Source organism: Rattus norvegicus, chromosome 4 (genome assembly GCF_036323735.1).
Source record: "Rattus norvegicus strain BN/NHsdMcwi chromosome 4, GRCr8, whole genome shotgun sequence".
Classification (NCBI taxonomy): Eukaryota; Metazoa; Chordata; class Mammalia; order Rodentia; family Muridae; genus Rattus; species Rattus norvegicus.
This window is the reverse complement of record NC_086022.1, coordinates 99,443,580-99,515,668: the sequence shown is the minus strand read 5'-3', so window position 1 is coordinate 99,515,668 and position 72,089 is coordinate 99,443,580. Positions and strand designations below refer to the sequence as shown.

The following is a 72,089-nucleotide window of genomic DNA, read 5'->3' as shown; positions in this document are numbered from 1 at the left end:
GGATATCTTTAGGAACAAAAAATCAGTAGTAATGAACCTGGGTGTGGTTGCTCCCATAAAAAGCAAAGGAAGTGCCTCAAGATGTTATAATGATGCCTAAGGACCCATGTTTCATGCTTACCCATGAGGTACTAGGATTCTGAAATTTTGAGAGCCTTTATTTAATATTATGCTGTTGTATTCATGCAACAGTGAGAAGTTATGAATATCATTTTGGTTACTTCACCAATAATAAGGATTACAACTGCCTTATAATAAATAGATTATGTTGAGTAAATTTCCTTGATATTTGCTCCAAGTTAGAATCAGACAGACAGCCAAAAATTACAAAGAAGAAACTTGAAATCTATTGGTACTCTGAGGGGACAACCATAGATGTGTAGAATTCTGAGGGGCTCTATGCAAAGTAGATGCACTCGAAGGTGAAAGTATAGGGCAATTTAGAAGACACCTTATATTTCTCTTCTTTATCAGCCGAACTATGCTATGTGATGAAATGAACTTTGCTATAGCACAAGGCAACATAGTTCATAATGGGCCATGAACTAAACCAGAAAGGATGGTATTAGGACTGCACTCTAGATCACCCTAACTACATACAATAAAGAGGATTAATGAAAGCTCATGTCATCTTAGAAGAAACATTTTGAGAAAGAAGAACACAGTAATGAGAATCATGTATAAGAAAGACTAAGAAATAGAAGACACAGACATCCTGTGACTCATTTTGAATAAATTAAGTAGAGAGCAGGATGTTATTTTATGTATTATAATCTCATTTGAACGCAAATGGAGCCATGATTTGAATCCTGTAAGTAGCAGAGTTAGTACATAGAAGAGTTACATTATGCAAGGATCAAAATGCTTCCTTTAAAGAATGCCTTTTTCAACTGGGGTGGTGCCTTTTTCTACTAGAGGTGGTCTCTACAGTTTCTTTTCCCACTTTGTTGGATATTTCAGCTGAAGTCATCCCTGTTGTGTCCCAGGACCTTCTCAAAATTTTTAACCCAGAATTTTCCTGACTAAAGAAAACACAGGGACACAGAATGGAGCAGTGACTGAATGTAAGACCATTCAGAGACCGTCTCACCCAGGGATCCATCCCATCTGCAGAAACCAAACTCAGACACTATTGCTGATGCCAAGAAGCAATTGCTGACAGGAGCCTGGTATAGTTGTCCCCTGTGAGGCTCTGACAGTGCCTGATCATTACAGATGCAGATGTTTGCAGCCAACCATTGCACTGAGGAGGGGACCCCAATGAAAGAGGGGATTGTAACCCCATAGGAAGAACAACAATATTAACTAACCTTAGGACCCAGAGTTCGCCGTAACAAAAAAAAAAAAAGCAAAAAACAAAAAAAACAAAAAACAAAAACACAAAAACAAAACAAAACAAAACAAAAAAAACCCAACTGTTACAACTACATATATAGCAGAGGATGCCCTTCTTTGACATCAATGGGGGGGGGAGGACCTTGGTCCTGTGGAGACTTAATTCCCTAGTATAGGGACATGGTAGAGGGTTCAGGTGGAATTGGCTGGGTTGGTGGAGGAGCACCCTCATAGAGGTTAAGGGGAGGGGGTTGAGAAAGGGAATTTGCAGAGGTAAAGAGGGAAGGGAGACAACATTTGAGATAAAAATCAATTAAAAAAACCCATTGTGATTGAATTTTATTCTAACAAAGGAGAAAACAAAAAGAGAAAAGAAAGAGAATGCCTTTTTTCCCAAGCATTTTTCCCAAGTGCATCAAAACAAAAAACAAAAAAAACCAAAAACAAACAAACAAAAAAAAAAAAACGGAAAACAAAACAAAACAAAACAAAAAAACTACTCTGATATAGCTTTTTTTCTGCAATCCTAGCATTCTAAAAGCAGTGGCAGGTGGTTTTCTGTGAGTTTGAGGTCAGCTCAGGTTGTGTCCTGAATTCCAGGCCAACCTGAGATACAAAATAAGATACTTTGTCAGTGTTCCATCTCCTGAAACATACCTCCCAATATGCTTTTTCTTTGAAATATATATTCTATGGTTTTGACTTTGTTTGTTTTTAATGGTTATTTCCTTATGCTGATCATAATTTATCCTTTCTCTACCCTAATTTTTATTTACTACTAAATAAGACTAAATTTTGTCTTCCTTATCTTCACTCTTTTTCTTAATTTCAAAACAAATGATATGTGATCTTCATCAAAAATGGGGTTTCTGGTACAAAATATCCACAAGTAAATGTAAGTATATATACATAATCAATTTTCAAACCCTAGCCTTTACATTGAAATTTGTTACCAGACTTCTGTGTGCTTCACTTAGTTTAGAACACTACTACCAATGTTTTTGAAACATGAGAAATAACCATCTGTAATGGCATTCCCGGTTGTTGAATATATCTAGAATGAACTACAATCCAGAATTGGAGGGCACACCTGTGGTCCAAATCTTGAGGCTGAAAGACACAATTTCTTACCTGGGTCTTGTCCTGGAGATCTTAAGATATACTAGCCATGAAAAATGTAGGTCCAGAAAAGGTAGTACACACCTGTAATCCCAGGAGACTGAGGCAAGGAGATCTCTGATTTCAAAGTTATCCTGGGGCAAAACAAGTCCCAGATCCAGGAGTGGTGATACACAGCTTTAATGTGGGCCACACCTTCTGCTGGAGGTCTCCATAAGGACTTTGTCAGAAGGAAGATTTACTCTTTTTTGACTGCTTGGACTTTCTTGCCAGCATATCTGTTGGAACCTGCTTCTAGAGAAAAACATCTGAAACATATCGCCTCAGGGCAACTACTTTATTCTTGAACTTCCCATCCACAGCTGTCCATTGTTGGGTCATCACAATGTATTCCCTCAATATAGAAAGACATTCTGTAAGTACTGTGATTTTAGAGGACTCTGACTAATACAACTTCCAAAAAGAAAGACTTTATGCAGCTCTCAGGGAATATGGAGTCTTTTGTAAGTAACGTGGTTTTCCCACAGGTGGAAAAAATAGTCTAAGAATCTGTGTTTCTTTATGCCACATATAGATTCAGATTTACTTTGATTTCCATGAATGCATTGAATCCATAGTCTCTGTGTCAGCCAAAGAGGTGACACATCTTTTCACCAACAGGCTTATAATTCATTTATGTACCATAAATTAACAAATGTACAAGGTCAAAGTTTTGCCACATAAAAAAATCCTTCTACATGCTCATGTTATTTTAAAGGTACAAAAATATAGATCACACTACAAAGTGATGAATCAATTTCCATGTTCACGACAAAGAATTATAAAAAAAACACAAAAAATTTCAGTAAGGTTAAATAATAACTTGTTTTTAAATATTTTTATTGGATAATTTTTAATTTACATTTTTAAATGTTATCTCCTTTCCCAGTTTCCCCTCGAGAAATCCTGTATCCCTTACCAAATCACCCATTCCCTCCCACCTCCCAACTCTAACATTCCATTACACTGGGGCATACTGCCTTCATGAAACAAGGGCCTCCCTTCTAATTGATGCCCAATAAGATCATTCTCTGCTACATATGTGGCTATGTTCATGGTCCATCCCTGTGAGATGATGGATTAATCCCTGGAACTTGGGGTGTGGCATCAGTATGGTTGGTTTATATTTTTGTTCTTCTTATGGGGTGGCAAACCCCTTCAGCTCCTTCAGTCCTTTCTCTAACTCCTCCATTGGTAAACCATTCTCAGCTCAATGGTTGGCTGTGAGCATCTGCCTCTGTATTTGTCAGGCTCTGGCAGTGCTTTTCAGAAGACAGCTATATAATCCTAGCCCAAAAAGTTCAGCATATCCAAGACACAGTTTACAAAGCATATGAAGTTCATGAATAAGGAAGATTAAAATGTGGATGCTAAAGACCTTCTTAATATAGGGAACAAAAATAATCAGAGTAAGATATATGGAGACAAAGTGTGGAGCAGAGACTGACGGAAAGACCACTAGAAACTGTGCCATCTAGGGGATCCATCCCATGTACAGATACCAAACTCAGACAAACCTACTATGATATGACATTATTGAATGGAACTTTTGTGAGCATCTGTGGATATTTCAGTCAATGATCCAAATAACAGGCACTGAGACAATTTTCTATTACACCAGCTTCTTTTCTAATCACTACCAATTTCACTTTATATCTGTTCATGGAGAAATATTCTGCCACATCTTATCTCCATATTTTCCAAAGCATGGAAGAATAGGGGTCATAAATGAAAATAATCTTTTACATATATGATTTTATTTTGCCAGATATTTGTTCCAGTGATATGGACCATGCTAAAGTAATATCATATTTCCATTAACAATATGAATAAACTAAAAATTCTAATATGATTTCATAAAAATATCTCCGAAAATAAAAAGAGATGTAGAAAAATAAATTTGAAAGGAGTAATTTTGTTAATTTGGTTGCAGACTCAGCTTCTTAGGTACAGATGACTCTCCTGAAGGAAAACGATGAAGATGAAGATCAGTTTTTGACAAGACTTTCAGAGTAACAAACATCAGGCATAAAGGTTTCAAGAATCTTCCAGAGAGCAAGAGAGATGGCTCAGTGTTAAGAGCACTGACTACTCTTCCAGAGGTCTTGAGTTCAATTCCAGCAACCACATGGTAGCTCATTACCATCTGCAATGGTATCCAATGCCAAGGGTGTGTCTGAAGAGATTGACAATGTATTCCATACATAAATAAATAAATCCCCCCCCTTTTTAAAAGAGAATCTTCCAGAAAAAGAAATCAAAAGAAAGCAAGGAAACAACACAAACAATCAGCTAGGTATAAGACAAACACTCAATGGGAAAATGGCAGATTATACACACAAGAACTTAACCTCTTTTATCCCAAGATAGAAATAAACTATGATTATCAGACATGCACATATCCAAAATACTAATATTCATAAAATTTTTTAATATGGAATAAAGAAAGGAAGAAAAGAAGGAAGGAAGGAAGGAAGGAAGGAAGGAAGGAAGGAAGGAAGAAACTAGAGGTGTGTAGCTACATAAGAAGTTGAGAATATCAGAAGCCAGTGTTGAATAATACAATGGGAGGTGGGAAAAAGAAGAAATCCAAGTGTGCTTGATAATGTAATAATAGAACAGACAGCCTCAAATCTAATTGCTTCAATTACTCTGAAAAGGGAAAAATTGTGTCTTTAGTAGGGCTAAAAAAAAAAAACCAGCATCCCAACATTCCACATCATGTCACCACACACTCTAAGAACTTTTAACTACTGAGCCCACTATCAGGCTCCTGGAAGTGTCAATAGTTTTGTCTGTGGCCCTTTGCACTGAGTATCTATTACCTAAGGAGAGCAGAGTCTTTGTGTGTGTGTGTGTGTGTGTGTGTGTGTGTGTGTGTGTGTGTGTGTGTAATATATTTTATTTTGAAATACTTATTTATATATCGATTAATAACATTATTTATTCAAACACAATATGTAATAACTATATACTTCATTCACATATTATTATTCATATTATGTGCTGTCTCATCTTTTTATCTCCTTTCTCCCCTATGTATATTTTCACTTTTCAAATATCATTTGAATGAAACCATGCATGATATGTTCTTCAGTGTCTTCATTTTCTCAGTATAATTGAATTTTAAAGGTTAATTCATACTCTGTTAGTAAATAAATAAAAAGTCCTTATTGCTGGATCTTATAGTCATGAAAACATTTATTCTATAATATGGTTGTTTTTATTTTTTACCTTGAGAAATTTTTAAGGTACTCTTAATGTTTTTATGTCAGATTATACATGGACAGATATTTCCACTTATCTTTAGCAGATACATAAAGGAATATTTGGGAGCCTTAATATCAGATATAAGGGGTTGGGGATTTAGCTCAGTGGCAGAGCGCTTGCCTAGGAATCGCAAGGCCCTGGGTTCGCTCCCCAGCTCTGAAAAAAGAACCAAAAAAATATATCAGATATAAAAAATGAAGCCTACTATAGTTTATTAATTATAGATTTCTTTCTGCAGCAGTGTCAATGTTTTGTAATGTACATTCTTCTTTCAGTCATTGGATTCTTATTTTAATATTCTGTTTTGATTTCTACTAATAAGGAGAGATTGTATCTCAAAGTATTCATGTAGATGCATTGCATATATTTTGCTCACACATTTGCTTTATTTTTTTTATCTTTTTAAAAAATTTTTCTCAAAATCATTGATTATTTAACATGAGCATAACTTTATTGTAATTACTTTCCACATTTTAACAAAATGTGATTACTTATATTAAACAAAATGTCCAACTTGATGTAGCATTCAAATTTAAATCAATGTCCAAATTATTTATTTGTAGATTAATATTAAAGAGCTATCTAAATTGTTAAGATATGTAACAAATCAAGGTATCCCTTCTCAGAGGAGTACATATAGGTGATATTGATTAAATACATAATAAACTATTTTTCAGCATTAACCATAAAGTGAATTGGGACACTTGAAAATGAATGACAATAATATGCTAATTAAAACAGCACTCTCAAAACATCTAATAAATATATATTAATAATATATGTATATATACATATACACACACACATATATATATACATATATATATGTCAGATTTGAAAATGGCCAAGTCATTTTAGTTAGCAGCAATTAAAGTTACAATATAGATATGTGAGAGAGTACACACCCCAAATTTTGATTTAATTATCGTCAGCAAAGCATACCCTGACATGTTAGTCGGGAGACCTAGATTCTCTAACAAACAGGTCAAATTAGTAATCTGACTAGGTTCTTCATCTTTGATTACTTCTGAATGTACCCATCAGTTCTTGGAACCAATGATCCAAAGCTGGACTTCAACAAGAACAGAAACAGCAGAAAGGCTACATATTCATAGAAATTAAACAACACTTCACTAAATGATCTCTGGATCAGGGAAGAAAGAAATTAAAGACTTTCTAGCATTCAATTTAAATGAACCTATAGCATACCCAAATTCATGGGACACAATTAAAGCAGTGCTGAGAGGAAAATTCATAGCTCTAAGTGCCTCCATAAAGAAATTAGAAAGTTGACACACCAGCAATTTAAAAGTACATCAGAAAGCTCCAGAAAAAATAAAGGGAGAAAGCACACCAAAGAGTAAAATGCAGGAAATAACCAAAATTAGGACAGGAATCAATCAGTTAAAAACAAGCAAACTAATAAAGAACCAAGGAAACCAATAACTGGTTCTTTGAGGAAAAAAACCAAGATATACACACTTAAAGCTAAATGGAATATCGTAAAACTGAAAATCTTTTGTAAAACAAAGGATGGTGTCAAAAGGACAAAATGGCAGTCTGCAGACTGGGAAAGGATATTCACCAACTTTACATCTGACAGAGGACTAATATCCAAGATTCATAAAAAGCACCGACAACCCAAATCACTTAAGTAAAAATGGGGCACAAATCTGAACAGAGAATTCTCAACAGGGGAATTTCCAATGGCTGAGAAACACTTAAAGAAATGTTCAAAGTCTTTAGTAAGCATAGAAATGAAAATAAAATCAACTCTGAAATTCAATCTTATACCCATCAGAATGGCTAAGATCAGAAACTCAAGAGATAACACATGCTGATGAGGATGTGGAACAAAGGGAATATTCTTCATCACTGATGGGAGCACAAACCTCTACAAACACTTTGGAAATAAATTTGGTAGTTTCCCAATATATGGAAAGATTTCTACCTAAAAACACATCTATACCACTCTTGAGAATATACCCAAAAGATATTCCATTATCCCACAAAGACACTTGCTCAATTATGTTCACAGAATCTTTATTTGTAACAGCCAAAATGGAAACAGTTTACATACACTTCCAATGAAGAATGGATAAAGAAAATGTGGGACCTCTGCACAATGGAATAGTATTGAGCTATTAAAACCAAAGACATCATGGACATTTCCGGCAAATAGTTGGATCTTAAGAATATCATCATGAATTATTTACTTATGAATTAATATTAGCCATAAAATACAGCATACACATGCTACACTCCACAGACCCAAAGAAGCTAACCAAGAGGGAAGGCACAAGCAAGCATCCTTGAATCTCACTTAGTAGGGGGAAATAAAATAGTCATAAGAGGAAGAAGGATGAAAGGAACTGGGTGGGAGAGGTGAAGCGAAGGGAATGGGGTGCTTCAGGATCAGATGTAGAAGGGACAGGAGGCATTGCCAGATGGACATGAGAATGAATAGAAATCTGCAACACACAGGGCTGGGAATGTAGGGGCAATCTTTGTGAGGAGACATAGACCCAAGGTAAGGGAGGAACTCAAGAGTTAATGGAGTTTTCCTCAGCTGGGAATCACAGATTTGGCAAAATGGAACCTGAAATGGATAGCTTCTGTAGCCATGTAGGAACACCAGTGAAGTGATAGGGACACCACCCCCTCACAAAACTTTCAAGCCCGAATTTATCTTATCTACAGGAAATATAGGGATGGGGCATGAAGCAGATTCTAGGGAAATGGTGAACTAATAACATGGCCATCTTGAGATCTATACCATGGGTAAGCACTAATTCTTGACACTATTAATGATACTCTGTTATAATTGTAATGCTCTGTGATGCTATGCTAGTATGACTGACCTCTGAGAGGCTCGACCCAGCCACTGACTCAGACAGAGCCAAAAGAGCCAAAGAGAAGATCGAGCTTGGGGACCTTTCTTTCTTTCTTTCTTTCTTTCTTTCTTTCTTTCTTTCTTTCTTTCTTCTTTCTTTTTGATTAAATTTATTTTTTCTTTCATTTTTTTCTTTATTAACTTGAGTATTTCTTATTTACATTTTGATTGTTATTCTCCTTTCTGGTTTCTGGGCCAACATCCCCCTAACCCATCCCCTTCCCTTCTATATGGTCTGCCCCTCCCCATCCTCCCCCTATTACCACCCTCCCCCCAACAATCACGTCCACTGAGGGTTCAGTCTTGGCAGGAACTTGGGGACCTTTCTGAAAGAACAGGAGGACAGGCTGAGGATTTGAAGGAGATAGGAACTTCACAGGAAGACCAACAAAATCAACTGACCTGGGCACTTTGAACACTCAAAGGCTGAGTCACCAATCAAATAACATACATGGTATGGATCTAGGCTTCCCAGCACATATGTAGCAGATGTACATCTTGATCTTCATGTGGTTCCTGAACAACCAGGGTAGGAGGTAACCCAAAAGCTATTGCCTGTATGTGGGCTATGTTCTTCTCACTGGATTGCCTTATCTGGGAGAAGATACTGTGTGAGAGGATGCACATAGCATTGCAGAGACTTAAGTGTCAGGGTCGGGGAATACTGGAATGGGTGGTAATGAGCTGAGAAGGGAAGCCGGGATGGAAGGAAGATCGTGAGTGAGACAGACTAGGAGGGGGAAATAAAAAGTATGTAAAGTATATAAAGAAAAAGTCATAATACTAATAAATACGGAGAAGAAAAGAAAACATTTTGACATGTGAAGGGAAGAGCATAATAGGTTATTAATAATTAACAAATCATTATTTAATTTTGAAAATAAAATTAAAATGAAGTTAGCAAACTGTCTAAATGGATAGTGACTCTTTATTAAATGAAAGAAGAAAAATGGCAACATAAAAGAAACATATGGAGTGAAGTATTGAGTCAATATTCAAAACCTGGAAGAACAGAGAATCTCAAATAAGTTCAATGACAAAAATCTCTACAAAAAGATCAAATACCAGAAACAAAAAATTATCAAAATATTAAAAGAAACACAAATTAGTAGGACCAGAAGAAATAAAAGATTCAAAAGAGCAGAAGATACCAGTATAAATATATTCCTACTCATCTGAAATTGTGCATGTGATTGCAATTAAACATGGATTCAATATAGCTAAATTACCTGAATGGAGTAAAAATAAACCATTTGCATGTTATAAAAGAAACACTTCATCAGTAGAAGCATGTTATGAAAGTTAGAGTGATGGACTAAACTTTACACAAAAAGCAAATTCGATAGAATTTATATGAATCTAAGTCAAAAGCATAAAACATGGCAAATGACAAAATTACCTAAAAAGAAGACAATTTAACAAAGGAATATATCTTGCCTTGCTGTCTGCTTTACCGGACAATAAGTGAAAAAGCACTCAAGGCCTGTTGAATTCAAATATGTATTCACTCAGCTATTTTCTCATTCTTTTCTTGTTTTTGAGTGATCACCTGTTTGCTTTTTTCCTGAGGCAGGTGCAAAATTTTTGTTATTGTGGCAATGAAGTAATAAATGAATGACCAGTGATCTGTAGCCAAGCTGCACTTGCCCTCAGCTGGAACCAATAATCTGGAGTTCCTCAGAAACTCTCTCTCATACATAAATAACATATTTGACAGCTGGGATGCCCCAAGCAAGGACATTTTTGTTAGGGTCTGCATCACTGTGGGAGGATCATGTGTAGCTTGGAAGCAGTAATAAACTCCCAAGTCCTCAGGCTCTACTCTGCTGATCTTGAGGGTGAAATCTGTCCCTGACCCACTGCCAATGAACCTGTCTGGGACCCCAGAAAACCGGTTGGAAACTTCATAGATGAGGAGCTGTGGAGACTGGCCTGGCTTCTGTAGGTACCATTTCAAATAAGTGTTTCCATCACTATATACCAGGCTCTGACTAGACCTGCAAGATATAGAAGCTTGATCTCCAAGTGTGACAGACAGGGAAACTGGAGTTTGTGTCAACACAACATCACTCCTGGAAGCTGAAATAATGAGAGAGAAGCACAGTCATGTTTATTTTTACATACAGATTTTTTATATACTAAAATTCACGTCATACCAAAAATTGAAATGCAAGCCTCAAGGTGCTTCTGGGCATAACTGAGATGATCCCATCCATCCATGTCATAATCTCCATTAAAGCACATGTTCCAATCTGGAGCTTCCCTCTAACAAATATACACCCCTGCGGCCTGATCCTGAGGGTTAGACCCATCTTCTCACACGTTGTATATTGTATGTAGTCAGGAGTGGCACCCACAGCTCAGAATCCCAACATATGCTCCTCTCTCACTTCCCTCTGTCCTTACCTGGAATCCAAAACAACAGCACCAGCAGCCTAACAGGCACTTTCATTTTGAAAAAGGAGCTTGAGGAGACACACTGAGAAGACTGATCAGTCACTGAAACAAAACAACTGAGCTTTTATTTCACACTAGGAAGGGCGGGCCTTCCCTGGAAAGCAATATGCAAAGGTCCCTGGTAGTGTGGCAGTATAGAAGGAAGAGTTATGCAGGATTCTTATCATAGTAGAAATGATATAAAACCTCTTCTATATTGAGGAGGCATGAGTGCTCCCAGACAAGCTCTGGAAAAATCTGAAAAGTTACTCACACAGGGCGGTTGCCTAGGTGGAAAAATATATATTTACTTTCAATCCAGAAGTCCGGGAGTACATGTTGTTCATAACCTGATAACCTTTGCTATCAGTAGGTTGAGGGCTCACTCAGATTTCCCAGAACATTTATTCTAGAGTCTCCCTCTGTAGACCTTTATCTTTATTATCCCTTCTTAGTCGGCTGAACTGATCCTTACACGAGATGTCATTGTCATATGTATTTTGCAAAAGAATTAAACTGTACTCATGCATTAAGCTTTATTGTGCACATAGAATTAAGATGATGGTTACCAGATATGTTTCCTAATGTACTGAATTTACATATATCTAAAATAAACTCCTTAATTTTGAGGCTCTATACATTTGACAAGGTGTCAATCTTACACCTGGTCAAATATTTGAAACAAAACTAGGCAACTTCTACAGTCTATTTCATTACAATAATAATTATTATTATATTGATAATATTATTATACAATATACTTATCACAATATAATTATTATATAATAAAATAATAATATTAATATTATTTTAATAATAACAATTTGGGCTAATCTCGGAACCTCTTTCTCTCAAACTCTTCTCAATTTTTGTCCCTGAGGTTCTTTCAGACAGGCACATATCTGGGTTAGCGTTTTTGACTGTGGGATAGCAACCCCTTTCCTCATTTCATGCCCTGTCTTCTACTGGAGGTAGACTCTACAAGTTCCCTCTCCCCACTGTTGGTTATTAATGTCCCTCCTTTTGAGTCCTTAATGTCTCTCACCTTCCAGGTCTCTGTTACCTTCTGAAGGGTTCCCCAACATCCTACCTCCTGAGGTTGCCTGTTTCCATTCTTTCTGCTGGCCTAAAGGCTTTAATACTTTATACCCCCAATATGTGGTCATGTTCCCCTTTTATACTCCCTGTCCCCTCTCCTACAAAGGTACATCCCTTCCTCTGAACACCTGCCAATTTCTTTCCTCATCCTCTGTTTGCAAGAGGATTTCCCCATGCAACCACTCCAACCCCACCGGTCTTCCCACACCCTGAGGCCTCTTGTCTCTGGAGGGTTAGATAATTCTTCTTTCACTGAGGCTAGACCAGGCAGTGCTCTGCTGTGTATGTGGTGGGAGCTTTATATTGGCTTGTTTGCTGCCTGGTTGCTGGCTCACTGTCTGATAGATCTCAGAGATCCAGGCTAGTTGAAATTGCTGGTCTTGCCATGCAGTCTCCCTTCTCCTCAGCTTCTTCCAGCCTTTCCCTTATTCAACCACAGGGGTTTCCAGCTTTTGTCCTTTAGATCAGTATAAGTATCTGCATCTGACTCTTGTGCTGCCTTTTTGGGCCTCTCAGAGGACACCCATTCTAAGCTCCTCTCTGAAAGCACACCATACCATCAATAATACTGTCGTGTCTTGGAGCTTCCTGTTGAGCAGGATCCAAATTTGGGTCAATAACTGAACTTCTTTTCTTTTAGTCTCTTCTCCATTTTTTCCATGAGGTTCTTTCAGACAAGCACATATCTGGGTTAGAGCATTTGACTGTAGGATGGCAACCCCTTCCCTCATTTAATGCCTGTCTTCTACTGGAGGGAGACTCTCTAAGTTCCCTCTCCCCACTGTTGGTTATTAATGTCCCTTCTTTTGAGTCCTTAATGTCTCTCACCTTTCAGGTCTCTGGTACATTCTGGAGGGTTCCCCATTCTGATACCTCCTCAGGTTTCCTGTTTCCATTCCTTCTGTTGGAACAAGGGCTTTACTACTGTATACCTCCAATATCCAGTCATGTTTCCCTTTTATACTCCCTGTCCCCTCTCACACAAAGGTACATCCTTTCCTCTGTACCCCTCCCAATTGCTTTCTTCTCTCTTCCAAGTGGGACTGAGGCACCCTGACTTCAGTTCAATGGCTTGTTAACCTTGTTGAATTCTGTCAACTGTATTCTCAGCATTCTGTACTTTTTTGGCTAATATACACCTATTAGCGAATATATATCATGAATGTCTCTTTGAGTCTCAGTTGCCTCACTCAGGATATATTCTTGTTCCATCCATTTGCCAGAAAAACTCGTGGTGTCCTCATTCTTAATAGCTGAATATTTTCCATTGTGAAATTGAACATCATTTTCTGTTTCTATTCTTCCTTTGTGGGACCAAAGGGTTGATTCTAGCTTCTCACAATCAAAATTAAGGCTGCCATGAGAATAGTGATTCATGTGCACCCTGTGGTATGATGAGACATCTATTTGGTATATGATCAAGAGTGCTGTAGCTGGTTCTTTAGGTAGATCTATTTCCTATTTTCTGAAGAACCTCCAGATTTTTTTTAAATTTTTTTTATTAACCTGAGTATTTCTTATTTACATTTCAAGTGTTATTTACTTTCCCCGTTTCCAGGCAAACATCCCCCTAATCCCTCCCCCTTCCCTTCTTTATGGGTGTTCCCCTCCTCATCCTCCCCCCATTGCCGCCCTCCCCCCAACAATCAAGTTCACTGGGGGTTCAGTCTTAGCAGGACCCAGGGCTTCCCCTTCCACTGGTGCTCTTACTAGGACATTCATTGCTACCTATGAGGTCAGAGTCCAGGGTCAGTCCATGTATAGTCTTTAGGTAGTGGCTTAGTCCTTGGAAGCTATGGTTGCTTGGCATTGTTGTTCATAAGGGGTCTTGAGCCCCTTCGATCTCTTCCAGTTCTTTCTCTGATTCCTTCAACGGGGGTCCTATTCTCAGTTCAGTGGTTTGCTGCTGGCATTCGCCTCTGTATTTGCTGTATTCTGGCTGTGTCTCTCAGGAGAGATCTACATCTGGCTCCTGTCGGCCTGCACTTTTTTTTTTTTTTTATCAACTTGAGTGTTTCTTACTTACATTTCGAGTGTTATTCCCTTTCCTGGTTTCCAGGCAAACATCCCCCTAATCCCTCCCCCTCCCATTCTTTATGGGTGTTCCCCTCCCCATCCTCCCCCCATTGCCGCCCTGCCCCCAACAATCTAGTTCACTGGGGGTTCAGTCTTAGCAGGACCAAGGGCTTCCCCTTCCACTGGTGATCTTACTATAATATTCATTGCTACCTATGAGGTCAGAGTCCAGGGTCAGTCCATGTATAGTCTTTAGGTAGTGGCTTAGTCCCTGGAAGATTTGGTTGCTTGGCATTATTGTTCATAAGGGGTCTCGAGCCCCATCAAGCTCTTCGAGTTCTTTCTCTGATTCCTTCAACGGGGGTCCCGTTCTCAGTTCAGTGGTTTGCTGTTGGCATTCGCCTCTGTATTTGCTGTATTCTGGCTGTGTCTCTCAGGAGAGATCTACATCTGACTCCTGTCGGCCTGCACTTCTTTGCTTCATCCATCTTGTCTAATTGGATGGCTGTATATGTATGGGCCACATGTGGGGCAGGCTCTGAATGGTTGTTCCTTCTGCGTCTGTTTTAATCTTTGCCTCTCTATTCCCTTCCAAGGGTCTTCTTGTTCCCCTTGTAAAGAAGGAGTGAAGCATTCACATTTTGATCATCCGTCTTGAGTTTCATGTGTTCTAGGCATCTAGGGTAATTCAAGCATTTGGGCTAATAGCCACTTATCAATGAGTGCATACCATGTGTGTTTTTCTGTGATTGGGTTACCACACTAAGGATGATATTTTCCAGTTCCAACCATTTGTCTATGAATTTCATAAAGGCATTGTTTTTGATAGCTGAGTAATATTCCACTGTGTAGATGTACCACATTTTCTGTATCCATTCCTCTGTTGAAGGGCATCTGGGTTCTTTCCAGCTTCTGGCTATTATAAATAAGGCTGCTATGAACATAGTGGAGCACGTGTCTTTTTTATATGTTGGGGCATCTTTTGGGTATATGCCCAAGAGAGGTATAGCTGGGACGTCAGGTAGTTCAATGTCCAATTTTCTGAGGAACCTCCAGACTGATTTCCAGAATGGTTGTACCAGTCTGCAATCCCACCAACAATGAAGGAGTGTTCCTCTTTCTCCGCATCCTCGCCAGCCAGATGCCCTTCAACAGAGGAATGAATACAGAAAATATGGTACATCTACACAATGGAATATTACTCAGCTATCAAAAACAATGACTTTATGAAATTCGTAGACAAATGGTTGGAACTGGAAAATATCATCCTGAGTGAGCTAACCCAATCACAGAAAGACATACATGGTATGCACTCATTGATAAGTGGCTATTAGCCCAAATGCTTGAATTACCCTAGATGCCTAGAACAAATGAAACTCAAGATGGATGATCAAAATGTGAATGCTTCACTCCTTCTCTAAAAGGGGAACAAGAATACCCTTGGCAGGGAAGAGAGAGGCAAAGATTAAAACAGACACAGAAGGAACACCCATTCAGAGCCTGCCCCACATGTGGCCCATACATATACAGCCATCCAATTAGACAAGATCGATGAAGCAAAGAAGTGCAGGCCAACAGGAGCCGGATGTAGATCGCTCCTGAGAGACACAGCCAGAATACAGCAAATACAGAGGCGAATGCCAGCAGCAAACCACTGAACTGAGAACAGGACCCCCGTTGAAGGAATCAGAGAAAGAACTCGAAGAGCTTGATGGGGCTCGAGACCCCTTATGAACAACAATGCCAAGCAACCAGAGCTTCCAGGGACTAAGCCACTACCTAAAGACTATACATGGACTGACCCTGGACTCTGACCTCATAGGTAGCAATGAATATCCTAGTAAGATCACCAGTGGAAGGGGAAGCCCTGGGTCCTACTAAGACTGAACCCCCAGTGAACTAGACTATGGGGGGAGGGCGGCAATGGGGGAGGATGGGGAGGGGAACACCTTTAAAGAAGGGAAGGGAGAGGGATTAGGGGGATATTTGCCTGGAAACCGGGAAAGGGAATAACACTCGAAATGTAAATAAGAAATACTGAAGGTAATAAAAAAATGTTATTTAAAGGGAATGGTAAAACGTCTTAACTATTTGCAGAGGTGTGGCATTGTTCTTTCTTTTATCAGGTTAGATGGGAAATCTTTATTAATTTCAAATAAGAAGGTAATTTTAAAAGAAATATGTGACACATATTCAGAAACACTTGGCTAGAGTACTTTTGTCAATAACTTGAGTTCGTTAAAATTATAAATGACCTAAAATTGACATGGAAGTTTCAGTATCTGAGGTATAAGGAAAAACGTTGTAGAGTTTAGGCAATAAGTTCCTGCATTCATTGTGGAGCACTTCAATGACAATAATAAGTCAATGAAACCTTGAAATCTGCTATACAATTCTAGACAAAGGAAGTACAGTCAGAAATAGTTTCATGAATAAAGCCTATGCCAGACCTGTCCTCTCCAATTGAAATGGAAAGGCTTTTCTATGGCAGACCACTGAAACACGGCACTACAAACAGACTGGCCAGACACCCCTAAGGCCCCTGCCTTTATATCCCAGACATCAGGATTATAAGCAAGCCAAAAAAGAAAAATATCTGTTTTGTGTTCTTAATGAAACACACTGTTTTTGTTTTTTCATTTATTCATTGATAGATTTTGTACCCCAATTGCAGATCTGCCTCCCCACCACCAGTTCATTCCATATCTGAAGGCCTATCTCCAAATAATCCCTTCCATTTACTTCTACCTCTAAGAATGTGGAGGTCTCCAATGGGTACCTATCTACCCTAGTCCTTCAATTCACTACCACTGGTGGGAATCTCAGTCAGGGACAGCCTCCCCCCTCACCCCCTGCCCTACAGTTGTTGCCACCCACGAAGAACAATGTGCACATATTGTACATATGTGAAGGGGTCTCTGTCAAGCTGATGTATGCTCCTTGGATAGTGGTTCAGTCTCTGAGGATACCCAAAAATCCAGATAAATTAGTTGACTTTGTTCATCTTCTTGTGGAGCCCCTAATACAGCCTGCTCCCGCAGTTTTTTTTCCCAACACTAAAACAAGACTCTAGCTAAACTGCCTAATATTTAGCTGTGCTTCTCTGCATCAGTTTCCTTGAAATGCTGGGTGGAGCCTCTCAGAGATAGTTATGTTAGGCTACTTCTGCAAGATTAACACAGTATCATAAATAGGGTTGGGTTAATTATTCCCCATGCAATAGATCTCAAGTTAAAACTAAGATTAATTTGGTCATTCATTCAGTCTGTGTGTCTTTGTTCCTATACTTCTTGTAAGCAGGGCATTTTTTTTGGTAAAAGGTTTTATAGGTCAGTTGTGGTTCTTATTCTTCCACTGTGAGTGGATTGCCACTTCAGGGTCTATATGCTTTACTACTAGGTGTCTCTGCTAGAGTCACCTGTAGACTCCTTGGAGCCTCCCACACCCTATTTCTCTGACATATCCTAGAGATTTTCCCTACTTGTCCACTGCTGATTTCCATTAACTCTACTGGCCCTCTACCCAAGGCTTTCCTTACACCTGACGGTCCAACCTCAACCCCTGTTCCCCTCTCCATTCCCTCTTCCACCAAGGTCCTTCCTATATCCAACTCTAATGAATATTTTATTTCCCCTTTTGAGTGAGATTCTAGCATCCTCCCTTGGGCCCTCCTTGTTAATAGCTTATTGGTTCTGTGGATTATAGTGTGGTAATCCTGGACTTTCTGGTTAATCTGTACTTATACGGGAGTACAAAACTTGCATGTACTTGTGGGGCTGAGTTACCACACTCAGGATGGTGGTTTCTAGCTCCATCCATGTGTTCATCAAATTTAGTGATGTCCTTGCTTTTAATAGCTGAGTAATATTATATTGTGTAAAAATAACACATTGTCTTAAGCCATTCTTCAGTTGAGGGACATCTGAATTGTTTCTGGGCTGTGAGACATCTGGGTTGTTCCCATCTTCTGATTATTGCAAATAAAACTGCCATGAACATAATTAAGTAAATATTTTTGTAGTATGGTGGCACACGTTGTGGTTATATGCCCAGGAGATATATACAAATGGGGTCTTGATGTAGAACTATCTCAAATTTTCTAAGAAACCAAAAAATGGATTCTCAGAGTGATAGTACAAATTTAAATTCCTACCAGCAAAGGAGGGGTGTTCCTTTGCTCCATTTCCTTACCAGCCTATGCTGTTCCTTGAATTTTTAATCTCTCCATTTCTGATTGTGTAACGTAGAATCACAGAGACATTTTGATTTGGATTTCCCTGATGACATTAGAGATTCCTCTGTTGAGAATTTTCTCATTTACTCTGTACTCCATTTTCAGGGATGAATTAGTGCAGGTGAGAGTGAGCTATCACAATCTTTGTGAGGTTGTATGTGTATCAGCTGCACTGTTACTGGGTGGTGCTATTTCTTTGTACTCACCTACCACCACCTCTGGTTCTTATAACATTTCTGCTTCAAGAAGGAAGTTAAAAAAACTAATTTTTCCTGCTGCATTATACAAAATACTGATGAGACTACTAAATATCAATATATAATAATACACTAATAATAATAAAAATTGTATAAAGTTGACATATGGGTTTGATAGCTGTCACAAAGACTTCATGAGCAATCATCTGTCCCCACCTCTGACAACCTCAATTTTAACCCTGGAATCCATTTTAAGCTTTTAATCCCCTGGAAACCTAGAGGTTTTAAGAAACTTTGAGGGGTCTTTCTATCCCAATTTAAGATATGTCAGCTTGAAGAAAGATAAGTAAATTAATAAGCACACAACTTTGTGGAAAATATGTCTTTATCCAGCCTGGAACTTGAAAGACAGTTGGAAGGCCTTTTATGACAGAAAAATAAAAGCCTTCAGGCCTTTAGGCCTTTGTCTCGAGTCAAACCAAAAGGCAGGAAGTTTGCTATCTTTATTATCTAGAAATTAGTCAACTTCATTGTTCATTTGTGACCCTTCTATCCATCTTTCTGCCTACCAGCAATCTAAGTTCTAGATTCTAACATGTATCTTATATATGTCAATTAAAGTCCTCATAGGGGACACCATTGTAAACTAGTATTTCTCTTCTTGCCCTCCTCTCTCTCTTTTCTTTTATTTTTAAATCACCCTTGAATTTGTCTTTCTTGTGTGAACACAAATTGATGCCATAAATGAAATACCTCTTTCAGTAAATTATATCTTTAATAAATCAAGAATGACCTGATCTTGCCTTTGCAGTTGTAACTGAGTAAGAAGAGGAAAATTTATAGTCAGTTATTCCAAAGGCACAGTACCCCTCAAGACCATCTTCATCTGAATAATGATCTGAACACATAGGACACCAGGAAGAGCAGCTGGGACAGCCCTGGCTCATGCTTTTGGTTTTCTAAATGGTTTATGTTTTGACTGGTCCACTGTGGATGGGTTAACTGTTGTGGTATCCACAGTAATAACTAGCAACATCTTGTGGTAGCAAACTGATAATACTGAAGGTTAATCTTTTCCAGACCCACTGCCACTAAACCTTGATGTGGTCCCAGGAGACAAATTGGATGCAGCATGGATCAGATGCTTAGGAAAGGTCCCTTGTTTTTGGTGATATCAGTTTAATGCATTGCCAATGTTCTGACTAGCTTGACACTAGATGGTGACTATATCACTTAAAGTTTCAAATGGAGACTGAGTCATCTGGATGTTACAACTAGAATGTGGCATGAGGGGAAGAAAAACAGCACAAAACTATGTAATGCTGCCTTCAAAGGTCAACACGGAAGTTTCTTGACAAGCCACGCACCATCGACCAATTGCCATTAGCAATGCTGTCCTCAATACCTGGGATCCACAGCAGCAGCAGCCCAAACAGGCAGGAGCTCTCATGTCTGTGCTGTGTTCTGATTGGGACTGACTCCTGTCCAGGTGTGACAACCTATTAACAAGTCCTCAGGACCATGGGCTGTTCTCTAGTTACATGCAAATGAAAAGAGTCTCCAGATTTGGTGGGCACAATTGCAACAGTGTCGCAAGATAAGGAACTGACCTTGAACCAGCCTCTCATACCAATGTTCTCTGTATGATCAAATTTTCTGCAGAAAATGTGTTTCTAGGATTCAAAGAACACACTGGCTCTGCTGTCCTGGGAGTTGATTTTTTTTAAAATTCGTTTGTTTCATAGGTAGTTTATGACATGTATTTCTTGATAGTTTTGCATGTTTGTCCATCTTTCACAGGTGCCATTCAAATAATAGGAAGATGCTATAGGAGTCATCTTTATTTTCTCATTTAGATATCCTTTAGGCAAGAAAGAGTTATTGGGCTTATATCTGAACATTAAGTTCTATGGTTACCTGTGTATACCACCAATTAATGATGTGAAGTATAAAAGAATAATAATCATAGATAAACTTAATTATTGTAAGATACTTATATACATTTGAGTTTTGAAAGAGATAAAAATATGTAAATAAGTAATGTATGCTCTACAAAGGTACACATACCTCTGGGTACATGATGTATATTTTCTAATGAAAAGCAGTCATTGATACCTGGTACGGGTGTATGATACCATAAGAATTCACAAAGATTAAAATACAAGGATATAAAGCAGAGGACACTCTGAGTGAGCAAAGTCATGGGTGAATGTATATTATCGAAATTAATGGCCTTATCAAGGAATTCAAGGCATTGGATTCACAAAACTTTGGCAAATCAAGTTTCTGATTTGGTTCAGCTCAAAAGAAATGACCTTTCTGAAAGTCCTGTATGAGTTTTTATGAATAATTGAACCGTGTGTGAAAAGACATTCTGTTCTCGTTTTGTAGAGTACATGTGGAGACCAGCTGACTCCTCTTATACTGAAGCTAATAACCATGCTAAGGTTTTAGGTTGCAGGGTGTGAGGGGGTAGCAAAATCAATAACCTTAAAACCTGGTTTCACTCTAGCACTGTAGTGATGACAAACCTTTCCATTAAGGACCCCCCTAACTGGAAAGACATGTTTTCTTAGTGCCACCTACAGGATATTCTGTCAAAAACATGACAGAATCAACTCATTATCTAAGTCCCAGTGTCCACAACCCATTTCCATGGTTCCTCTTACACCTACTAACAATTGTTCCTCTAGCGTCCTTACATTTCTCTGAAGTTTGCAGTCTAATGTATAAAATGGACTCTAAAAGCCTGAGGGTTGGTCAGCCACATCATAAAGAAACATATTTATTACATCTTCCATTTATTCACACACTTAATTGTACTCAAGAGCTCAAATGTGCTGATGGCTTTTCTCAGATTGCTACAAACATAGATGCTCTGAGAAGAGAGAATTTTAGTTATGAAATTTTCTCCATCAGATTGGCCTATGGTTAATTGTTTGTGGGGGCATTTTCCTGACTAATGCTTGGTGCCAGAGGACTTAGGCCACTGTGGGTAGTGCCCCACCTGGACAGCTGGTCTAGGTTGTAGTCCAATGTCTTTCCTTCAATTCCTGCCTCCAGGTTTCTGTATAGAGTCCCTACCCAGACTTAACTCAAAGATGACCTATAGGGAGCCTTGTGGAAATAATGGCAGAGCAGAGAGATCCGGGCTTGACCTGATGTCACGGTGTGACCACAGCAAATAGGAAGAGTGTGAGAATGCTGGTGCAGCCTGAGGACATCACTGACCTGACCACAGGAAACAGGCCGAGTTGAGTCACAGAACTGGACTTTAACTGGAGCTGTCCCAGCTTGAGGACATCACAGGAGCGACAAGGTCATGGGTAACTGGATGAAAAGGACCAATGTGGCCCGGTGTGAAGGCATCACGAAGCGCTACAGTGACACAGCGACCAGGACACAATTAAAGAGTGAAGTGTTCTGGGCACTGGAGTCCGGCGATGGTGTCACCGGGCACGACAGAATAGCGGCGGTCCTGAGGGACCCAGGCCACTGCATTCAAAGTGCTGACCCGAAATCTTGATGATGGTGTCACAGTCTTGGCGACAGCTGGGACTTGCAGTACACGCGCAGTCACATCTTCTGAGGCTCTTCCCACAGCTTGGCAGAAGTGTATGTTACTGATGCACAGTGAGCTGTGCTTTGGGATCCAGGTAATGTCAGTCATGGTGACAGGGGGCGGGGCAGATGCTGTGAGTCTAGCCCTTTACTTGCCTACTCTGATTCAATTGCTTCTAAATGATGCGTGCATGAGGGTAGGGGAAACGAGATGTCAAATGCACTTTGGGGTTTGGCCTCCATGGTGGTGACGTCATTCGCACCCCCACACTTCTCGACTAGGTGAGGTCCCAGCTCTGCCTGAGTGATGGCTACAGGTGTCACCCTAACCCTCCACAAACCCTGAGACTCCACCCATGGAACCGTCCATCAAGTGTATCAAAGCCCCCACTGTCAGTCCTTGAAGGATCAGTGCCAGCCAAGGCTCCCCTGTGAATCACTCGCTGCCCAGGCTAGCCTCAGACATCATAGTGACTGTCAATACTCTGTGACCAGTCAACTCATTGCCTTCACCTCAAGCCTTGCCCTCATCACAGCCCTGTTATTCATTAGTGTGTCATGAATACTCATGAGACTCATTTGCATGGTCCTAGCCACGTGAGCTTTTTGTCAAGTGTGGCTCTGCCCCACCTCTGTCAGTCATCCGCTGTCAGTCATTAAAGGATCCCTATCAGACTTCAAAAAAAAAAAAAAAAAAAAGAAAGAAAGAAAGAAAAAAAAAAAGAAAGAAAAGAAAAGAAAAAAAAAAGAAAAAAAGAAAAACAGTGATTGGATGTTGAGAGGAGGATGTTTTCCTATGTAGTTTTTTTAGTTGTCAATTGGAGTTAAGGGATTGGAAGTATATATTTAAATACATTATCTTTGAAAATTGGTGTTTTTCTACCTAAGACAACATAGCAATTAACTCAAAGTGAATCCCAACTTTTAAAAAATGAACAGCAATATCATTTCAAAAGATGGAAATTAAGTTTCCTCTTCTATATTCTATCTGATTTCATTCAAGAATCAAATTTCAGAGCAGGCGATATTATAGTTACAAAAGAATAGCAGATTATAATTAATGATTGGATTAATTTTCGAGAGTTATGAGAAAATGTATGGAGATTTACGAACACATTTATCAAGACTATTCAGATTGTGCTTTCAAAAATGTTGAATTTTATTTTATGTAAATTATCTTATCCAAAACTAAACTATTTGAACACAGAAGGACTTTTATTATATTTTAGTATTTTATTCTTGTATCTATCATCTACACAATAAAGTATAACCAAAGCAAATGGTACTACTCTATCATGGATAGTGCACTTTTTATCACATTTTAGACTTTTCAGAGACTATTTATACTGCTTTGATTTTACTGTATAACATACTTTTGTAATAAAGTTTGTTTTCAGGTGTAAAAAAAAAAAGATGACCTATAAGGTATAACCTGAGTAAAACCTTTTCTATCCAAATTAATGATCTGGCTTTTGTGATCCTCATTAATGTCAAAGATGTGCCTTGGGCAAATAGAGCAGGACTTGAGGACACTTGTGAGTGAAGTGATGGAGAAGAGAGGAGGCTGATTGTCCCTTGTATAGTTGATCCAGACTCATCCTTCCCATCCCAGAAACTCTCCCAGAACTGCCTCTGCCTGCCAAAGTCAGGCAGCCAATGAGGGATCAGTGTTGAGAGCAGCTGGTAGGGAAGATCCAGATACATACAGGGGCTGCAAGAGTTAAAGAAGAGAAAGGGTAAAGCAAAAACATACACACACAAACACACACACACACACACAGAGAGAGAGGGAGAGAGAGAGAGAGAGAGAGAGAGAGAGAGAGAGAGAGAGAGAGAGAGAGAGAGAGTCTCTTCCCTTTTTATACTCCTAAAGACAAAGGTTTTTTTTCTACTAGGAAGAAAATTATCTAATTGCAGAAGTTGCAAATTTTTCAGAGGTAATCCCCAGAAAAGCATATTCCCCCAAAATAGATTAAAATCGTAACACAAAAGACAATTAAAACAGGGTATTGATTATGTATTTCTTACATGAAATATATATAATTAAGCAATTCTTATGTATATTTCTTTCCAAAGCTCATAGAAACCTCAAAGCAGTTATCTTTACTCATTGATTAACAAGGTATAAAAAAACCAAGTCAACAATAGCAAGATTTCCCTTGCTGCTGGACAACAAAAGCTACTTACTAAGGAGCAAGTCAACTTTCTTACATCATATTTTTGAAGTTCTGTTTGGTTAATGTGGATAACCATTTATTTTCTGTTTCTATACTCATAGTACAAGCATTTGCTCTTTATTATGACCTAATTATTTCATAGTATAGACCAAAACCCTGTTACTTCATCCCTAGATCACAAGATGAAAACACTTTGGCCCCACCTAGAGTCTATGCTTAGTTTGATCATTAGCTTGTCCAAAGCTCATTCTTCTTGCTTCTACAATTGCACACTTATAATGCATGAGTGCTCACTTCACTGTTTTCTCTATTTAGAGCACCTTTTCGCATTCTATTAGAAAAGGTTACACTTTATTATTACTTCTAACTTAAAACATCCTTCTAACTTATTAAAATTTTAATAGCTATCTTAACGACCTAACTATGTTTTCTATCAATTACCATAACTTCCCAAAACTACTTAAAGTGAACTAACATCTTTTAAAAAGTACTTAAATCTAGTCAGAAATTCCATAAAATCATTAATTCACCTAGACAGCACCATGTCAAGTATTTCCATGTCCATATTAATCTGCAAGACTATTGCCCAACAGAATGTCCCTTCACTCAGGAAGTAATTACACAAATTGATAGGGAGTGAGCATCTCTTGGTGTCCACTTGTGCCAAGTCAATTAAATGTGGAGTATACCAAAGACAAATATGAGAAGGCACATCAGAAGAAACAAGCAATTCTGTGACAATGTCACTGGGGTCATACCACTTCAGAGTGAACCGGAACAGGGTGATGTGTCTTCTCCAAGGAGCTCCTTTGCCCACTACATCTCTTCCCACATGCTGTTTGCCATCTGCCCTTTCAGCCATTGTAACCCCTATATATTTACCCCACTTATTTTGTTGTTTTGCATAAAGGAGCCTCAGTTAAATTTGAAACCATGAAAAAGACCCAAACCTGTGGCACAATTTGCTTCCTTTAAATATGTACCTGGTACCAAATATATGATAGTTTGATCACACATCTCAGAAAAAGATTTTCCAAGTTTTTTATTTCAAAAATAAATATGGAAAGTTGCAGAATAACTGCAACTTTGAGACACAGAAGTATTTTTGGAACTACGTGTGACTTACCTGTGGGAGGTGTTGATTGGATCGCAAACATCAATTCAATCTAGGGAACTCAATGATTGATGGTATCAGAGCAGAAAAGTAATAAAGATCCAGTGTTCACCATAAAACAAATAATTGTAATAGAAACTCTCTTTCTCTGAAAATTCTCAGTTAAATTGAAAAAGGGAAGAGATGTCCTAGTTCCCTGAAGAGGCAGTACAGAAAGGATATTCATGGAAAGAGTCAGGAGAGAAGGGAAGGAAAGCTAAAGTTTTTCTGATGCTTTCTTAGCCTCAAGTAAAGTAAATAAAATGATGTGCTAAAGCATTTCAACTTGGTTGTATTTTAATATTTTCATAATTATATATCTTAGGTGTAAGTCCTAATGTTTGTTTTTTGGTAATTGCTTATAAGTGTTCAGTATTTCTGACAGTTATCTTAAAACAAAAGAAATTAATAAATTAATTAGTAATAGATAGATAAATAAAGATTATTCTAAGCCAGAGAATTTTACATAGATAAAGATGCAGGTCAAAAACCCCTTAGGCCAAGCCTTGAGATCCGAGTTTGGTTCCTGGAACAACACAATGGAATGAAAGTCCTGAGTCCCACTTGTTGTTTCTTGATATCCACATATGTGTTTAAGTTTGTGTACTATACACACACACACACACACACAAACACACACACACACACACACACTCACACAGACACACACACACACACACACACACATTAAGTAAATGTAATTTTAAGTAAATACATAAGACTAGAGAGGTGGTTCAATGGTTAGAAATGTATACTCCTTTGCCAGAAGATCCATGATGCTTTGGAGTTTCCAGAACCCATATTTAGTATCTCCCAATTACCTGTAACTCCATTTGCACGAATCCGGTTTCATGTCATACTTGCACACATACCCACATATACACAGAGACTTTTATATACATACATTTAAAATAATAAGTATTTTCATTAATTAATTAATTTTTTTTCTTTTTTTTTTCCGGAGCTGGGGACCGAACCCAGGGCCTTGCGCTCACTAGGCAAGTGCTCTACCGCTGAGCTAAATCCCCAACCCCTAATTAATTAATTTTTAAAAGATGGTCTTTCTCAATTGTGTGTTCTTTTCTTCTTCCCTTAAAAAATTAATTGGCAGCCTAATTCTAGAGTATCTATTCTACTACATTGATGCAGGTATTTGACGTATGTCAGTACAATACTGTTTCACTAACATCAAAGAAATGTCTTTATACTTTAGTATTTTTTTATAATTTTTAATGGGATAGGTATATGCTGGTAAACTTATCAACTGACTTATCAAGCTACCCTCATTTAGGAAGAGAAATCCTGAACAAACACTTTGTCTCCATTCAGATTGACCTCTGGGCAAGGCTAAGAGTCATTTTATTGATTCATGATTGATTTGAGAGGGCCCAACCCATTGAGAACAGTAGTAACCTCAACAATGAGTCCTAGATTCTATAAAGAAGAACACTGAGCAAACTATTTGAATCAAGCCATGGGGAAAAGCCAGTAAGTAGCATTCGTCCATGTTCACTAGTTCAGTTCCGATTTCCAGATTCCTACTTGAGTTTCTGCCCTACATTTTGTCAAAGACAGGCTGTATTCTGTACATATAAACCAAATAATCTCTTTCCTCTCCATTTGGTGTGAAAACTATTTTATCACGGGAACATAAACATAACAAGTACAATGCATTTAATCCCTTTAGTTAAAGATATTTCTATGTCTCTCTACAGTGCCCTCTTACTCTCCCATAACACCTACTCATTTTTGTCACTGAATGATACAGAACATCATGAAACCAGAAGCATATGGCAGAGATGATTAGAATTATGGTACAGAAGGGCACTGGACTTAGTATCTGTTTCCTGTAGAATTTCTCAATAAAGATTCTCACCAAAATTTTAAGTCAAGGGAGAAGATGTTCACCCTCCATTAGTACCTGCTCTAAACCATACGAAGTGAAGATTGAACCTCTCCTGTGATGTGTTCAATATAGCTTGAAGCATTAGCATCTATCTTTCTTGAGTCAGTGAGCACACACACCTGGCAGTGTGCAGTAGATGCACACTAAATGCTGTCAGAGGACCAGAGAGAGAAGGATTGATGTGCATATATATGGCAACTTCCTAGAACATCCACTTCTTCACATGCAAACAGTCTGGTAATATAGAAAAATAATGTGAGCAACTGAGGCAAAACAGCCTCCAACCTCTACTTCCCTGATAAGTTTATAATTTGACATATCCCTTTGTAATGTCTACTATAATGCTATAGACAATTTTAAGCTTCATCATCTTCAGACTCTACTGTGCATGGTTATAATGGAACTTCTCCCAGAATATTGGCCACTGAACCAAGATTGACCAGCAGACAGCAAATAGCAAAGCAAAAGCACAGGCATTAGTCTAAATTTGTACTATTATCAGATGAGGTCAATGCTAATATTTTGACTTGCTAGGCAAGTAATGGTAACTCAGTGTCCCATAGATGCCAACAGAAAGGATTGATATTGAATCACTTGGATATTACATCCGGCACTTTGCAGTGATAAATTATAAATAACTCAATAAATAATATGATAATATGATTTCCCAAATTAGAAACAAATTGATGCTCTCATGGGCAATGTCAGGCTACCCAATACAGTGCGTCTGCAAGGAGGAAACTGGAGAGATACTGTGATGAGCAAGAAGAGGGATTAGGTCAATGGTGGTGTATATCACTGTGCAGTGGGTTTGATGGGTTACTGTTCAGCACCATGAATGTAAAGCAGATGTAGACTCATCCTCTGAAAAGCTGCCTGGATATACTCAATTTATTCAGTATTGGAGACTATAGATAAAACAAACAAACAAAAACAAAAAAAAAACCAAAATCCCCCAAAACCTTACCTTCTAAAGTTGACATCTTCAAAAGAACACCAAGAACACCATTTTCTTTTTTATGAAATTTAGTATACATGGTTTTATGTTAAGGTGTTTGATCCATGTGGTCTTAATTTTGTGCAGGATTATAAACATGGATCTGTTTGCATTCTTAAACATGAAGCCATCCAGTTACAGCAGTATCATTTATTGAAGTTTTTTTTTTCATTGTATGATTTTGGCTTCTTTGTCAAAAATCAAGTGTCAATAGGCATGTGGGTTTATTTCAGGTTTTTTGATTTGATTCCATTGATCAACAAGTCTGTTTGTATGTCAGTACCATGTGGTTTTTATTAGAATTGCTGCACCTCAAATTCAGGGATGATGCTACCTCTAGAAGTTCTTTTATGGTTCTCAATTGTTCTTGCTATCCAGGGTTTTTTAAATTTTTGTAGGAATTTGAGAATTGCTCATTCAATGAGCAATTCAATGTGTGAAGAATTGTGGTGGAGAGCACAAGATATATGTGAAAGAGGATAGAAAGTAGTATTTCAGCATGGTCATGGTGGTATGCATGTCTAATCCCAATGTTTGGGAGGCAGAGTCCAGATGGATCTTTGTGAGTTTGAGGCCATCCCACCCTACATAGTGAGGTCCAGGACTGTCAACCCTACACAGAGAAACCTTGTCTCAAAACAAATAAACAAACAAAGCAAAGTAAAAAAAAGGAGAAAAAAATGTTTTAAATCTTCATGCTGGTCCACAACAACTGGAGTGAGAGCTGGCCCTGAACTGATTTCCTGACTGTGGATCCTATTCCTCTGGCATGATTCTGCTTCATATAAGAATGGATCCTGTTTGCAAATCCATTCTGTTAACTTATGTTTTTTTTTTTCATTGGGGAATTGATACCATGGATGTTGAAAGATATTATTGACCATTGATTGCTAATAGCTGTTTTTTAATGTTGTTGGTGTTAATGTTTGTGTGTGTTTGTTTGTTTGTGTGTGTGTGCACTGCTTTTGTTGGCATAGAATTGCTAATTACCTTTGTTTCCTGAATGTTGCTATCCTTCTTGGGTTGCAGTTTTCCTTATAGTATTTTCTGTAGTGCTGAATCTGGGAATAGATATTATTTGAATTTGGTTTTTTCTTGAAATATCTCATTTGGTCATCTATGAAGATTGAGACTTTTGCTGGTTATAAAAATAACTTGTATTGGTGCCTGTGTTCTTTTTAGAGGTCTCAAGATATGTGTAGAACCTTCTAGCATTTAGAGTCTCTGTTGAGAAGTTGGGGGTAATTCTGATAGATCTGACTTTGCATGTTACCTACCATATATTTCTTACTGCTTTTTTAGTTTTATAGATTTTCTGTTTTGATTATTATACTCAGGAGGATTTCTTTTTCTGTTCCCGTGTAATTAGTATTGTGTACATTACTTGTATATAGATAGGCATCTCTTTATTTAGGTTGCAAATCTTTTCTTCTATGATTTGTTGAAAATATTTTCTGGGCCTTAGAGCTTGGACTGCTCATCTTCTTCTCTATTATTCTACAGTTCCAAAACTTTCTGGATGTTTTGTGTCAATTTTTTTAAGATTAACAGTTTCTTTGACTGATGTATCTATTCCTTCTATTTTATATTCTCTACGTTAGATTTTCTCTTATGTCTCCTGTGTTTTGTTAGTGATGCTTATGTCAGTTGTCCTGTTCTCCTTCCTAGGTTTTCTATCTCCTGGATTTCTTCAGTTTGTATTCACTTTATGATTCTATTTCTATTTATAGGCTTTGCACAATTTTATTTTTTCCTTCACCTATCAATTTTATTTTCCTTAATGTCTTTAAGGGTTTTTTTTAATTTTTTTTTCTCAAAGACCCCTGTTTAACTGTATTTCACTGTATTCTTTTAGGGGATTTATTCCTTTCCTCTTTAAAGATCTCTATTTTGTTTATAAGATTGCATTTAATGTTATTTTCTTTTGTTTACATTGTGTTAGGATATTCAGGGCTTGTTGTAGTAGGGTAGCTGTTCTCTGAATGTGTCATATTGCCCAGGATTTGAAGTACATTGCATTAAGAGCTCTCTGGAGAAAATATTGTTTCATTAAGGAATTACCCCTCCTTCTGAGTCCCCTTTGTTCATCTCTACTGTTCTTATCACCCATGAAGAATATCTGCAGTACCAGGAACAAGGTGGGTTTGCCTCATTCTTAGTAAATGAACTGAGGAGCCATTGGAAGTCAAGGCAAGACTACAACTGCACTTTGATGTCAGATTAGAATGCAGGGAAACATATGTAATGTATAGATATATTTAGTTGTTCAAGGAAAGCCAAGCAAAAGTAAAGTCCGCCATTGAACCAAATGATGGAAAAATGACAGCAGTATGATATTCTGAATTTTCTATGCACCTATTAGTTTCATAATGCAATGAGTTTCTTATATGGTGTCAGAGATTCACATATGAGACAATCTCGATATCCTATAGAAAATCTTGTTGGATTCTACCATATTCTGCAGAAATATAAAACACCCACAACTTCTCATATTGATGTTTGAGGGATTTTATTCACGAAATCATAGACTTGAGGCCTGTCTTTCCTTTATGTCATGTTCTTGCTACTTCTTTTCCTTTTTCCTTCTTTGAATTAGCCCCTCCTCTCAATTTTGACTTTTTAACACATGGTTACTCTGTGTACACTTGGCTCTTCTGAAACTCACTTTGCAGACCAGGCTGTACTTGAACTCAGAGAAACTCCTGCGTCTGTCTTTGCCTTGAGAGTGTAGAGATAAAAGGCATATGCCATCACTCCCCATTTCATTAAGTCTTTCCTATAAAAAGGAAAATATGATGTTAGAATCTAGCAACAGCTTTATAGCAGCTCTACCCCTCTTTCATATGTTAACTGGTGCTATGGCAACATTGAAAATGAGAGCTCCCTGTTGCTTGTCTGGGGAGTCCAGTCCTTTTATGGTCTGCATTTTCTGGCCTCAGTGAGAGAAGATTAACCTAGTCCTAGAGAAATTTAATGCACCAGAGTCGGGGAACACCCAGAGAGGGTCTTGACCCTCTCAAGGGAGAAGGGGATGGGGAGACTTGTGAGGGGCAGAGATTGAGCAGAGGAATTGACAGGGATATTAAAATGAATAAATTAATTAACAGATACAAAATAATTTGGAAGTACTCCCACTGGCATGGACAGTGACAGCTATGTACATTATAGGGACATTCAAGGTATGATCTCCCACCGCGGAAATTAGAGAAGATAAGACATAAAGGTAAGGTATAAGCAGCAGGCATCCTGGTTCAGACATTTTAGTCTCCTTTCCCTTTATTTCTCTCTCTCTCTCTCTCTCTCTCTCTCTCTCTCTCTCTCCCTCTTTTTCTCTCCGTGCAATTAATCAACTACTCATTATCTTGGATCTTTCAACATCTACCTTTTATAAAGTCTCAAAGAATCTCCATAATATACACATTATGTCCCATGTCTAGACTAGCAACCTGCCCTCAGTAAGCCAAACTGGAATTAAAAACCAGAAAAATAAAATTGACCAATGAAACAAATACATTTAAAGATAACTATCTGAGTCTCATGTAGTTCTGAAATGAGATTAAATATGAAACGGAAATTCAAAGAGATGAACACTGTAGAAGTGCTGTTCAAGGTTTGGTCCTACCTATCATTGATATAACTGACTGAACTTTGTCAGATAAGACACTATGAAATCTTGTCCCCGCAGAGAAGTTGCTGCTTCTGCTCCTCAGAGCATGAAACTCTCATGGAAGTTCGAATTTCCATGGTCCATTGTGTCAATAGCTGAGTCAGAGGTAAATAAGTGTCTCCTTAAAATATATGTTCACTTTGTCACGCCAGTTATACCATGCTACAGCTGATACAAGCAGTTTATGAGGCAGTTATTTCACCTCAAGCGTGGTGTTTTTGTTCAAGGCTGTAACACTGTGGGAGGATATTCTAGACCATGTCCACAGTAATAAACACCAACATCCTCAGTCTCCACCTTACTGATTTTCAGTGTAAAATCTGTTTCTGACCCACTGCCACTAAACCTGTCTGGAACTCCTGAGGCAAGGTTGGACATCCGATATATCAGGAACTGAGGAGACTTTCCTGGCTTCTGAAGGTACCAATTCACGTAAGTGTTGCCATTACTATGTAACAGACTCTTACTAGATCTGCAGGAGATGGAAGCTGACTCTCCAGGAGTGACAGATACAGAGAGTGGAGCTTGAGTCATCACAATATCACCAGTTGCTCCTGCAATGAGAGAAATAAGCTGTTATATACAAAGGTAATTCTTGTATAAAATTATTTCCCTTCCTTAATTAATTTCCTACTAATTAGAATTCTGCTTTGAAACTTGTTAAAGTTACCACTAATGCCCAGATTCTTCTCTTTTCACCATCTAAATTTCATAAGTCCACTCTTGGAGAACATGCATGGCAATCTAAAACATGGAAAGAACATGCTTCCACATCTATAGGACCCCAAAAATCCAATTTCCTCCACATTCTCCTACATCTTTGTTTCTGTAATTACCAGGAATCCAGAGCACTATCAGCCCAAGAAACTGAGCAGGAAACTTCATTCTGAACACTTGATATGAAGAATACTGAATAGTGAAGGCAGAAAGAAGAGGTAGCTTTTGTCTTGGGCTTGTAATGAGAGGTCCTCTCTAGGGAGCAATATGCAAATCCTTTGGTTGGTACAGTTATGTGTCAAAAATATCAAGAAGGAGAAAAAGTCACTATTAGCAGTGAAGTCTCTAAAAGTGTTTCTTCACTGTGTAGAGAAAGGTAGATTGTCTTTGCTGCCTTTCTGTACAGCTGTGAACAGTTGTACTCCAGTGTGAAAGATTGGTCTGCATAAATGGAGACACAGTATACAAAGACCAAACTTTCCAAGATAGCACCACAGAACCATGGCCATCATTTTCTTAATTATTTGCACTTGCTAACCTTTTTATTTCTACATAACACCTGCTTGTATGCCTACCTGATTTGTTATTTCTTTGTTTGTTCATGGTTTTTTGTTGTTTGTATTAAATTTGTCAAAGTTGGGAAGAGAAGAATGAGAACTGAAGTTGCAAGTAAGTAATTCTCATGTTTACAGATGACATTAACTCTGTTATGACCATTTACTACAAGAATATTGGTACACTAAAAACTGGAAAAAAATAAATCGTTATTTAATCACATGTATAATTCACAACAGTCAGTAGTTCCTTAGTCTAATGCTTGGTTAGATGAGTGGGATCTCTGCAACATAGTTACAGGACTCAAGCAGGCAAACACAAAAAGCTCTGACCTAATTCAGAGTGAGAAGATTTAAACACTGTTCCATATTAGAACTCAAGACCTGAGGCCTCAGCTCAAGAATATGTCTTTAAATCTATATATAGTCTTTCTTAGAAATATTTTCACTTGAACATTTTTATTTCTTAAATTAAAAATAGTATCTGTCTCTAGATGGTAATAAAAACCATGTCATACCATCAGCCACAAGTTCTAGTGCAGTCTTTCATTGAACAATTCAGTTTTCTTAATTTCAGCATCCTCGGTCCTAAAGTCCTTTCCTTTTCCTACGACTTTCACCAAAGAAGCCAGGTTTCCTCACTCACAGAATTTGCTAAGACAACAGTGACAGTACCTGATTAAAGAGTAAATGTCTTTTATTTGTCTATTATAACTATACAATTTCCTTATGAAGAATTCCACGACAAAGGAATTTTAGAATTCTCCTAGTTATAGCCTCAGAAAAAAATATAATGTATGAAGATGTAGAAAGAAGAAAGTAATTTGTCTACAAAATTTATTTAATTACTTTAAAAAATATCTAGGGTTCAATTTACACTAGAATACAATACATCGACTTGGGTATTAGCCCTCTCTCTCTCTCTCTCTCTCTCTCTCTCTCTCTGTGTGTGTGTGTGTGTGTGTGTGTGTGGATTCGGTGAAACAGCTTTTCCCATATTAATTTGGTAATGGCCCCATAACCATTTCCAAGAAGTAGCAAATCATGGTGTTTACTGCTCTGTCTTTTTAAAGAATTGAGTTATCTTCTCTTGAGGGTGATAGCATGTTGTGAGAAATAGTATGGATTCTCTAAAGAAGATTCCCCATACAGAATATTGTATGTGGATCTTTGGCACCTGATCCAGTTGTACTGGTACCAGTATCATCTTATACCTTGATTGCTCTGCAAAACTTAGCAGCAGTATCCCCTAAATCTGTAGGAAGAGGGTAGAGACTTTGTCTACACAATTTGTACTTCTTCAGGCTGAAACCAAATATGAAACACAAACAAAATATGACATTTTGAGAGGTGCCTACTGTCAGCTTATGAAAGACCAGAAGCTTCCTTTTCATTTCAATATCTACAGAGATGAAGCGATCTGATTCAACACTCAGTTTTTAGTAATTCAAATCAATACCATAATGAAATACTACTTCACATTTATTATTAAGACAATAATTGAAAAAATGACAAACACTGTAGGTATGGGGAAATCATAAATATTTGAATTGTAATTGTGATTGGAAATAATGTAGCACCTATGGAAACTATAGGACCCAACGGAGAGCCCAGAGACATGTTTGCAGTTTGACTGTCCGATTCCACCCCAAGGAACGTATTCAGGAGAACTGAAGCCTGACAGCACTGTAAAAGATTGCACATTACTGTTTACATTAGAATTATGCATGATAGACCAAGGAGGGAAATGGCCTTTGTGCATCTATAGATCAATAGAAAAATAATCACAGCATGATCCACCCAGTGCACTATGCATATATCCACAACTTGTTGAATTATAAACATAACCCTTTTCTAAGTTTTATGAGACAAATTTGTCATTGTATGAGTACCTCAAAGGAAACTTATATAAGTATAGATTATAAAGACCTCTATCCAACTTGAATTATTTTATGTGACATTGTTCCTAGGCAAGGTATCTGTAAACAAAATGAATATATTGTCTATGTAGGTAATTATAGATTCAATAATTTCAATTAATCAGTTGTTGCAGTATGAAAGGTAAAATATAATACACATATAAAGTACGTATGCTGTAAACGGAGATTGTATGCTAACAATTCCTCTAAGGAAAGGACTGTTATAGGAGAATAAACATGAAAGTTACTACCATCACAATCACTACAGAGGCAAAGTCCTGTTTGATGTATACCCTGTCCCAGAGCTTACATTTACAATAGTAAATAACCTGCAGCTCTGGAATTTCCCCACTGGAAATACACATCAGTTCACATCTGGCTCATCAACGACCACTGACTCACCTGATGCAGCATCCCTGTGTAAGTTACAGGCTGACTATGTGAAGGATTGACTCCCACATGTTCATGCCATAATCTCTTTACTACTGTTAACCAAAGTCGTCAAATTCTTGAGATTGAGACCATTTTGTATTATTCTTTATTCATTCCAGTTCTGTTGAATAAGATACACATTTCTACACTGTCTAAATTTAACATATTTAACATACTTAACTTTCCCTTTTCAGCTCTAACTTTTGAATTCAAATAACAGCCATTTGATTTCAGATTGCTGTGACTAATCCAGTCCTAAATCTTTTGATACTAGGCTCAATTTTGAGAAAGTTTGCAAAAGTTTATCCTGAAAAGAGAAAAGCACATTCTTTCTTTCTTTCTTTTTTTCTTTTTCTTTTCTTTTTTTTTTTTTTTTTTTGGTATGGGTTGAAGATAGGAGAATACTATTAACTGGAAAGGGAAGAGTACAAAAAATATGAAACAGAGACAGGTACAGGAGAGAAGTTTGGTTTGTTTGATACACACACACACACACACACACACACACACACACACACACACACACACACATATATATATATATATATATATATATATATATATATATATATATACCATAATATTCCACAAAGACCCAAGGAAGTTAAATAAGAGGGAAGGCCCAAGCAAGGATGCTTGCTTTCACTTAGAAGTGGGAATAAAATTGCCATAGAAAGCAGAGCAAGACAAAAAGAAAAAAAAATAAAATTATTGGCCTTCTTGAAGGAAAGATAAGTGTAGGAGAAACATTTTCTAAAAAATATAAATATGAAAATTCTGTACAACATCATACAAGATATATTTCTAATAATTTCCCATTGTACATCATCAATATATGTGTATGCCACATAAGTCATAGTCTCCAGAATTTATTATTATGCAGCAGTTAGGTTGTCTCAAGTGGCTAATGCACTTGCCTTCAAGCCTTGCCTTCTGACTTTGATACCCAGAACTCACAAGATTGATTACGCCATTTGTCCTGTGTGCACAGATACATAGACACAATACAGAAGTGAATAAAGTTTTAAAGAATGTCCTGTATGTAATGAGATGCAGTATACTACAAATATTTCTTCTACTTTTGTTTTGAGTGATATTTTGAGAACTCTACTAATATCTATATCTATCTTTATAAAGAATCTAGCTGTTTCATGGGTGTTATCATTAACTCCTTCTTTGTGGTGCTTCAATTGCTTAATTGGTTTGAATTTGTAACATATACATCTAATGTGCACAGTTAACAAGGTTTTTTGTTCACTACAATAACAAGACTGCAATCCATTGTCTTTAATGCATGACCACAGTCTTTGTTCATATTTGTATTTTATAGGTTATGATGTAAACATGTGTTAAAGGCACCTGATGTGTCAGATCTTGCCAAGAGGCAAATTTCAGAACTTTATTAGTTTATTCAAGGCAGTATATACAATCTGAGAAATCTCACAGCCCTAGAAAGCACGATAGAGACTTGAATTGTGATAAAAGAGTATTTACATTCCTAATAGTTTTTCTTTCCAAAATTATCTGTAAAATGATATTTTCTCAAAATAATATTTGAAGTTCCTAAATATTAATTTTATTATTTTGTAGTAAGATGAGAATGTCCAATAACTTTGTGTGACATTAAAATAACTCTTTTAAGTGTTTAACTCTAAGTTAACTCATGAAAGTTTCTAATTGTCTTCTTCACTGAAATATATTAAAAATGCCTACAAAGTATTAAAAATTACTTTTAGTCAAAAATACAATTTTTTATTTTCTTGTTTTCCTTTTTATACTGGAAACACTATAGTACTTATTCTGAAGTGTTCTATATTGCTCATAGTATAAAAATAATAAGCTGACCTGAAGCCCAAGTGTTTATAGTACATTGGACAATGAGGTCTCACTATATGATATTTTTTGTTACTTAGATAAATAAACAATTAATGCACCTGTGTCACATTTCAAATATTAATGTGCTGCTATGTAGGTTGATGAGTTTACAATTTTTGTGCATCAGATACATTTTTACTTAAAAAGTAAATTGAACAAAGTAATAGGACTCCAGATTACACCATTTCACATATATTACCCATGACATCGTGTCTGCAAAATTATTGATCACTAGAATGAACGATTATTAGATAAAGAGCCTATCACATATCCAGAGAAAATAATCTTTAAAACTGCTACAATATTTCTCTCAAATAAGGATAAAATATTATAATATATTGTCATTTAGAGAGAACTGTTTGTCCACTAATTTTGACTAATAAAATTGCTAAAATGAATTAGACAAGAGTTTGTTATCAGTTGAGAAACCAATACAAAATTGCCTCCTCCAAAACCTGGGACAGAGAGTCTATAATGTCATTACTAATAGATTATTTACTTCTTTACTCTTTGAATACTGGTATTGTGATTCAGAGTGATTAATCTATAAAAGATATTAAAATGCATTAAATTATCTAATATATATATGTGTATATATATATATGTATATATATATATATATATATATATATATATATATATATATATATATACCATATATCATAAACAAAATATTTGCTGTAAACCAAGAATAAATTATAAAGCATTGTGGGATTATTGTGCCATCTGCATTACTTTCTGTAATGATACATCTTGTATAAATGATCCTGAGCTCTTTTGTTTTAAATAGAGTGTCAGGAGAAGAGGTCACATTCATAGTCCCTTCACTGAGTTTATTTTGTTTCCCTTTGTTAGTCACATGATGTACTGCTGAAGGTGATAGACATCTGGGCTACTTCTGTAGATTAAGATTTGACCAGTATGAGCAAACTGATGCAGTTCTTTGATAATGTTGCCACTCTCTGAAATAACAGCACCTGACAGTCTTTGTTATATAGAGACATAACATATGTGAAACCAAGGTTATATGGAATGCCTTGATTCTTATCATAGTATGTTTGGATACTTCATTGGTTAACAGAAAAGTCTATAAGCATCCTACCATGCAACATAATAACAACATATTATTTAAAACTGATGAATTAAAAAAAAACTACTAGGGTGTTGGATGATGTCTTACAGGTGAGGGAAATACAAGATAGAATGAGGCCTGTCCTTGGATGAGAAGGAAGGATGGACTGGAGAAAAGTTTGAGGGAGGAGGAGGAGACTGGATCTAGAAAGAGGAAGAGACAGAAGGAGACTGGCAGAGAAGCTGCCACTGAGAGAACATGGAGGCTGATGTAAAGATTCCACTCTCTGTATTTATAGGTTGTTATGAATGCTCTTAAGGGATGGATATGTACAGGCCTTTTTTGGGTGGGCAATTATGTCTTATCAATTGGATTAGAGGTTAATGTGTACTCTTTCTTGCGGAGGATTGAATTTTGGAGAGTGTGTAGTGTTAGAGACACTGGGCTGCCACAGTGCTAGGATGTGTGCTTCTGGCAAGATATCTAGTAGATAACTTGGGGGCACTGTGGTGCTGGACCTCGTAGGAGCAAAAGACAGCCTTTTATTTTATTTTTTTCTCCATCATTTTAAATTGGGTATTTCTTATTTACATTTAAATTGTTATTACCTTTCCTAGATTCCAGCCTAACATTCCCCTAACTCCTCCCCTTATATGTGGGTGTTCCCCTCCCCATCCTCCCCACTTTATTGCCCTCCCCCCACAACAATCCTGTTCACGGGGGGTCCAGTCTTGGTAGGACCAAGGGCTTCCCCTCCCACTGGTGCCCTTACTAGGCTATTCATTGCTACCTATGCAGTTGGAGCCCAGGGTCAGTCCATGTATAATCTTTGGGTAGTGGTTTAGTCCCTGGAAGCTCTGGTTGGTTGGCATTGTTGTCCATATGGGGTCTCAAGCCCCTTCAAGCTCTTTCAGTCCTTTCTCTGATTTCTTCAACGGGGCGGGGATGGTCTCTTTCTCCATTCAGCGGTTTGCTGCTGGCATTCCCCTATGTATTGGCCATATTCTGGTTGTGTCACTCAGGAGAGATCTACATCCAGTTCCTGTCAGCCTGCACTTCTTTTCTTCATCCTTCTTATCTACTTTGGTGGCTGTATGTGTATGTGCCACAAGTTGGGCAGGCTCTAATTGGGCGTTCCTTCGGCCTCTGTTCTAAATTTTGCCTCCCTCTACCCTCCCAAGTGTATTCTTGTTCCCCTTTTGAAGAAGGAGTGAAGCATTCACATTTTGATCATCCTTCTTGAGTTTTATGTATTCTGTGCATCTAGGGTAATTTGAGCATTTGGGCTAATATCCAGTGGTTAAGGGTACCGACTGCTCTTCCAGAGATACTGAGTTTAGTTCCCAGCAACCACAAAGTGGCTCAAAACCATCTGTAATGGGATCTATTTTTTTTATAACTTTAAAACAACACAAGGGTTCATATATCTCATATTTATATCCTGTAGAGGTTGATATGGAAATATAAAATCCATGGACCTCTCACATAGGGAAATAATTTCGGATATTGCATGTTAAAAAGGCTGCTCTACAGAGGAGACCACCAACACTGTCCACCCCTGCCCACATCCCTGGCCCAAGAGGAAACTCTATAAGGCCTCTGGGTTCCCGTAGGGGAGGGCCCAGGAGCGGCAGGACCCATGTGCCTGAGACACCGCCAGAACGTGAAGGAAACAGACAGGATAAACAGTTCTCTGCACCCAAATCCCGTGGGAGGGAGAGCTAAACCTACAGAGAGGCAGACACGCCTGGGAAACCAGAATAGGCTGCACTCTGCACACATCCAGACGCCAGAGGAAAACACTAAACGCCATCTGGAACCCTGGTGCACGGAGGCTCCTGGAAAGAGGGCGCAGATCTTCCCGGTTGCTGCAGTCGCGGAGAGGACTTAGGCAGTGCCCCACGAGCAAACTTGAGCCTCAGAACCACAGGTAAGACCAACTTTTCCGCTGCAAGAAACCTGCCTGGTGAACTCAGGACACACAAAGGCAAAATTCCTCTAGGACCTGGCACTTCCTGTGTTTACGGGAAGTCCCACACTCGCGGATCCCTGCCCGCAGCAGCTCTCTGCTCCCAAACCCCATGGGAGAGAGACCTCACCGCCTGGTCAGGTGGGCATGCCCGAGGCTGCAGAGCGGAGGAGACCACCAACACTGACCACCCCTGCCCACATTCCTGGCCCAAGAGGAAACTGTATAAGGCCTCTGGGTTCCCGTAGGGGAGGGCCCAGGAGCGGCAGGACCCCTTCGCCTGAGACACCACCGGAACCTGAAGGAAATAGACAGGATAAACAGTTCTCTGCTCCCAAATCCCGTGGGAGAGAGAGCTAAACCTTCAGAGAGGCAGACAAGCCTGGGAAACCAGAAGAGACTGCACTCTGCACACACATCTCGGATGCCAGAGGAAAACACCAAACGCCATTTAGAACCCTAGTGCATGGAAGCTCCCAGAAAGGGCTGCCTAGATCTTCCTGGTTGCTGCCGCCGCAGAGAGCTCGTGGGCAGCACCCCGCGAGCAAACTTGAGCCTCGGGACCACAGGTAAGACCAACTTTTCTGCTGCAAGTGACCTGCCTGGTGAACTCAAGACACAGGCCCACAGGAACAGCTGAAGACCTATAGAGAGGAAAAACTACACGCCCAAAAGCAGAACACTCTGTCCCCATAACTGGCTGAAAGAAAACAGGAAAACAGGTCTACAGCACTCCTGACACACAGGCATATAGGACAGTCTAGCCACTGTCAGAAATTGCAGAACAAAGTAACACTAGAGATAATCTGATGGCGAGAGGCAAGCACAGGAACCCAAGCAACAGAAACCAAGACTACATGGCACCATCGGAGAACAATTCTCCCACCAAAACAAACATGGAATATCCAAACACACCAGAAAAGCAAGATCTAGTTTCAAATCATATTTGATCATGATGCTGGAGGACTTCAAGAAAGACGTGAAGAACTCCCTTAGAGAACAAGTAGAAGCCTACAGAGAGGAATCACAAAAATGCCTGAAAGATTTCCAGGAAAACATAATTAAACAAGTAGAAGCCCATAGAGAGGAGTCACAAAAATCCCTGAAAGAATTCCAGGAAATCATAATTAAACAAGTAGAAGCCCATAGAGAGGAGTCACAAAAATCCCTGAAAGAATTCCAGGAAAACACAATCAAACAGTTGAAGGAATTAAAAATGGAAATAGAAGCAATCAAGAAAGAACACATGGAAACAACTCTGGATATAGAAAACCAAAAGAAGAGACAAGGAGCTGTAGATACGAGCTTCACCAACAGAATACAAGAGATGGAAGAGAGAATCTCAGGAGCAGAAGATTCCATAGAAATCATTGACTCAACTGTCAAAGATAATGTAAAGCGGAAAAAGCTACTGGTCCAAAACATACAGGAAATCCAGGATCAATGAGAAGATCAAACCTAAGGATAATAGATATAGAAGAGAGTGAAGACTCCCAGCTCAAAGGACCAGTAAATATCTTCAACAAAATCATAGAAGAAAACTTCCCTAACCTAAAAAAAGAGATACCCATAGGCATACAAGAAGCCTACAGAACTCCAAATAGATTGGACCAGAAAAGAAACACCTCCCGTCACATACAGTCAAAACACCAAACGCACAAAATAAAGAAAGAATATTAAAAGCAGTAAGGGAAAAAGGTCAAGTAACATATAAAGGCAGACCTATCAGAATCACACCAGACTTTTCGCCGGAAACTATGAAAGCCAGAAGATCCTGGATTGATGTCATACAGACCCTAAGAGAACACAAATGCCAGCCCAGGTTACTGTATCCTGCAAAACTCTCAATTAGCATAGATGGAGAAACCAAGATATTCCATGGGAAAACCAAATTTACACAATATCTTTCTACAAATCCAGCACTACAAAGGACAATAAATGGTAAAGCCCAACATAAGGAGGCAAGCTATACCCTAGAAGAAGCAAGAAACTAATCGTCTTGGAAACAAAACAAAGAGAAGAGAAGCATACAAACATAATTTCACATCCAAATATGAATATAACAGGAAGCAATAATCACTATTCCTTAATATCTCTCAACATCAATGGCCTCAACTCCCCAATAAAGAGACATAGATTAACAAACTGGATATGCAACGAGGACCCTGCATTCTGTCGCCTACAGGAAACACACCTCAGAGACAAAGACAGACACTACCTCAGAGTGAAAGGCTGGAAAACAACTTTCCAAGTAAATGGTCAGAAGAAGAAAGCTGGAGTTGCCATTCTAATATCAGATAAAATCAATTTTAAACTAAAAGTCATCAAAAAAGTTAAGGAAGGACACGTCATATTCATCAAAGGAAAAATCCACCAAGATGAACTCTCAATCCTAAATATATATGCCCCAAATACAAGGGCACCTACATACGTAAAAGAAACCTTACTAAAGCTCAAAACACACATTGCACCTCATACAATAATAGTAGGAGATTTGAACACCCCACTCTCATCAATGGACAGATCATGGAAACAGAAATTAAACAGAGACGTAGACAGACTAAGAGAAGTCATGAGCCAAATGGACTTAACGGATATTTATAGAACATTCTATCCTAAAGCAAAAGGATATACCTTCTTCTCAGCTCCTCATGGTACTTTCTCCAAAATTGACCATATAGTTGGTCAAAAAATGGGCCACAACCGGTACAGAAAGATAGAAATAATCCCATGCGTGCTATCAGACCACCACGGCCTAAAACTGGTCTTCAATAACAATAAGGGAAGAATGCCCACATATACGTGGAAATTGAACGATGTTCTACTCAATGATAACCTAGTCAAGGAAGAAATAAAGAAAGAAATTAAAAACTTTTTAGATTTTAATGAAAATGAAGGTACAACATACCCAAACTTATGGGACACAATAAAAGCTGTGATAATAGGAAAACACATAGCGCTGTGTGCCTGCAGAAAGAAACAGGAAAGAGCATATGTCAGCAGCTTGACAGCACACCTAAAAGCTCTAGAACAAAAAGAAGCAAATGCACCCAGGAGGAGTAGAAGGCAGGAAATAATCAAACTCAGAGCTGAAATCAACAAAGTAGAAACAAAAAGGACCATAGAAAGAATCAACAGAACCAAAAGTTGGTTCTTTGAGAAAATCAACAAGATAGATAAACCCTTAGCCAGACTAATGAGAGGACCCAGAGAGTGTGTCCAAATTAACAAAATCAGAAAGGAAAAGGGAGACATAACTACAGATTCAGAGGAAATTCAAAAAATCATCAGATCTTACTATAAAAGCCTATATTCAACAAAACTTGAAAATCTACAGGAAATGGACAATTTCCTAGACAAATTCCAGGTACCGAAGTTAAATCAGGAACAAATACACCAGTTAAACAACCCCATAACTCCTAAGGAAATACAAGCAGTCATTAAAGGTCTCCCAACCAAAAAGAGCCCAGGTCCAGACGGGTTCAGTGCATAATTCTATCAAACCTTCATAGAAGACCTCATACCAATATTATCCAAAATATTCCACAAAATTGAAACAGATGGAGCACTCCCGAATTCCTTCTATGAAGCCACAATTACTCTATACCTAAACCACACAAAGACCCAACAAAGAAAGAGAACTTCAGACCAATTGCCCTTATGAATATCGACGCAAAAATACTCAATAAAGTTCTGGCAAACCGAATCCAAGAGCACATCAAAACAATCATCCACCTTGATCAAGTAGGCTTCACCCCAGGCATGCAGGGACAGTTTAATATACGGAAAACCATCAACGTGATCCATTATATAAACAAACTGAAAGAACAAAACCACATGATCATTTCATTAGATGCTGAGAAAGCATTTGACACAATTCAACACCCCTTCATGATAAAAGTCCTGGAAAGAATAGGAATTCAAGGCCCATATCTAAACATAGTAAAAGCCCTATACAGCAAACCAGTTGCTAACATTAAACTAAATGGAGAGAAACTTGAAGCAATCCCACTAAAATCAGGGACTAGACAAGGCTGCCCACTCTCTAGCTACTTATACAATATAGTTCTTGAAGTTCTAGCCAGAGCAATCAGACAACAAAAGGAGGTCAAGGGGATACAGATCTGAAAAGAAGAAGTCAAAATATCACTATTTGCAGATGATATGATAGTTTATTTAAGTGATCCCAAAAGTTCCACCAGAGAACTACTAAAGCTGATAAACAACTTCAGCAAAGTGTTTGGGTAGAAAATTATTTCAAATAAATCAGTAGCCTTCCTCTACACAGAAGAGAAACAAGCCGAGAAAGAAATTAGGGAAACGACACCCTTCATAATAGACCCAAATAATATAACGTACCTCGGTGTGACTTTAACCAAGCAAGTAAAAGATCTGTACAATAAGAACTTCAAGACACTGAGGAAAGAAATTGAAGAAGACCTCAGAAAATGGAAAGATCTCCCATGCTCATGGAATGGCAGGATTAATATAGTAAAAATGGCCATTTTACCAAAAGTGATCTACAGATTCAATGCAATCCCCATCAAAATACCAATCCAATTCTTCAAAGAGTTAGACAGAACAATTTGCAAATTCATCTGGAATAACAAAAAACCCAGGATAGCTAAAACTATCCTCAACAATGAAAGGACTTCAGGGGGAATCACTATCCCTGAACTCAAGCAGTATTACAGAGCAATAGTGATAAAAACTGCATGGTATTGGTACAGAGACAGACAGATAGACCAATGGAATAGAATTGAAGACCCAGAAAGGAACCCACACACCTATGGTCACTTGATTTTTGACAAAGGAGCCAAAACCATCCAATGGAAAAAAGAGAGCATTTTCAGCAAATGGTGCTGGTTCAACTGGAGCGCAACATGTAGAAGAATGCAGATCGATCCATCCTTATCACCCTGTACAAAGCTTAAGTCCAAGTGGATCAAGGACCTCCACATCAAACCAGACACACTCAAACTAATAGAAGAAAAACTAGGGAAGCATCTGGAACACATGGGCACTGGAAAAAATTTCCTGAACAAAACACCAATGGCTTATGCTCTAAGATCAAGAATCGACAAATGGGATCTCATAAAACTGCAAAGCTTCTGTAAGGTAAAGGACACTGTGGTTAGGACAAATCTGCAACCAACAGATTGGGAAAAGATCTTTACCAATCCTACAACAGATAGAGGCCTTATATCCAAAATATACAAAGAACTCAAGAAGTTAGACCGCAGGGAGACAAATAACCCTACTAAAAAATGGGGTTCAGAGCTAAACAAAGAATTCACAGCTGAGGAATGCCGAATGGCTGAGAAACACCTAAAGAAATGTTCCAAAACTGAAAAAAAGGCCATACCCCAACATATAACAATGACAAGTGCTCCACTAAGTTCATAGCAGTCTTATTTATAATAGCCAGAAGCTGGAAAGAACCCAGATGCCCTTCAACAGAGGAAGGGATACAGAAACTGTGGTACATCTACACAATGGAATATTACTCAGCTATCAAAAACAACGGCTTTATGAAATTCGTAGGCAAATGGTTGGAACTGGAAAATATCATCCTGAGTGAGCTAACCCAATCACAGAAAGACATACATGGTATGCACTCACTGATAAGTGGCTATTAGCCCAAATGCTTGAATTACCCTAGATGCCTAGAACAAACGAAACTCAAGACGGATGATCAAAATGTGAATGCTTCACTCCTTCTCTAAAAGGAGAACAAGAATACCCTTGGCAGGGAATAGAGAGGCAAAGATTAAAACAGAGACTGAAGGAACACCCATTCAGAGCCTGCCCCACATGTGGCCCATACATATACAGCCACCCAATTAGACAAGATGGATGAAGCAAAGAAGTGCAGACCGACAGGAGCCGGATGTAGATCGCTCCTGAGAGACACAGCCAGAATACAGCAAATACAGATGTGAATGCCAGCAGCAAACCACTGAACTGAGAATAGGACCCCCGTTGAAGGAATCAGAGAAAGAACTGGAAGAGCTTGAAGGGGCTCGAGGCCCCATATGTACAACAATGCCAAGCAACCAGAGCTTCCAGGGACTAAGCCACTACCTAAAGACTATACATGGACTGACCCTGGACTCTGACCTCATAGGTAGCAATGAATATCCTAGTAAGAGCACCAGTGGAAGGGGAAGCCCTGGGTCCTGCTAAGACTGAACCCCCAGTGAACTAGACTGTTGGAGGGAGGGCGGCAATGGGGGGAGGGTTGGGAGGGGAACACCCATAAGGAAGGGGATGGGGGAGGTCGATGTTTCCCCGGAAACCAAAGAATTATTTTAAGTATTAAATAAATTTTTTAAAAAAAGGCTGCTCTAGCTTCTTATAGTTTTAAAAAGAATGATATATATTTTTGCTTGAATATCTTACCACTGAGAATTATTCATACTGCCAAGTAGGCACCCATTTCTAGCACATAACCTTTACTGAATGTTACATTAAATAAACGATACAGTTTATTCATACTAATTCAGTAGTGGACAAATCAGCAAATTTTTGTTTTGAATACAGGGCATTTTTTTCTATAATAACCAAGATAGAGTATATTCATTAAGTAAAGATAATGTCTTGATTAGGATGGGGTTTTTTGACATTTCCTAATCAATAGTCATAACACCAACTGTTGTGATTTTAGAGCAAGACTATGCCATTTCATAAAACACATAACAGTGGCTCTTCACGCTGAACATTAGTAGTCTCTAGGCCTCGGTGTCCTGTTAGATGTGTTTGTGGCCGTTATGTAGTTATGTGCTAACATGGCCAAAACTGGAAATGTTAGACTTGTCAAGTTGACAGATTAATTGTGCTGAATTGGTCAGTTTTAATATGGAAGTGACAGTACTAGCCCTGAACCATAACAGATTAAATGGGTGTGCTAATTTATTGGAGGCATCAGTAGAATTTTCTGATTGTATGTAATAAAAATATATTGATGTTAACAATCATTTTCCCAACTTCATTCCTTATCCTCAATGACCAGCACAAATTCAAAGTTAAAACAATCAGATTTTTCCCAGCAAGTTAATGTGTAAGGTTCATAGACACGACCTTTATGAGATGAAGAACTATCTATGCAGTTACTTTTCTGCTTTTTCTGGGTTAAGCATTAGTTAGAGGGGAGTTTTGCTGAATCAAAATGTTATACACTACATTGCGGGATTGTTACACACACAGTCTGTTAAGTAAAGGATCAGATTCCCTGAGAAAGTTCTTTTAACAAGACTGCCCAGATGATGACAAGACAGCAACTTGACATAGATGAAATTATAGTGGAAAACTGGTTTTGTTCTCTAGCCATTATATGAATTAATAGATTTAAGGATAAATACTGGCGATTTTGTTGCTAAGAAATATGGTTGAGGTTTCTTTATTATATAAAACAAACTGCCCTTAAATAAATAATGGTTAAATAAGGGACATTTTTAAACCGTACCTAGACTGCTGTATTTTCAATTTTAATTTGTAGCATAGAAATAAAATCATTCAAGGCAAATTCACTCAGGTATATTTGACTGGTTTATAAAACATAACTCTGAACCTGGTTATGTGGAATCTGGGAAATCAAATTTCCTCAAACACTGTTGTTCAGAATTGAATAGATATGTAAATGCAATGTCCAAATTTATGAACTCAATAAATGTTGGGATTAAACTGAAAGAAGTGTTTTTGTTTGGTTAGAAGGAATAAGTATGGGAGCAACAGAATGAAGATGAGTATAAGGAACATTCTGGAATTAAGATCTGCATTCCAATATTGACTGTAGTAATGGCATCATAAATATGTACAGTGAAGTCAACTGTACATGCTGCATAGGCACAGTCTGCTTATCTCAGTTGCACTTTAGTAAAATGATTTTCAGAGAAATACAAAGATTCTCACAAAACAAAGAGAGATATAACAATTGCAGATTGCTACAGCATATTCTTGGTTCTCAACACCTTTGTTTGATGCTGGTGGCCTATTCCAAAATTGAAAATAATATTTTTCTATCATGGTAAAATTTTCACATAGGAGGAGAGAAAAATGACTCCATGGTTAAGAGAAGTGTATATTCTTTTACAGAATCATGGTTCAATTCCTAGTACCAACATGGTAGCTTGTATAAAAATGTGCAAAATAAGTAGAGATCTCATACCTTCTTCTCACCTTCAGAGGCACTAAGTACTTATGTGGTGCAAATGCAGGTTGAATACCCATACATGTAATAATTTATTCCTCATTTCACTTAGATGCGTACTGTTTATACATGAGTAGATTGGTCTTATTCTATGAGATAACAATTCTTGTCTTATCTGTGAGAGGGAGGATACATATGGGAAATAACATGTTTTTTAATGAAGATTATGGAACAGATAAACTTAATGAGCAATTTTAGTTATGCCTAGAAGCCCTTTAGGGCTTTCATTTCACTTTTTTTCTGTGAAGAGAGAGAAATTTGGTTTGCAATAAATTCTATGTAAAATAAAATTTCATTTGAAATAATTTTCAAAAAGAAATCACAAAGATTGTTCATGGAGTAAGCTTATCTGTCACTAATTTAGATTAACTTTAACTGTGATATCTCTGCCATCAGCCTTCGAGATTAAGCTTTCATGTCTTCTTGCAAATCTAGTTAGAGCCTCATATAAAGTAGTTGAAACATATTTCATTGCTACCTACAGAAGCCAAGCCAGTCTCCATAGCTGCTAATCCACAAGATTTGCAACTGATTTTCTGGACTCCCAGACATTTCAGTAACAGTGTTTCAGGCACAGATTTCACCCTCAAGACCAGCAGAATAGAGCCTGAGCTTTTAGTACACTTCAAGCCTGAGCTTCAAAGTACACTTGTTCCTTCCACAGTGATGCTAGGATAAAAATGTGCTTACCTGAGGTGGCACAGCTGCCAGCTATATAATTTATCTATGAGACAGAGAAGTTCTGAAGAACTCCAGATTATGGGTTGCAGCTGAAAGCATGTGCACCTTGGGTACAGTTTATTGCTCTTACATTTATATGTTTCATACAGTACAATAATGATGACATTGCATCTGCCTCAGGAGAATGGTGACAGAGGAAACAGCCTGAGGAGATAGAACAGTAATTGTAAGGTGATAACTGAACCTTTATATCAGACTACCAGTAAAGAAGGTGGTCCTCCCTAGGAAGCAACATGCAAAAACCTTGTTTACTGCTACATTATACCTGGAGGGAAGAGACATGCAGGCTTCTCATAATTGAAAAAAGACACATAAAGTGTCTTCTATGTCAGGGATGGCTATATTATAAGAATATGTGGTGGTCAATGGGAAAATAACATGCTTATACTGTCTATGTGGACAACACGAGACACTTAAGTACTTTATGGAAAAAATATTTCTAAGTCCTTATCTGATAAGTTCAATAACCCACAATGAACACATAGGTGGAGTCAGCAATAAAGGACTCAAATCACTTGTTGTTCAAGTAAGTGTTCCAAATAGCTTGAGCCATCTTTATACATATTGAATTTCAGAACATTGAAATACATACAGTTTCCGATTTTCTTTAAACATTTTTCAAGAATCTCAACAAGTACTTACTAAAATTTGTATTCAATTTTCCTTATCTCCTTGTAGTCAATGATTAACATTTTCCCATATCTAAGCAATATAGTATTATAATCCAAATGAATATGTCTAGTTGAGCATACCTACACATAGCAAGCCAAAATGATTCAAGTATTGTTTATCAAGCCAAATCATTATATCTAGCCAGAAACATGTAATCTGTGGATTTGGTTTCTAAGTAAGAGACAATTAGAATCCAAGCAAGCTTTTAAGATAAATATAACCTTTGTATTTTATCACCTATTAATTTATTATGCTCATAATGTTTATAAGTTGACTTTTTTTGCTCCAATCTGTTTTAGTTTTACAGTATAGTCCTGCCTATACAACTTTTCTGTAAAGAGCATAAACTAACAATTAATACTTTTCCATTTACTCGTAGTGTTTCTTTCTTTTACATAAACCCTTACCTAAGACAATCATAAATGTAAGTAATTTATACTTTAAGTGCATGGTAAATTTTAACTTATTAACTTACCCTAAGAATGAGCTAACATGTCCTGGAATGAACTATTTACTGTTGACCCTTATATCCTATCTCTTTAGGCCCTGTCTTCTCTAAAAAAAAGTTTTGACCCTTCCCTCTCTCTCTTCGATATATTGACATGCTTAGTCCTTAGAAGAAATAGTTGACATTCATTAGCCCCTTCCTTTTTCCTCATATATTCCTGTGGTACTAATTTTGAGAACATCCAATAAGATCTTAGTCAGTCATGACCTTACTTAACCTGTAAAATAATCAGGAATCATGGTTCCATCTCCAAAGTTCTCTATCTCCAAAGGCTTGATCTTGGGGCCAGATATCCTGCCTGCTGAATGTGACAAGAGATGTGAGGGGGTATTTTTCTTTGCCTGTGTCACCTCATGGCAGAGAAATGGCAGGACCAGCTTTTCCACAATTAGGTCCTCACGTTCAGCTTGTCTGTCTCCTGCCACCAAGGTCAGATGTACTGCGCTGTCCAGGCATGAAGCAGGGCCCTCTGTCCTTAGTGATGCAGCTGGTGATGGTCAGGCTCAGATCTCATGCTCTTATGACTCCAGGGCCATACTCCTGCCTGCCATAGGAGGAGAGAGATAAAGATGTCCCATGCATGGTGACAAGTACAAGTGCAAGTTCTCCCAGTGTGTTTATATTCTCTGGGCCATCACACCCGAAACAACTACAATGTGTGTGTCCAGGCTTTTCTGACTACTGCACATGTCTAGGGCCAGCATAAATCACCTGCTCTCAGGACTTCAGGGTCAGCTCTCCCACCATGCCCAAATGAGGGTTTGACCCAGTTCTGCCCAGCCATAAGACATCAACATCTTAGCAGGGTAACAGTTCAGACAATGGATGTTTGCCTGGCCTTTTGTGCTAACTGACCCCTGCTGCTACAAGGCTGTGGACCCAGTAATGACCCTCTCATGGCACCTCAGACCAGAACTTCACCATGGTCCCAGGTGTGTTTACTAGCTACTCACATCAGGCAGTTCCTCATAACCCTCTTGTCTCTATTACTGCCTCTCTTCTTTGTGACCACAGTCTTCTATTTCTTCTTCTCTCCCATTTATCAACAACTCACTTGTTCTTCTTAGGAAGTCTTGTGGTCTCTGAGTTTCAGGAAACCATCTCAAAAGTAGTCTAAGGAGTGTGTGCTATACCCTGCTCATGCATTATGGCTACAGGCAGCATTTATTTCAGTCACAGTCTATCCTCTAGAAATGGCTGGTCCTGGAATGGTGGTCAATTCAGGCTAGCTCCCTATCTAGGACACATGCCTCCAGTTTAGTGGTCATTTTGAGGTCGCTACGCCCTGCCTTTCTGAGTAGAACCTTGCACTGGCTGTCTGTGACACCTGTCCAGGGACCTTGAACTTATTTGTTTTCTTCGAGTTTCTAGTTCTTCATCCTGAATGACATTCTTGGTCTGTCTATTACCAGTCTTGTCCTTGTAGGTTCTCTCTCTCTCTCTCTCTCTCTCTCTCTCTCCCCTATCCCTCTCTCCCTCCCTCTTTCTTCAGGAAATTAAAAATGAAACTAATTGTTCTGATGTTCACATGTCCAAATACTGGGCAGACACAGTGTCTCTCTTTTCTGCCACTTACAGACACACATGTGATACAGCACTGACATCTGCATATTCTCTATAAGTCAGGAATAGGTAACAGCCTTAACTAGTCACAATTTCATAGATGGAGAAACTGGGGCAAGAGGAGATTAAGGGGACTTCAAGGAAAAGTTACATATTTAGATTTTTCTCATATGTTACACTATAAATTAACAAGGGCCTTTACATTAAAAAGAAAATGGGGAAAGAATATTTGAAATCATAAGTGAAATGATAACAATGGTTAGAGAGAAGGATCTGCAGAAAGGAACACTAGCTGATCTTACAGAAGACCTGGATTCAGTTCTTAGCATTGGGAACCCTGTGGTTCCCAATGGTTTATAAACCCTGTTCAAGAGTATATGTATTCTTAACCATAAAGAAAATAAAAAATTCCTTAAACACAAAGCATAATCAGAAGGAGAAATTGAAAGAATACAGAATATAAGGTGGTAAACTACCTGTGACTCTAGCAAGAGCTCTATTGGTGGGACAGAGTGATGGGAGCATCACAGGCCAGAGCAGGCATTTCTGTTATTCCTACACACAGAAAAATCCACAGTGCTCCACACTTTGTCTCCATAATTCCTCCTGTGCATATTTTGTTCCCTCTTCTAAGAAGCAATGAAGCAAACTTTGGTCTTTCTTCTTCTTGAGCATCATGAAGCCGGTTACTTATACTTGGCCATTTTGAGCTTTGGAACAAGAATAGGGTTCCCAATGAAGGAAGTAGAAAAAGGAATGAGGTAGGTGAAGGGGGTTGTAATACCACAGGGAGAACAAAAATAGCAACCAACCAGACACTCCAGAGCTGCCAGGGACTAAACCACCAACCAAAGAGTATACACGGGGCAACCCATGGCTCCAGCTGCATATGTAGCAGAGGATGAAATTGTCTGGGATCAAAATGAGGGGAAGCCCTTGTTCATCTGAAGGCTTGTTTCTCCAGTGTAGAGGAATGCCAGGGTGATGAATTGGGACTGGGTGACTGGGAGAGGGAGCATACTCATAGAACTGGGGAGAAGGGATGAGTGAGAGGGTATCCAGGAAAGGTGATAATGTTTGAAATGTAATTACGTAAAATATCCAATAAAAACGCAAAAAAAAAACAACGAAAGAAAGGAAAAGTGATACTCATCCAAGTGAAATTTGATTCAGCTACAAAGAGAACTGAAATGAGGAAATTTGAAAAAAAATATCTGGACCTATCAAAAAATTAATACTGAGTGACAAAGATCAATGTCATTTGTTCACTTTTATAAGTGGATCCTAACTTTAAATACTGAAATTTGAATGACTTATCTGAAGTGTGTAATGGTTTGAAGTTAGAAAGATAAGATGATAAAGTAATTGAGAATATGCCTTAAAGAGAGGAAGAGGTAGTGGTGTAGGGATCAAGTGAGGCATTAAGTACCACCATTTTGTTTTCAGACCATTCGATCATAAGGTAAAATTACATTCAAGTTACCTGGATATAAGGAAGCTGGGACTTTCTAAAATTGCTGACCTACTTGTTCCTTATTCTTTTTTGTGTGCCAAAATATAATGAATGCCTCTTCCTAATCACAAAAGAATAAATGATTCTGAATGATGAAAAATTGTATTAAATTTTTGGCACAGATGCTTGTGGGTCTTTCTATTTTACTGTTGAAATAATTGCTAAGATGAATTTTGGGAACACATGCAGCTCCCGAGTCTATGCTCCTGTCACTGACTGGTCAGGTTTTACTGCCTAATTCAAGTAAATACCATGCTTTGTGTGGACTTGTCTCCTGCTTTGGTTGTTTTAGGTTTTCAGACCCTAACTGTAGAATGTATCTGTATGCATGTATATTGTAAAAGTAGACAGTGAGAATACTAGTGGACAATAAGTTTCTACAAGGATATGACAGGAAATATGAAAGGAAATGATACTGAAGAGTAAACAAAGGTAAGAATGTACAAAGGAATACCACAGAAGCACATTATTTTCTAATTCAATGGTGAATAATGATCCTCTAGAAATAACAGGTTCATAATGTTAAATATAGGAAACTTCCTTATAATAAAAGTCCCAAAAGCCAGAAATCATTGATCAGTGAGCTGTAGCCAACATGTACATGCCCTCAGCTGTACCCATAATCTTCAGTTCCTCAATACCTCTCTCTCAAACAGATGAGCAACTTATTTGACAGCTGCGATGCCCCAAGCAAGAACATTTTTGTTAGGGTCTGCATCACTGTGGGAGGAATTTTTGAAGCTTGGCCGCAGTAATAAACTCCCAAATCATCATGCTCTACTCTGCTGATCTTGAGGGTGAAATCTGTCCCTGAACCACTACCACTGAACCTATCTGGGACCCCAGATAATCGGTTGGAAACCTTATAGATGAGGAGCTGTGGAGATTGGCCGGGCTTCTGCAGGTACCAATTCAAATAGGTATTTCCATCACTGTGTACAAAGCTCTGACTAGACCGGCAAGAGATAGAGACTTGACCTCCAAGGCTGACAGACAGGGAGACTGGAGTTTGTGTCATCACAACATCACCTCTGGAAGCTGAAATAATGAAAGTACAGAGTTACACACAAACTTCATGAACAATCTTGTGATTTTTTGTTATTTATTTCAACTGACGTTTATTTTTACATACAAATTTTTTAAGATATTAAAATTCCAGTCCTAACACAACAAGTGAAAATGAAGCACCAGGTACTTCTGTACATTACTTAGATCATCCCAGTCCATCCATGTCATGATGTTCATCATAGCACAGGTTCTCTCCCATCCGGGACCTCCGGCTCACAGATACACACAGGCCCTATCCTGAAGGATAATAACTGTCTACTCATACATGACACAATACATAATGTGAGAAGTATGACCCGGGACTTGTGCTCCCTTCCCATTCTCCTCTCTCACTTCCCTCTGTCCTCACCAGGAATCCAGAAGAACAGCACCAACAGTCTAACAGGCCACTTCATTTTGATGAGGAAGCCTGGGAAGAACATTCACTCACAGTAAGATGACAACCAACCTTTTTATCTAACACTGGCAGGGGTGGGTCCTCCCTGGGGAATAATATGCAAAGGCCTGGGTTTGTGTGGCAATACAAATAGAGAAAATTACCCGGACAGCTTCTTGTGACTGCAAAAATAACAATCCTCTTCTAGTTACAGAGGGCGCTAGTGCTCTCAGATAAGCACTGGAGAAACTAGGAGTGTTAATCACATACATGTGTCTCCTGAGCAGAGGAAATGTATACTTGATTTTCATTCATAGTACTGATAATCTATGTGCTTTGTAACCTGATGACCTTTTCTATCTATAAGGCCTCACCCAGGTTTCCTAGAATCTCCCTTCATAGACCTTAATCTTTAGTTTCCTTTCTCAGTCAATTGAATCCACCCTTAGGGGAGAAGTCACATGTACTTTGCAAAGGAGTTTCAATGTTGTCATGTCTTAGGTTCATTATGCACATGAAATTGAGATAAAAGATTTTGTTCTCAATGTTATACTGTGCTTAAATATGTTTAAAATATACTGCCCTGTTGTCAAGACTTTAGACATTTCAAATACCATCAGCTAATTACTTCATTCTTACTAGATTTTCCTTCTTGCTACACTTTGTTGGTTTCTCTGCTAGCCATAATATTTGCAGGGACCCTACAGCTGGTATCAAATATGAGGGACACAAACCTCAGAGAAGGTAATAACATTCTTTTAATAGAAATTAGAGGTTAAAGAAAATTAGGCCTCTTCCCCAAAGGATTGTTACTGTGAGACAGTACAAGTATTATGTGTTTAAACAGTCTGTTGAGACAAATCATTTTGTACAATTGGTAGGATGGTTGTTTAGAATGAGAGGGAACTAATAGTGTAAAGAATGTTCCAGAAAGAGTAATCCATGACAATTATTTATTTTAAAACGGAGGTGGGTATTTTCTGCTGCACAGATCCTGTAAGGTTTTAGTGAGGCAGGCAGATTTGACTCTGGGGCAGCTCATGCTTCCTGGTTGACAGGCAGGTTCAGAAACCAGGCCTCACATATGTGCCTTGAATGGGGGGAGGTATGGGAAGAAGCAAGGAATGGCAGCTTCAGTACCATTCCCAACTTGTCTCTGACAGATCACCAATGATCTATTCCCTGACTGTTCATAGGGAAAAGGAAATGTGACTATGTAATAAAGCTGATGCTCTGTGGAAGTGTTTGTGATGATGTCACAATGAATTGATATTAATATTCATGTATATTTAGTCAGAATTACTAATAATGTTATATAGAAGTGAAATATTTAAACAATATTTTAATAATTATGTATATACAAATGGCATAATTCTCATATCAATTTACTTCACAACAGTCATTTTTCCCTAAATGGACCATACATGGACTAAGATCCTATCATGCTATGGCATCATTGCTGGTCTTTTTGGCTATGAACCTTCAAGAACATTAAGAAACAAGCTTAGTAGAGCAGACACTGCAGCACCTGGCATACTTCTTAGGTACTTGTCTCTCAGATTCTCACAATACCTATAGTGCGTGACCTAGTTCAACATCCCTTAGTATTGAAGACACAAGTTTCTGTATCCCCTCACCCGAAGTATCCTATCCCCATTTTTACCCAGGCCTCAGCGGCATGGTGCAGGGGAAAAGTTTCTTACTCATTATCTCAATAATGATCCAATAGTATAGGCTGAACATTACTCTTTTAAACCTCCTATTTTAAAAGTTCTCCATTTTTAACCATGCAAGAATGTCTGTGCTGGATTCAATGCACAGGTTTTGATACCAGCATCACTGTACGCACTATTTCTGCATACATAATGAGAATTTAGTTACCTCTTCATCCTCAGAGACTGACTTTTTTGAGTGTCAACAAACTAAGATGTCATTGACATTGGTTTACCACAAGACACTTTAATTTATCAGAAAATTGAAAGTGTACAACCCACAGGCCATATCCAACCCAAGAAGGAGGAAGAACACACGAAAGTGCAGATACTACAGTCCTACTCAGAAGGGAGAAGAAGATAATCTCAGGAAGTTGAGGGAGAGAGGGTTCTGGGAGGGAGAGAGGAGGTGAAGGAAAAAGGGGGTGCAGTTCAGATATAGGAGGCTATCTGGGAGAAGTACAGAAGGTGAGGAATTTGAAATGCAGTATGTAGCAGTGGGGAAAGAGGAAATGGGTGACAATCACTAAAAAGTCCTTGATGCCAGGGCCCCAAGAGGTTCCAAGGCCCCAACAGGGAAGAGATTAGGTAAAATACCCAACAAAGGGAGAAAGAACATATGTAGAAAACATATCCTGTTGTAATGCTTTGAATATGTGAGGGTGAGGGAGTGGCAGTGTGTGGAGTTTTGTCCTTGTTAGATTAAGTATGTTACTGTAGATGTTGGCTTCAGGACCCTAGCTGCCTGGAAGTCTGTTCACTAGCAGACTTCAGATGAAGATATAGAACGATCATATACTCTTGCAACATGCCTGCCTGGATGCTGCCACGTTCCTGCCTTGATGTTAATGAACTGAACCCCTGGACCTCCATGCTAGCCCCAATTAAATGTTGTCCTGTAGAAGACTTGGCTTGGTTATGGTGTCTCTTCAGAGCAGTAAAACCCTAAGACAGAGGTTGGTACCAGGATCTGGAATAGTACTTTGAGAGGACTGAATATGCTTCTGTTTGGAAGAATGTGGATTTGGGGACTTTGGATTTGGAAAGCAATAGATTGCTTTAAATGGGGCTTTATGGGTAACATAGTAGACTTTGTAACTGAGAGTGATTTAAATTGTGAGGCAATGGCCCAAAAGGTTTCAGTGGAGAATTTCAATATATGGCCTAGAGACAGGTTTTCTTTTTCTTGAGGAAAAGTGTGGCTGTTTTTTTGCCATTGACTGAAGAGTCTATCTGGGGCTAAGTTGAAGATATTTAGATTAATTGCTTTGAAAAAAGGTATTCTCAAAACAGCTTAGTGTAAATTCTGTTGTGTGATTATTAAAGTATACTCTTATGAAGAGAATTTTAAAGAAAAGGAAAAACCTGAGAAAGGAAAAATACAAAATATATGATTTCAGTATCAAAGGGATACCAGGAAGTGAAAAGGAATTGAATTTTATTTTCAAGGATATTACACTGAATTAAGGGAGTAACAACCTTCGGGCAAGATCCCACCTAGCTAAATTTAGGACCAGGAACAGTAGTACAAGTATTTAATCCCAGGAGGTAAAGACAAGCAGATGTCTGAGTTCAAGGCCAGTCTAGAACCCAGAAATTCTTGGTGAAGAAAAATTTATATCCATACTTTTGGACCATATCTTTAATCCCCACACTTCGGAGACAGGCATGTAGTTCAAAGTCAGTCTACACAGCAAGTTCTAGGACAGCCACGCTTAAGCAGTGAATGGGATGCAAAACTGAGAGCTGGTGATAAAGTAATAGAACAAGGGAGCCATGTTCCAGCTCCAGCAATAACAGGATTTGGCAGCTTTGTCCATGTTTCTCTGGCTTTAGAGTACAGACTAGAAGGGACCACAAGGTCAATTGATGCTGGTTAGTTGGAGCTAAGAAATTAGCGGTGATTAAGAAGAGACCAGCATCACTGAGGTGAAATCTTTTGGGAAGTGTTTTCTGAAAGCAAAAAGAAGCTGTGTTCCAGAGATAGCCAAGGTTGTACCTTGTACTAAAGCTGTACTTGCTAATGTGTAAGAGTGTTACTGATTTTGGAGGCATGAATGGATCATGAAAAGCAGCTGAGACTTGACACTGTGAGAAGCTCTGTAAGGCCATCTGTGAAGATACAGCCTCAGGGCAGTTTATGCCTCGGGACTGAGGGGTTCATTCAAAAGAGTTGAGGTTTGGCAACATGATGATAGCCTATGAGAGGCTATTGGTGAAGCTTAGTTGCAGTGGAAGACCCAGCATAATGGAGATGCCAATACGACAAAATGAAAACTAAGGACAGCAGTGGCAGTGGAATGGATCCACTTGAGCTACAGATGACAGAAATGGGGTTTTGACACCAACATTTTGGAGGAGGCCAGATGATTATTTGTTGATCCCAGACATTGAAATAAGAAGCTATAACATTGAAGTTGACTTGGAATTCCCAAGATATTAAAGAAGCCAGAGCCATGGGATACTTGCTAAGGAATGTTTTTAAGAGGGAGTGGAAAGAGCACAGGAGAAATCACTTTGTTGTAGTCAACACTGCTGTAAAAGGCGTAGGAGATCGGAAGACTGCTTTGACATGAGAAACAGAGATGAAGAGTTTGGTGTTTGCCCAAATGGTTCCTGGTCTTGCTTTGGGAATTACAGTTAAGTGATTGGATGAATCTCAGAAGAGACTGAGATTTGGACTTTAAAATTTTTGAGATTGCTACAGATTATGGAGAATTCTGAAGTTGGAATAAATGTATTTTGCATTATGCTATGTTTAGGTATGGGCCGCATAGACTCATATGTTTGAATATGTCTATGGGAGCAAGGGCGTAGAATGTCAGGATTTGAATACACTTGGCCCATGGAGTGGCACTATGTGGAGGTATCGCCTTGTTGGAATAGGCATGTCACTGTGGTTGTGGGCTTTAAGACCCTCACCCTAGGTACCTGGAAGTCAGTCATCCACTAGGAGCCTTCAGATGAAGTTCTAGAACGCTCAGATCCTCCTGCACCACACCGGCCTAGATGTTGCAATGTTCTAGCCTTGATGATAATGTATTGTCTGTTCACAGCAGTAAAAGCCTGACTAATACACCAGTGGATAGGCACAGTCCCTGGTTGAAGAATGAGGAAACCCACCCTCCTCAAACATGTTAATCCAGAATTCCTCCTGTCAAGAGGTAATGTAAGGGCAAAGAGTGAAGCTGAGTCTGAAGGGAGGGCCATGACTGCTCCATCTAGGGATCCATACCATGGAATCAAACCCAGACACTATTGCTGATGCCAAGAAGTGCTTGCTGACAGGAGCCTGGTATGGCTATCCCCTGAGAGACTCTGCCAAAGCCTGACCAGTACAGAAGTGGATGCATGCATCAAACATCAGACTGAGAGTAGAGAGCCCAATGGATATGTTAGGGCAAGGACAGAAGGAGCTGAAGGGGTTTGTAACTCCATAAGTAGACAAGAATATCAACCAAACAGACCCCCCCCAAAGCTCCCAAGGACTAAGCCACCAACCCAAGATTGCAGATGGGGGAGGCATCCATGGTTCAACCCAGATATGTAGCGGAGGATTACCTTAACTGGCATCAATGGAAGGGGAGCCCCTTGGTCCTGTGATATCTTGATTAGCCAGCATAGAGGAATGTTAGGGCACTAAGAAGGGAGTTGAAGGACAGTTACTGAAGCATCCTTATAGAGGCAGTGGAGAAGGGAGAGGATAGGAAGCTTGTGGAAGGGAAATTGGTAAAGGGGATAACATGTGAAATGTAAATAAATAAAATAACCAATTAAAAAATATAAAAACAAAAAGAAAATGTAGGAAATTCCTAATACTTAACAACATAATAAGCTTCCTCTTTTTGTGTACCAAAAAGATTTCTGTTTTACTCTGTAATGTGAGTCAGCATGGGAACTTTGTAATAAATTACGCTGATAAAAGCTACTTTGCAGCATTTTATTATATTAAATAATATTAATTAGCATGATTAATTCTGAGTATATGCAGAATCTGAAAAAGTGGTTTAATTTAAACATTAAAACATATTGAGTCTTCTCATAAGTTCTGAACTGAATACTTTTACCAAATTCAATTATATGATAGTCAGTTAAAATCTGAACAGTCTAACCCTAGTAATTTATTGTGGGTTCTCTTCCAATTTATATTTCCAGTTTATATTTCTCAATAAAATAATGATATATGCCATCGAAAATATATATCTCTTATATGTTTTGGAAGGATTCTTAAAATATCTATGGGAACATCATGAATTAAAGGTAGAAGCATGTCACATCTCCTAATAGTATCAATTCCTGGTCCAAGCATATATAAACCATCATATTCTACTTCCTGGTCACCGTAGACTTTTTCAAACACATGAGTCTATGGGTCATATCTAGCAATAGCATAATAAAAGTACATTTATTCCAACTTCCAAAATCTCCATAGTCAATAGTAGTCTCAAAAATGTTAAAAATCCAAAGTTCGAAGTCTCTTCTGAGATAGATTCAACTTAAAAGTAACCCCCAATCAAGATGGGAAATCAGTGGGGAAAAATCCAAATTCTACATTTTCAAGTCTGATGTCAAAGCGGTTTTCAGATCTCCAAGTCCTTTTTCATCTTTGTTGACTTCTTTTTCTGGGCTGATTCCACTCCCTGTAGAAGCATTCCTCAGCTGACATCCTATGGTTCCAGCATCTCAAAAATCTTGGGGTCTCCAGGGCAATTTCAGTGTTACAGCTTTGTGATTCAATGTGATCCACACATGTTCTTCTGGGCTTCTGCAAAGGACTTGCATCATTTCTCCAGTTTTTGCCCTCTTTAACATTCTAACTCAGGTTGATCCATCCCACTGCCACTGATGTCCCTAGTGATCATTTCATGGTACTATCTGCAATACGTTGGGCTTTTCTACTGCAACTAGGCTTTACCAAAGCTCTCATAGGCTCTTTTCATGATGCCAAGCTTCAAATCCTCTTCATTTCCCCTTTACTCCTGGGCCATCAATCACAACCAAGTTTAATCGCCTTCACTAATGACCTTACATAGTCGCTCAAACTATCAAGCTTCTGCGACTCTTCATGACCCCTCATCCCTTCCAAAAAAGTACCACATTGGTGACCCTTTATATTACCTAGTACTGCAGCAGCACAAGGTCAGACTTTTGCAATCTCTGGAACATAGATTCTTTGTACTCTCAGAAAATACATCCCAAAAGATTTCACCTTAGTGATTCTGGTCCTGTATTAATCACTAATTTCTTAGGTCCAGCTAACAAGCATCAGTTGTCCCTGTAGTCCTTCCTATTTTTTCACTCTAATGCCAGAGCCACATGACCATAGTCGACAAGTTCTGCTACTTGCAGGCTATAGAACATATACACCCTATGAGCATGGCAGATCTCTCCAATTTCTGAGATCTTCCTCAATTTCTTTTTTTAGAGACTTGAAGTCATTGTCATACAGATCTTTACTTGCTTGGATAGATTCACACCAAGATACTTTTTATTATTTGTGCCTATTATCAATTGTGTTGTTTTCCTTTATTCACTCTCAGCCCTTTTATCCTTTGAGTAGAAGAAGGTTACTGATCTGTTACAGTTAATTTTATATCTGGCCACTTTGCTAAAGGTGTTTATCCGTGGAAGAAGTTCTCTGGTAGAATTTTGGGGTCACTTGTATATACTATCATATCATCTGCAAATAGTGATACTTTATTTATACTTTCCTAATGTGTATCCCCTTAGTCTCCTTTTGTTGTCTTATTGTTCTAGCTTTGAGTACTGTATTGAATACATATGGGGATTGTGGCTTCCTTGTCCTGTCCCTGATTTTAGTGGAATTGTTTCAAGTGTACTCACGAATAAGTGGTTATTAGCCACAAAAAAAAGTACAGAATATCCAAGATACAGTCCACAGAACTTCAAAAAGTCAACAAGTTGAAGTGCACAAGTGAGGATGCCTCAGTCCCCCTAGGGAGGCAGAAGAAAGCAACCACAAAGGAGGAGGGAGGGTGGGACAGAGGAGGGAAAAATATGGGGGTTGAGAGAGAATGTAATCTGGTAGTAGGTGGGAGAAAAAGACTGAAGCCCTGAAGGTCACCATAATGAATGGAAACAGGCGAACACAGGAGGTAAAGTGTTGGAAGTACCATCCAAAATGTACCAGAGAGCTGGAAGGAGGGGACTCTCAGAACTCAAAGAGGACGCCCAAATGAAATATACTACAGTATGGAGAGGGATCTTGTAGAGCCCACTTCCAGCAGAAAGACTGGGCACCAAGTGAGAGATGGATTGCTATCACACTGTCAAAACACTAATCCCAAAATCTTCATGTCTGAAAGAAATGCGGGGATGGAAATGGAGAAGAAAAGGTCTAGCGACAGGCCCAAAGTGAGTTCCAGCTCAAGGGGTGGCCCCAAGTCCTGTCACCCTTACTGAGGCTACGGGGCACTCACACAAATGAAGCTAATGTGACTGTCCTCTAAAAGTCCCAATAAGCAGCTGAAAGAGTCAGATGCAGATATGTGCACCCAACCAATGAATTGAATCTGCTGATCCCTCTAGTTGAATTAGGGAACAGCCGGAAGAAGCTACGGAGTAGGGCAACCCTGTAGAGGGATGAGCAGTGTCACTTATCCTGGACCCCTGAGATATCTCAGATGTTGAATCACCAACCAGACATGATATGAGACCCCCAATACATATACAGCAGGGGACAACCTGGTCTGGGTTCAGTCAGAGAAGAAGTACGTAACCCTCAAAAGACTATAGGCTCCCATGGAGTTTAGAGGTCTGGTGGGGTGGGTGGGATGGGTGGGGTGGTGACCTACTCATGGAGATGGGGGGGGGCATGTGGGTTGTGTATTAGTCAGAAGGTGGGCCAGGAGGGAAATAAAAGATGGAATGTAGAAAGAGAGAGTGAGTGTGTGTGTGTGTGTGTGTGTGTGTGTCTGTGTAAGAGAGAGAGAGAGAGAGAGAGAGAGAGAGAGAGAGAGAGAGAGAGAGAGAGACCAGAGAGATACACTGAAGATCATTAAAAAATAGGGATGTTTGACATTATTACTTGTTGCTATACTGGTTTGAACAAGAATTATCCCACAATTTCAAGTATTTGAGTAATAGTCTCCTGTTATTTTCACTGTAAATTTTGGAGGTAACACCTTGTTGGAGGAAGTGTGTGAGTGAGTATAGAGTAAGCTTTGAAATTTTAAAGCTATTCAACATTACATATTTGTTCTTTAATTCCTAATTTTAGTTCAAAATGTAGGCTCTCAGTTGCTGCTCTAGCCTCCATGGACTCTTACACTCTTGAACCATATGTCCAAATAAACCTTTTCTTCTGCTCATGGAGGTTATCACAATTATAGTATGCAAGCAAAGACAGTTCCTCACCAGAATTTTAATGTGAAATTCTATTTCTAAAGACATTTGGCACAGTTGTAAGGATATGTAGTATTTACCATGGAGGAGAGATTTACTTGTGACTGGTTTACATAGTACTGAAAGGTGTTATGTGAGCTGGTAAGGGGACAAAAACTACCAAAATTTTGTCCAACTGTGAAATCTATGATATCAATAATGACCGTGGATGAAAGACTTGACTATGTAACATAGCAGCCAAGATGTTATAGGTTATGCAAAAGCTGTTTAAAATTAGATTTTTAATGTCTTGCCCACAAGAAGGAATACATGCTAGAATACCTAATTCTGAGGTGTGTTCAAGAACAATACTTCAAAGTTCACCAGAATCAGGTGTCAACTTATTATTGTTATTTTGTGAAATGAACTCAGTGTCAACAATCTACCCTTTAAATTTATATCTTTCTATACATAAAGTAGTGCACCTCTAAAACCACCCTAGAAAATTTTCTTTGTGCAGTTGTAATGGCTGACATAGAGACACACAAAAGGTCAAATGCAGAGTAAGTGTCAGTGCTATACTTAGCCAAAAGTTTAGCATCTTGTTTCTAAGGCTCAGGAACTATTACAGAATAAGGGTAGAAAGACATTAAGAACCAGAAGTGGTTTACAGTTCCTTTAAAAATTGATTTTGGAAGTAGAGTACCGTGATCCTAATTGCCTACCCAACTGCTCACTCCACCTTCCCCAAAATTCCTTCTGCTATGAGGATTGATTATCCAGGAACACCATGGAAAACCAGAAAAGGAAATGACAGAGTGAAAACATAATGAACAAGTCCTAGGGAAATGTGACACCACTGAAGTTCAACTATCTACCCTCAACAATCCTATTAGACTGACACTACTTTCATAATGGTATATATTCCAATGGTGAGAAAATAATTGTGTAATCTAGTCAAAGTTCTGGCAGAAAAAAAATAGGAGCAAAAATATTCCCTTCCAACCATATATTACTATTAATAGAAAGACTCACACATGAAAGAAAATTAATCACTCTCTGGAAACAAAAGAATGCTAATTTAACCGGGAAATAGGTTTAAATTCATGAATTTTTCACGACTCTAGTAGAAAAATAAGTACTACCAATCCATAAAAGCAAAATCCAAAAGCAAATTGGAAGCATATATTCAAAGCAATCAGAAAATGCTGGCATAAATATATTCATATATATCTATAGTGTATACAATTTGAAATAAAACAATAATTTCTATATTTGGCTGGAGATAAAACGCTATTCATCAGAAAAGAACGATTTTCTGACTAAAATAGATCTGCAGGCTATGGAGTCAATGAATGTACTTTACAGATAGTGAACAAAGCAGAGTAGAATATGCAATACTTATGTTAATAAAAAGGTATTTAAGTGAAAATCATGAATGTATCACATGGAGTATGTATATAGTAAAAGAGCCACTTTAATGAAGGAATACATCTCAGTTTCCCTCCAGCTATACTAGAAAATACTGGGTGACAGACTAGCTTGTAGGAACAGAATGGGTTTGCAATCAGATTCACCTCTGTCATTCCTGGTTGCTGAGAAGGCATCTGTTCACCATTCTCCTGAGGCAGATGCAATGTCATCGTTATTGTAGTCTATGAAACATATAAATGTAAGACCAATGTAAGACCTTGGGCTGTACCCAAGGTGCACATGCCTTCAGCTGCAACCCATAATCTGGAGTTCTTCAGAACTTCTCTGTGTCATAGGTAAACTATACAGCTGGCAGCTGAGCCACCACAGGGAAGGACATATTTATTATGGCATCACTGTGGAAGGAGCAATTGTACCTTTGAAGCAGTAATAAACTACTTAAACCTCAGTCTCTATTTTGCTGATCTTGACTGTGAAATCTGTGCCTGAAACACTGTTACTGAAATGTCTAGGAATCCAAAAAATCAGTTGCTAATCTTGTCGATTAGGATCTGTGGAGACTGGCCTGGCTTCTGAAGGTAGCAATGAAATATGATTCAACTACTTTATATGAGGCTCTAAGTAGACCTGCACGACATAAAAGCTTAATCCCAAAGGCTGATGGGCAGGGATATCACAATTAAAATTAATCTAAATTAATGACAGAGAAGTATACTCCATGAACAATCTTTGTGATTTCTTTTTGATAATTATTTCAAATGAGATTTTATTTTACATAGAATTTATTGCTCACACAATTTCTCTCTCTTCACACACAAAAACTGAAATGAAAGCCTTCAAGGCATTCTAGGCTTAACTAAAATTACTCATTCAGTCTATCTGTTCCATAATCTTCATTAAAAACATGTTATTTCCCATCTGTATGCTCCCTCTCACAGATATGACAAGAGTCCTTATCTCATAGACTAAGGACAATCTACTTACATATAAACAGTATGCATGTAAGAACACTCTATTTTTACCATGAATCTCAAAAACCAACATAAAAGACAATTTCATTTTGAGGAGTCAGCCTGAGGAGACAGATCAATAACTGTAAGGTGACAACTGAAGCTTTAAATCAGACTACCAGGAAAGAATGTGGTCTGACCTAGGAAGCAATATGCAAAACCCGGGTTATTGTTACAGTATACATGGAGGGAAGTTCAGGCAGGCTTCTCATTGTTGAAAAAAATCACATAAAGTATTTTCTATATCAGTAGTGGCAATAGTATAAAAATATGTGATGGTCAATAGGAAAAGAAAGTGGTTAAAACTGTCGATCTGGACAACACCAGACGCTTAAGTGCTTTATCTCAAAAAATTGCTAGAGTTCCCATCTGATAAGTACAGTAACAAACACTGAACAGATAGGTGGAGTCTGCAATAAAGGAGGACTCTAATCACTTGTTCCAGCAAGTGGCTCAAATAGCTTGAGCCACCTTTATTTATACTGAATTTCAGAACATTCATATACACGTTTCAGATGTTACATAATCATTTTTCAAGTATTTCAACAAATACTTATTAAAATTTGTTTTCAATTTTCCTTATCTCCTTTGTAGTCAGTGATTAACATTTTCCCATATTAAAGCAGTATAGTATTACAATCCAAATGATTATTTCTAGATGAGCATATCCACACACTGCAAGCCAAAATGATTTAAGTGTTGTTTATCAAGTCAAATGATTATATCTAGCCAGGAACATGCAATCTGTGCATTCGGTTTCAAAGTAAAAGACAATTAGAATCCAAAACAAGCATTTAATAGAAATATAACCTTGGTATTTATCATTTATTAATTTAGCAAGCTCACAATGTATTATAAGCTGACATTTTTGCTATAATCTCTTTAGGTTTACAGTATAGTCTGGCCTATACAACTTTTCTATAAAGAGCAGAAATTTACAATAATACTTTTCCATTTACTCATAGTGTTTCTTTTTTTTTTTTATTAACTTGAGTATTTCTTATATACATTTCAAGTGTTATTCCCTTTCCCGGTTTCCGGGCAAACATCCCCCTCCCCCCTCCCCTTCCTTATGGCTGTTCCCCTCCCAACCTTCCCCCCATTGCCGCCCTCCCCCCATAGTCTAGTTCACTGGGGGTTCAGACTTAGCAGGACCCAGGGCTTCCCCTTCCACTGGTGCTCTTACTAGGATATTCATTGCTACCTATGGGGTCAGAGTCCAGGGTCAGTCCATGTATAGTATTTAGGTAGTGGCTTAGTCCCTGGAAGCTCTGGTTGCTTGACATTGTTGTACTTTTGGGGTCTCGAGCCCCTTCAAGCTCTTCCAGTTCTTTCTCTGATTCCTTCAATGGGGGACTTATTCTCAGTTCAGTGGTTTGCTGCTGGCATTCGCCTCTGTATTTGCTGTATTCTGGCTGTGTCTCTCAGGAGCGATATACATCCTGCTCCTGTCGGTCTGCACTTCTTTGCTTCATCCATCTTGTCTAATTGGGTGGCTGTATATGTATGGGCCACATGTGGGGCAGGCTCTGAATGGGTGGTCCTTCAGTCTCTGTTTTAATCTTTGCCTCTCCCTTCCCTGACAAGGGTATTCTTTTTCCTCATTTAAAGAAGGAGTGAAGCATTCACATTTTGATCATCCGTCTTGAGTTTCGTTTGTTCTAGGGATCTAGGGTAATTCAAGCATTTGGGCTAAAAGCCACTTATCAATGAGTGCATACCATGTATGTCTTTCTGTGATTGGGTTAGCTCACTCAGGATGATATTTTCCAGTTCCAACCATTTGCCTACGAATTTCATAAAGTCGTTGTTTTTGATAGCTGAGTAATATTCCATTGTGTAGATGTACCACATTTTCTGTATCCATTCCTCTGTTGAAGGGCATCTGGGTTCTTTCCATTTTCTGTCTATTATAAATAAGGCTGCGATGAACATAGTGGAGCACGTGTCTCTTTTATATGTTGAGGCATCTTTTGGGTATATGCCCAAGAGAGGTATAGCTGGATCCTCAGGCAGTTCATTGTCCAATTTTCTGAGGAACCTCCAGACTGATTTCCAGAATGGTTTTACCAGTCTGCAATCCCACCAACAATGGAGGAGTGTTCCTCTTTCTCCACATCCTCGCCAGCATCTGCTGTCACCTGAGTCTTTGATCTTAGCGATTCTCACTGCTGTGAGGTGAAATCTCAGGGTTGTTTTGATTTGCATTTCCCTTAAGACTAAAGATGTTGAACATTTCTTTAGGTGTTTCTCAGCCATTCGGCATTCCTCAGCTGTGAATTCTTTGTTTAGCTCTGAACCCCATTTTTTAATAGGGTTATTTGTTTTCCTGCGGTCTAACTTCTTGAGTTCTTTGTATATTTTGGATTTAAGGCCTCTATCTGTTGTAGGATTGGTAAAGACCTTTTCCCAATCTGTTGGTTGCCGTTTTGTCCTAACCACCATGTCCTTTGCCTTACAGAAGCTTTGCAGTTTTATGAGATCCCATTTGTCGATTCTTGATCTTAGAGCATAAGCCATTGGTGTTTTGTTCAGGAAATTTTTTCCAGTGCCCATGTGTTCCAGATGCTTCCCTAGTTTTTCTTCTATTAGTTTGAGTGTGTCTGGTTTGATGTGGAGGTCCTTGATCCACTTGGACTTAAGCTTTGTACAGGGTGATAAGGATGGATCGATCTGCATTCTTCTACATGTTGCCCTCCAGTTAAACCAGCACCATTTGCTGAAAATGCTATCTTTTTTCCATTGGATGGTTTTGGCTCCTTTGTCAAAAATCAAGTGACCATAGGTGTGTGGGTTCATTTCTGAGTCTTCAATTTTATTCCATTGGTCTATCTGTCTGTCTCTGTACCAATACCATGCAGTTTTTTCACTATTGCTCTGTAATACTGCTTGAGTTCAGGGATAGTGATTCCCCCTGAAGTCCTTTTATTGTTGAGGATAGCTTTAGCTATCCTGGGTTTTTTGTTATTCCAGATGAATTTGCAAATTGTTCTGTCTAACTCTTTGAAGAATTGGATTGGTATTTTGATGGGGATTGCATTGAATCTGTAGATCACTTTTGGTAAAATGGCCATTTTTACTATATTAATCCTGCCAATCCATGAGCATGGGAGATCTTTCCATCTTCTGAGGTCTTCTTCAACTTCTTTCCTCAGTGTCTTGAAGTTCTTATTGTACAGATCTTTTACTTGCTTGGTTAAAGTCACACCGAGGTACTTTATATTATTTGGGTCTATTATGAAGGGTGTCGTTTCCCTAATTTCTTTCTCGCCTTGTTTCTCTTTTGTATAGAGGAAGGCAACTGATTTATTTGAGTTAATTTTATACCCAGCCACTTTGCTGAAGTTGTTTATCAGCTTTAGTAGCTCTCTGGTGGAACTTTTGGGATCACTTAAATATACTATCATGTCATCTGCAAATAGTGATATTTTGACTTCTTCTTTTCCGATCTGTATCCCTTTGATCTCCTTTTGTTGTCTGATTGCTCTGGCTAGAACTTCAAGAACTATATTGAATAAGTAGGGAGAGAGTGGGCAGCCTTGTCTAGTCCCTGATTTTAGTGGGATTGCTTCAAGTTTCTCTCCATTTAGTTTAATGTTAGCAACTGGTTTGCTGTATATGGCTTTTATTATGTTTAGGTATGGGCCTTGAATTCCTATTCTTTCCAGGACTTTTATCATGAAGGGGTGTTGAATTGTGTCAAATGCTTTCTCAGGATCTAATGAAATGATCATGTGGTTCTGTTCTTTCAGTTTGTTTATATGATGGATCACGTTGATGGTTTTCCGTATATTAAACCATCCCTGCATGCCTGGGATGAAGCCTACTTGATCATGGTGGATGATTGTTTTGATGTGCTCTTGAATTCGGTTTGCCAGAATTTTATTGAGTATTTTTGCGTCGATATTCATAAGGGAAATTGGTCTGAAGTTCTCTTTCTTTGTTGTGTCTTTGTGTGGTTTAGGTATAAGAGTAATTGTGGCTTTGTAGAAGGAATTCGGTAGTGCTCCATCTGTTTCAATTTTGTGGAATAGTTTGGATAATATTGGTAGGAGGTCTTCTATGAAGGTTTGATAGAATTCTGCACTAAACCCGTCTGGACCTGGGCTCTTTTTGGTTGGGAGACCTTTAATGACTGCTTCTATTTCCTTAGGAGTTATGGGGTTGTTTAACTGGTTTATCTGTTCCTGATTTAACTTCGGTACCTGGTATCTGTCTAGGAAATTTTCCATTTCCTGAAGATTTTCAAGTTTTGTTGAATATAGGTTTTTATAGTAAGATCTGATGATTTTTTGAATTTCCTCTGAATCTGTAGTTATGTCTCCCTTTTCATTTCTGATTTTGTTAATTTGGATGAACTCTCTGTGTCCTCTCGTTAGTCTGGCTAAGGGTTTATCTATCTTGTTGATTTTCTCAAAGAACCAACTTTTGGTTCTGTTGATTCTTTCTATGGTCCTTTTTGTTTCTACCTGGTTGATTTCAGCTCTGAGTTTGATTATTTCCTGCCTTCTACTCCTCCTGGGTTTATTTGCTTCTTTTTGTTCTAGAGCTTTTAGGTGTGCTGTCAAGCTGCTGACATATGCTCTTTCCTGTTTCTTTCTGCAGGCACTCAGCGCTATGAGTTTTCCTCTTAGCACAGCTTTCATTGTGTCCCATAAGTTTGGGTATGTTGTATCTTCATTTTCATTAACTTCTAAAAAGTTTTTAATTTCTTTCTTTATTTCTTCCTTGACCAGGTTATCATTGAGTAGAGCATTGTTCAATTTCCACGTATATGTGGGCATTCTTCCCTTATTGTTATTGAAGACCAGTTTTAGGCCGTGGTGGTCCGATAGCATGCATGGGATTATTTCTATCTTTCTGTACCTGTTGAGGCCCGTTTTTTGACCAATTATATGGTCAATTTTGGAGAAAGTACCATGAGGAGCTGAGTAGAAGGTATATCCTTTTGCTTTAGGATAGAATGTTCTATAAATATCCGTTAAGTCCATTTGGCTCATGACTTCTCTTAGTCTGTCGACATCACTGTTTAATTTCTGTTTCCATGATCTGTCCATTGATGAGAGTGGTGTGTTGAAATCTCCCACTATTATTGTGTGAGGTGCAATGTGTGTTTGAGCTTTAGTAAGGTTTCTTTTACGTATGTAGGTGCCCTTGTATTTGGGGCATAGATATTTAGGATTGAGAGTTCATCTTGGTGGATTTTTCCTTTGATGAATATGAAGTGTCCTTCCTTATCTTTTTTGATGACTTTTAGTTGAAAATTGATTTTATTTGATATTAGAATGGCTATTCCAGCTTGC

At 38.4% G+C, this 72,089-nt stretch overlaps 1 non-coding gene and 3 gene segments (V, D, J or C); all 4 read right to left on the bottom strand.

Annotated features, from left to right (window-relative positions):
• Positions 1 to 10,160: 10,160 nt before the first annotated feature.
• Positions 10,161 to 11,200, bottom strand: LOC120102523 (immunoglobulin kappa variable 2-29-like). The segment is given in 2 exon segments: positions 10,161 to 10,735; positions 11,063 to 11,200. Coding segments are annotated over 2 exon segments (621 nt in total).
• A 20,023-nt stretch (positions 11,201 to 31,223) lies between these two features.
• LOC108350865 (immunoglobulin kappa variable 2-28-like) lies at positions 31,224 to 33,061 on the bottom strand. The segment is given in 2 exon segments: positions 31,224 to 32,652; positions 32,935 to 33,061. Coding segments are annotated over 2 exon segments (381 nt in total).
• A 19,204-nt stretch (positions 33,062 to 52,265) lies between these two features.
• Positions 52,266 to 52,393, bottom strand: LOC120102721 (small nucleolar RNA SNORA17). Its single transcript, XR_005504323.1, has one exon. It is a non-coding gene; the product is annotated as a small nucleolar RNA SNORA17 (small nucleolar RNA).
• A 2,083-nt stretch (positions 52,394 to 54,476) lies between these two features.
• Positions 54,477 to 55,365, bottom strand: Igkvl2 (immunoglobulin kappa variable like 2). The segment is given in 2 exon segments: positions 54,477 to 54,880; positions 55,260 to 55,365. Coding segments are annotated over 2 exon segments (477 nt in total).
• Between the last annotated feature and the right edge of the window lie 16,724 nt (positions 55,366 to 72,089).